This window comes from Lissotriton helveticus, chromosome 1_1, assembly GCF_964261635.1.
Source record: "Lissotriton helveticus chromosome 1_1, aLisHel1.1, whole genome shotgun sequence".
Taxonomy (NCBI): Eukaryota; Metazoa; Chordata; class Amphibia; order Caudata; family Salamandridae; genus Lissotriton; species Lissotriton helveticus.
This window is the reverse complement of record NC_136057.1, coordinates 1148122131-1148194219: the sequence shown is the minus strand read 5'-3', so window position 1 is coordinate 1148194219 and position 72089 is coordinate 1148122131.

The following is a 72089-nucleotide window of genomic DNA, read 5'->3' as shown; positions in this document are numbered from 1 at the left end:
AAATGAAGGAGGTCAGTATGGAAGCAGCATGTGCCCCTAGCATAGCATGCCTATATATGCAAAACTTTGAGTCTAAACATGTATACAAAGAGGTCGTCCTGTTTTTTGAAAATGTCTTCTATTGGTCGCGCTTTATAGATGACGTTTTCTTCATCTGGCGAGGGAATTAGGAAAACCTCATGGAATTTGTGCAATGGATTAACGTGTGTGACACCAACTGGAAATTTACTGCCCATGTAAGCCAGAAAAGAGTGGAATTCCTCGACGTATGGATGGAACATCAAAATCAACAACTTCAAGTGACTTTATACACAAAACCCATGGCCAGGAATACCCTCATTTCAGCAGCTTTCACCCCGATGCGAAAAACAAGGCATACCACTTAAACTCAAATTGGCTACCAGAGGATATCCTGAAATCTGCTAAAAGATTCCCTGAAAAGGGCACGATACTACAACAGAGAAAGTATGTTTACCCATAGGACCAACCATAAAGAAGATAAACTGGTCTGTGTTACAAAACACTCCAATTTGGACAGTAAAATTAGACAAATTGTCAACACCCAATGGCACCTCTTAAACATCCACAGCGATGAAAACAATCTAGTTTGACCGCATTTTGCCTTCCATAGAAACAGCAACCTACGGAACTCATTGGTCAGAGCCAAAAGACTAGGAAAAAACTATTTCTGTCAAACGTCCATCACAGGCGGTGATCCTATAAGAGGTAATCACAAATGTGGCACATATCAGGCTTGTGCCAACGCCATGGTGGGAGATACCATCAAAGTCAATAATAGAGTTGTTTATCTTAAGGATATTACCAACTGTCATTCGTCTAATATCATCTATCTCATTTTGGGCCCTTGTCAACTAGGGTATATAGGTGAAATGGGACATGAATGCAGGACCAGAATAGGGGAACATAAATCAAACATCCGCACAGGTAAATGTGCAGCTCCCTTGGTCCAACATTGGAAGGACCTGAAACATCAAGATAAAGACCTGAGATGGACGATCATTAAAAAAATCATACTCCAGACAGGAAAAGACACTGTTGCCATCTTCAAAAAATGTTAGGTATTTTTGATGTGTACCCTCAATACTCACAAAAATGGTTCAAATGAACAAGCTCCCTGGGAAAATGCCATATAAGGATACTATGATTGCTGGGTCCCTTTCCATGCAGGGCCAGCCTGCTATATTTTTCTATCTCAGGGATTGATGGTGGTTTCTTTCATCCCTGGCCCTATGTTCCTCAGGTCTTTCTTTGACCTTATGTTGTTTTCCTATTTTGGGGTTTCATTCCCCACATTTATTCTGTTTTATTTACCCAATCTGCATGGCCATGCGCTGGCTGCTCCTGACATGGTCTTCCCCTTCAAAGATGGCTGCTTGTTTTCTATACCTGGCCCTCCTTTTCAGGCACTGCATGACTGAATTTCTTCTGTGTCTTTGGGGGCCTTCATTTCTCTTTTTCTCGACTACTGTTGAGTGGCTTCTGTTTCCGCTATCAGACAACTTATGTAGATTTCTTAGTATTGAAGGCCATTCATGTGATGGGTTATTCTTCCCATTATCGTCTCCACTCCAAGATGGCTACCTCCTTCCTGAGTTCTTATTGTGTAACAGTGTTTACTCCTTTTAGCTCCACCCCTTCCAGGTTATGAGTTTCATTGTCCCTAGCTTCCACGTTAAAGCCATCCTACTGGGAACTCTACTCCACCGCAGTGACTTCATCGTGGCACAATGAATTTTGCTTGATTGAGAGAGGGGCCCTTTAAACACCAAAGAGGTAGGGCACCAAAATGACAAAAGGCAAAGACAATTTCCTCTTTTGTTAGCTGAATCAGTCAAAAAAAAAAGGTAGAAAAACAAATGTTTCTGGTATTAAAAAATGTCAATTTATTAAAACCAAGACACAGTGAGTGAATAATTTAGAATACCACATACAAGAAATAATTCCAATGCATACATTTGAAAGTTAAAAATTCATAAATGTAAAATCCTATTGGGCAGACGGAAAACATGTAACATCATAATTCAAGAAAACAATACGAAATCCTATATAAGGAAATTACAACAAGGACAACACAGTGGGAAAACACATTAGACAAATTATTGTGTCATTAAAACAGAGCTAGTCAGTGTTGTATCATTAGGTTCTTGTAGAAACTCCAATACTTCTTGCCTCCCAAATGTCGCAGAGATCTAGCCTCCTAATAAAAAGTCGAGCATCGACGCGTTTCAGTGGGTGTTAACGAATCACTGCCACCTTCTTCAGAAAAAAGATATCTCCCAGCCACAGTTTGTTCACTGAATAAAAATAAACTGTAACTTCAGCCAAAAGTAGATATAAATCAAAAGTCCTCCCAACTTAGGAAATGTTAATGTGGATATTTCTTGTAGGCCCACTCAACTCTCTTTATAATGTCTCCTTCACAGGGATAACAATGAAAAGATGGCAACAAATTAGAATGGAGAGCTCAATAAAGGAACTCCAGTACCTTACGTCAAGGCGTATTTAAATAACTACCAATCAATGTATATTCCATGGATTCATACAAGTGTAGGAATAAGGTCTTTCAATCCTCTTCCTTGGTGGGCTAAGCTTGCCTCACCCTCGAATAATTTGTAGTCTTCCGCATAGTCTGTAAACCGGGGCCCAACCTCCATGTTTCAATTGCGCGTCCCGGAAGAGCAACATCATGTGACCTCATGTCGGAGCCCCGATGTGAGCGTCTTATTAAAAATGGTATTCTTCCCTATTTTAGAAACTTTGAGTAGGCTCACAATCTCGAATAAAATTGGAAACTGATGTATGTGAGTCCTAAACTCAATTTTATCTAGTGAAACACTCGATTTCTATGCACATCACTGGGTCTTTTTTAGGCATACTCTTTTTTAGAACATACACTTATTATTGTCTACATCTCTTCTTTAACGGGATATCTGTTTTCTATTTCCTTTTTGTCACTGGTGAGAGAGTTACCAATGATGAGAACTGTGGGCACACTGGTGAGAACCTAGCTGTAGCTCCTCTGGTGTAGCACACATGAGGGACTCTCTCACCTTCACACCATTTATTTGGGTTTATCTATATACACCTTACACAGTAAGGGGTATGTTTGTAGAGAGTGGACTGATAAACATGTGTTTATAAAATAAAAAAGTAAGAATATTTTTGGGGGGCATTTAGAGACTGGATACAACTGGTAATTGGTTATAACCAGCAAGTGGGTTGAGGTTACAGCCCCCGCAACCAGTTTTACAAAGCAAATTGGACCTTACCCGTTTCAATCAGGTCTTTTGGCTCATTGCCCTATCATGGTGCAAGTTGAGCCTATTCACATGGGTCACAACGTGAGGGCTCCTGTGGGTACCCACACCAACCAAGTAGATTACTTCCCTCTTTTTCAATATGATGGAATATGGCACAGTCTACTTATCCTGAGGTGCCATGGGTGCTATTTGCAACAAGACCTTTATCAATTGTCTGGTTGATACTCAATTATGGAGCATGTCTGGTCATACCAGTGCTTCATAAAGTCTTATCTGCACTTCAGGTTCTAATTCACCTTCTTCATATACTGAGACATCCTAGAACGAAGGCCAAGCATATAGTCCACTATGTCCTGTTTTGGTCTCTCGCAACTGCCTTTATCCAAGGTTAGTGGACCTCTTACAGGGTGTCCAAAGAAGAAATCAAAGGGACTAAAGCCAACCCCATTTTGGGGACCTCTCTGTATGTAAATAGCAGGCATGGGAGTCCCCACCTCCTCCTGAGTTTCTCAGGTAACCCCAGGATCATGCCTTTCATAGTCTTGTTGAACCTTTCAACTATACCATTGCCTTGGGGATGGTAGGGGATTGAAATTGTAGGTCACTCCACAGTCATCCCACATTACCTATTTAGGGAAGCCAACCCTGGTGACGTTACCCAGGAGGGCTCTAGCCACTAAAGGGGCAGTGACTGTCCTAAGTGTAATGTACATTTTATTGTTTGATTAATTAAAATCATACAATGTAGGATCATAGACCATACTCTCATTATAAAAACCATACATTAAGCACAAGAGCCTACAAATCATACCATTATTTGAGCTGGAAAGTTCACACATAATAAAAACAGTATATTGGAGGCATTTAATTTGTCCTTTCAAGTAATTGATTTTAGGCACTTATAGTTTGTCCTTTTACACATCTACGGATCCTCCTTAAAATAACTTTAGGTTATCAGCTTACTATTTTATTTTAAAATTGGTTTACAAAACCTGATTTCCTTCTCTTCATTACCAAGGAGCATAAATGCGTATCTTTTTGAAGTGCTAATTGTGCACTGCAAATAACATGTTATGTACAATTAGTTTAATGGCTTTTTTAACAGTAATTCTGCAAATTTAGACCGCCAAATTGGCTATTTATAAATCACAAGAGTCTAGTTTTCCTTTTGCTTGAGTAAAAAAAATAGCAAAGTTTGAGTTCATGACTGCATCCGTTGGCTAAAAAAACACTACCAGAGTTTATCTGCAGGTTCGAAACTCATCGAGTACTGAAATGTTTAATGATTTGGTAATGATGTTATTTAAGGTTAAGGAGTCCTTTTCACAAAGTGCTTCACTACCGTAAGTGATGCTTTATATTACCTTTAGCAATGGGAGATAGCTATGCCCTCCAAAGGACCTCTGCAACGTACGAAATGCCATAAGTAAGGTGTAGTTTCTCCTTAACAAGTCTGTTTTATGTTGCCGAAATGAGCCCTTGTCGTCAAACAGTACTCTCAGGTATTTGTAGGTCTTTACTTGCTCTGGCTGACGGTTTTGCATATACCATTTATGTTTATAGTTTTTCTGTGCCTTGTTATTGACTTCCATTACTTTTGTTTTAGCTTGGTTTATTTCTATATCATTTACAATGCAGTATTTTGATATTCTATTTATAAGACATTTTAGGCTATCTTTATTTGACTTATTAGAATGACGTCATCAATACATAAAAAATTTGATATATATCTTTCTGCCAGTTTCGGTGGTTGAGCGCTGTCTTTGTCCAAAGCTTCTGTTAGGTCCGATAAAAACTAATTAAATAAGTATGGCACGAGAACACATCCTTGTTTTAATCCCAGAGATGTTTACATTTTTCTTGATAAATGTGAACTCCCACCTAATCAACCGTAGTCCAAGTGTTAGAATACAGTAATTGAATTGCTTTGAAGAGACTACCTGGAATACATTGTGTCTCCAATTTTTCCAGTGAATTTGCTGACGCACACAATCAAAGGCGGATTTAAAATCCACGAAGCATAAGTATAACAGTTGTTTCCTCGATTTATATTTGTCAATTAAGATTAAAAGAGCCATAAAGTTAATTAGCGTGCCTTGCCTTTGCATAAAACCTAATTGTTTTGGTGGGATTATCTGTTTCTCTGTTGCCCATTCTAATAGTTCTGTCAGGAGCATTCCTGCAAACAATTTAGCCTCTGTATCTTGCACGTGATTAAACACCAATTTGTTGGTTGTGCCTAGTCTAAACTTTTATAAATTGGTGATATTACAGAGCCTTACAATGACTCCGGTAAAGTCCTTGATTGAAGGGCTCTGTTAAAAACTTTTGTCAGGTATCCAGCGCAGACAGGAGGATTCTCTTTATGAAGGGCAACTGGGATCCCATTTGGGCCAGACACTCCATCAAATCTCTGGGGCATATTAACAAGAGCCATATAGACGATTTAGCGGCACTTTTTGCTGCTAAAGCGGCGATATTTTTATCTCCCTATCAGCAAGCTGTTGCTAACAGCTGTTAGCGACAGCTTTTATGCGATAGCGACTGGTTGGGGGCCCGCTTTGCATGTCAGTGATATTTATCGCCAATGACATGCAAAGTGGGCATACCAAAACTGTTAGCGACGGAAAGCAAGGCAGGCATAGTGATAAAAACAATTGTGCTAAGCGCGATTATCGCTATAATCTAATGCCTGCTAAAAACATGACTTACCTGTTTATTCAATGGGAGGTGGATTGTCAGGTTAAGTCCCCATTGGCGTTAATGGATTTCCAGTGATATTCAAGCATATCGCCGCTATCGCTGTATATTTTAGCACAATGAAGAAAAACGTTGCTAATAGCATGTTTTCTCCACTAACATATCCAGCGATAGGCAGCGATAAAAAAATGCGCTAAGTGCATTTTGCGATAAATATCGCTATTCCTTGCTAATATGCCTCTCTGTTTTTGTATGATCTTACATACTTGGGGCTAGATGTACGACCAGTTTTTGGGCATGTGCAAACAGGTTTGCGACCCGTTTGTTGATGCAAAAACCTACATGGCCAATGTACTAACACTATTTTGCGACTCTCAATAAATTGCGACTCGCAAAATAGTGTTTTGCGACTCACTATTAAAAGGGGCGTTCCCTTCCTAATAGCAACTCACATGCCATGTATGAATGTTTTGCAAACGTAATTGCAGTTGCAAAACACTTGCAGTTTACAGCCCTCTTTAAGAGGGTGGTAATGGAGTTGCAAATGGGAAGGACTCCTCAGGGGACCCCTTCCCCTTTGTGGCTGGCTGTAGAAATATTTTTTAAGGGCAGGCAGTGGTCCCAGGGACCACTAACTGCCCTTAAAAAATTTAACAAAAACGTTTCATTTTTTTAAAAAATGCATCCTGTTTTCCTTTAAGGAAAATGTGCTGCATTTAAAAAAAAACTGATTGGTTGTAAAGCAGTCCGAGACATGGAGGTCTGCTGAGGCCAGCAGGCCACCATCCCTGGGAGGGCCAGCAATTCCCAATGGGGTTGTAAATTGCGAGTGGCTCATTGATATTCACTAGTCTTGCATTTTGCAACCCCATTGGGAATCCCTAACAATGTCTCTGACACTGTTGTACATTGGCATTGTGACTCGCAAACTGCGACTCTCAATTTCTCACAATTTTTGAGTCGCAAAAGCAAATGGTCGTACATCTGGTCCCACATCCCTTCTTCAGTGGATTCCTGTGGAAGTGGTCCTATGCAAGGGATGAAGGATGATGAAGATGCTCAAGGATGCTGTGGATGTGATGTGGTTGGTGGAGGTCTTTTCGCAGCCATTCCTTGGTCCATGAAGGGGGTAAGTCGGTCTGGTCACAGGGTCAATGTCTCTAACAGTACTCTTGGTACTTGTAGTAGTCCTGTCGTCACTGGGCTACCAGTGGCCCGGTATTGCGGTCCTTCCCTGGGTGATAACTCAGCTTCTGGGTGACCAATCTGCACTCTGAAAACTCCTCCAGGTTAAGCAATCTCAGATGCAACTTTGAGTGCCAGGTACTGGTCTCTAGTGCAGCATGGGGGCGGGTGGCAGCGGACACAAACTTCTCAGCTGTTGTGTCCCTGTGCTGTGAACAGGAGGTCAGCTAACTGATGCTTGGAGTCTCTTGGCTGGGCTCTGGATACGACTTCTCTTTGAGAAAGATACCACAGGCACAGTCCTTCTCCTTTGCTATCCACCATTTTCTGCAGGTGCAGCCTCTCTTTGCTGGTTCTACAGAGCAACAGGCCCGTTCTTCTTTGATACTTTTTCCAGTCCAGGTGAAATCTGAGATCTGGGTGCCAGGGGTGCCCTATTTATGTTTGAAAATTGCCCTCAGGATAGGATGCAGTTGGTAGACAATAGACTACCACGTTCTCTCCCTCTTGATGGCCACTTCCTGGGAAGTGTGGTATTTGGCTACCCCAGGACAAACCATTGTGCCCACTCCCAAGATGGCAGAACCCCTATCTCAGCGTCCAGAGCTCCATAGCTCAGCCGCGAGGTATGGCTACACAGAGGGCTGCACGCCCCTGAAAAAACAGTTTGACAACGGATTCCCTCTCTCCTAACTGGGTGCCAGCTAGTCTTCCTAAACAATGGGACTGCCCCTCTCCCAAGTGTTCCCCATTTGCTCTTTAAAGGCAGCTTCAACTTTGACGCTCGACTTTTGCTCAATAACAATGTGTCTTCCTGCAGGAGGAAGGTAACATCTCTCTCTAGGACATGCCACTATTGTCTCCTTTCTTGGACGATGTTAAATGTCTCCTCCAGGAGGGCAGAAATCTGTCTCATATTCAAGCTCCATGTGCAACCATTGAGGGCACAAAAGATTGAAGGCAACAAAGTGTCAGCTTGCTAAAGGTTGCACACTGTAACTTGCTACATTAAATTCGACAAATTTTGACTTAAAAACCAAGTCAGACCTAATGTAATGAGTTGTTTGATATCTTGGAGTATCAACTTTGGTCACATCGTTCAGGAGTTAGCACAGCTGAGGGGTCAGCACGCAACTCTGTTCTGTACTTGCCAACAGGGCAATCAAGTCTTTCCAAAGTAAAAATGACAGATTAGTATTTTTATTGCCAGAACACGTAAAACACATGTTCTGCCCAGTTTGTGACTTAGCTTTTTGAAAACATGAAGGTTTGCTGGGAGGCTGCCAGAATCATGACAGCCACTCAGCAAACGTTCATTGCCTTAAAAGGATCTACCATGACTCCTATTAAATAACAGAGCTCTCCTCCGGGCCGGTGGAGATCTCAAAATATGCTGGGTTATAGTTGACAAGAGTAGTGAAGGGAATGATCCCCACAACCATCACAGACAGTGGAGCCCCACCATTCTCTCAAAGAGGCCCTTAGGCATGTTGTGGTGATCATAAGCATATATTCATACTACTATGTGCACCATATTTCACCAGCAGATGGCTTATTGTAAAGGTGTGGATTTATCCTGTGGTATCAAAAATCCATATAGCATTCCTGGTAACAAGTCACCTCCCTGTGGCCTCAGAAGTTGTGGGAGCTGCAGATGACAAAGGCATCTGAACCTATGCCAGAATTCTCTCTCCATCTCTTGCATGGATACGTCAGCGTGATCAAGAATTAGTGAATGAGAGTAGGAGTGACTCCAAGGGAGTAAGTGTGAGTGATTGAGAATGAATGGGTAAGGGTGAGTGTGAGGCAGTGTTAGAGAGTGTAAGTAGTGATAGTGAGTAAATGTAGCTGTGAAAATGAATGAATCAATCAGCGTGAGAGGAATGATTCAGTGTGAGTGAGAATAAGTGAGACTTAGTGTGAATGAGTGACTGAGAGCAAGATTGAGTGCAAGGGAGTGAGTCAGAATGAAGGTAAAAGTGAATGAGAAAGAATTAGTGAGTGTGAGGAATTGAATATAAGTGACTGTGATAGAAAATGTGGTATTATGCTTTTGAGTCTACCATTGGTCTTGCTTTTTAAGATAATTCTTGGTTTATGTAGGCATCCATGGCAAAATGCTGACACTGATATAGAGGCGAATTGTAGCATGAAAGGTACTTATGACAAAATACTTTCCCTGCCAGACTAGGGACAATGCATGACACTGGTGAACTAGAGGTAATTCTTGGTAGGGCAAACTAGAGGTAATAATCCTGGCACTGAAGTATTGTAGGTACTTCCTGGCACAGGGGCATCCATGGAAAATTGCTAGTACAGGCATACTGTAAGTGGCACCAGTGGCACAATGTCTGCAGTGGCATGGTGTAGGTAATTCTTTGCAAAAGGGAGAACAACCGTGATACATTGGCTCAGAGCTACTATGATCAAAATCTGAAACTGACAGACTGGAGGTAATTTTTTACATAAATGTCACTTATGGTATATGGACAGCACTAATGGGGAAATTCTGGCACTGGCATATATGTAATTTTTAGTATAAGGAGGCATTTTCTTGTCTTGAGCATTTTGTGCCTTCTGCCTCTGGCATGGAATAAATGACTGTAAATAGTTGGTAGTTGCCCGTTGTCTATTCCCCCAAGACAGTGAGACAAAAGGGAACTAGATGTTGGCAGGATGGGCCATCCTGCCAGGATGGGAGAGAGAATATGTTCCCTGCTCCACTTACAGTTCACAAAGAACTTGACACCAGACCTTTGTCACCCTAGACCTCTTAGAGGCCTGGGCAGTGGAGGAAGAATTACAGAACCAGATGTTTAGACTTCTTAAGTCAAGATGTTTTCCCCACTTCAAAGGCTGGCACTAAATATAAATATTGGACCCTCAGATCAACTCTTCAGATCACTTCTGGACTTGTGGAAGACAAATGTTAAGGACTGCCCTGATGCCTTAGGAAGGAAGCCTGCACCTACTCCTTGAACCCAGGACCAGCCGATTGACTCCATAAGGTAGTTGACTGGCCTTCTGTTCTAAGCTATAGAGAACCAACAAGCCAAGCTGACCAGCTGCAACTAGACCTGCCTGACCACTGCTGGCCTATGTTAGAGTGAGTCCCTGATCCCCAAGAGGTGCCTCCCCAGGTCCTGGCTGGCATCATAGTGCACACCTCTGCCATAAAAGGTGAAATACTAACGTTTTGGTCTCTTCACGACCATGTAGGGGCCTTTTCATGCCTAGACTCTGCAGTTTGTGATGACTGTCAAAAAAACAGCAGCTGCCAGTGCTAATTACCAATAAAATGTTTGCATTTTGTGCTACAGCAATGACAATCCGCGATAACCACCAATAAGAAACTCCTGCAACAAAAATCTGTGATGCCTGATTGGATCTTCGCGCTACAGCAATGACTGTTCATGATGCCCATCCTGCTCTTCGCACTACAACAACAACTATCCACCACATCCCACTGCTTTTCTCTGCTTCCTTGACCTCAAACTGGATGTTTCGTCCCAGACTTTGAGAATGTTGAGGATGGCCTGAACTTGTGAGTTTCCATGTCTAGCATGACGAGATAATGGCAAGGAGCGCTTTCTGGTTTAGGTGCTATACTTACCTAAAACTTTGAAATTGCATGTCTCCTGGTCTACTTGTTGGATTTTAATCGTTCTGAAATCATTTTATTTATCAAAATGTACTTTATGTTCCTGAATTGGTGTGGGATTTTTATTGTGTTGTGTTTTCACCTTATTACTCTTTGTGTGCTACATATATACTTTGGCCATTGCCTTTAAGATTAGCTTTTGTGCCAAGCTACCAGAGCGCTAACCACACTTTAAGCTAGTGGCTTTTTTGGTACACCCTGTGGTCATTGCTTGAGAAGGAACTTCACCACCCTCAACCAAAAAACAATTCCCTACAAATATGAACTATGTTCCTGCCTTACATTATTCAATATTGCAAGGCACTATCACTCATGTAGTCACTATGATGAAACATGGCAAACAACTTGTTTAAAAATGTGTTTATGTTTTAGTTCTTTTTTTTCTTAATTAGAAGAGTGTGCTCTGCAGTGCTGAATATAATGCTGTTATAAAATCTAACATGTATTGTCTAAGCCCCATAGACTGCAGATAGTTTACCAACCTACCAAGCTACTGGCAAAGTACCTCCCTCCATCTGTAGTCTGATGATTTCTACAAACTCAGAAGCAGGTATCTGTACTCTCCTAATCATAAGTAAGGTGTGACAGAAGATCTTGCAAGCTCATTGCTTTTGAAGGCTGTTACATCCTACTTGGGCCTCAGAGTCTCCCATGTGTGATCCAATAGGCTGGAGTTCAGGTAGTTCTTGAGGCAAGTAGAAGGGAACTGAATCGCCCCATGAGTAATGAGAGAGATGTTCCCGCTGTGTATGCATGCAATCCATGATCATCAGGATTCCTTGTATTGTACTGTATTGTAGTGAAAGTATAAGCAATGATCCAAATCTCTATAGCCATAGGGGTGGTGGGAAAACAAGTGCCCCATATATATTCCTCCCAAAAACTGCTCTCAGGGCTGATTTAGGCTCCTCCCTCTCCCTAACCAAGTAGGGCATCGCAACAGCATACATTCTGGAAACTTCTACAACCCTTCCTTCAAAAATAACTTCATCTTCTTGTCCGTGTAGTGAAGTATCTCCAGTCAAGGGAAGTGGCAGCACATGATGACAACATTGCAGACAATGTTTTCACAAGATTGTGATCTTGATATTCTATGCGATTATTTTCCCTAAATAAATTATTGTGAATTACATCTGGTTTGAATCAAATATTTCAAATACAGTGACACTGGGCATAGTTTGAATCATTTGGTTTGAGTAAACACGTGCTTTCATTTTTCCTGAAAGAAAGTAACATAGAGGTGCGTACAGGGACATCTTAAGGATTTTGAGTGCCCTGGGCCAAACAAATTTTGGGGGCCCCTGTTCAGGACACCTTTGAATTTATGTTGCAATTTGAGTCCCTGGTTGCCACGCAGTTTCTGCTTCCTCAGCTATGTTAGCGATCCAGTTTGCATCATAGGCATTAGCCTATATATTCCCGATGTAAATGGACGCGTGCAGCTGACAGCGGTATGATTTAGTGTTTCCTGCTCTGCTACTAGGTTTTTAATATTTTTTAAATTGTATATGTGTGGCTAAATTACTCTGTGCTTTTTAACAATTTCTCCTACCTATGCGCACTTGCGCTTTTCTTGATTCTGCTTGCCCACACCTCCTTAGCTGCTCCGTTTTGCATCTCGCTTTTCATCGAGTCCTGGTCCGCAGCAGGTAATACATGATTGTGCGGAGGCCTGGGGCTACTATTGGGCTCCTTGCCCTGCTACTAGGTTTGTAATTCTTTTTAAATTGTATATATGTGGCTGAATTACTCTGTGCTTTTTTAAAAATATTTTTATTTAAAAGCAAATACAATCTGCATATACATTTTTTTACAATCGAGATGACAGTTGTACACAGTGTATCGGTAAACATTCCACACAAAGATAACATTGCGCCAATTACCTCAGTAGCATTATATCTCATAATCTGAATCATGATCCAATATCAGAGGTGTATATGTGTTCCCCCTGTAGGCATTCCATTTGCCCCATACTCTTTCCCATTTCTTTGGACATCCTCTGTGAATGTATGTAGCCTTCTCGGCCGGCCATGACCAAATCGATATCCCTACACCACTCGTGTAGAGTTGGAGCATGTGCCATCCCCCATTTCTGCGCTAGATTTCGTTTGGCAATCATCATTCCCGTCATTGCCCACTGACGTTCAGCATGGTTAAGGTCTGTAGGCTCCCATACATTCAGAAGGCAGCACTTAGGATCGAGCACGACTTGTTTGTCTCTGACCTCTGTAATAGTGCCCATCACTGATGCCCAGTAAGGTGTAAGCAGTGGGCATTCCCACAGGGTATGATAGAATGTACCTATTTCACCACATAGGCGTAGACAGTACGGGACAGGGGTTCTTCCTACGTTATGCAGTGTCACCCGTGTGTAATAGGTCCTGTGTAGCAATTTCATCCTACCAGTCAGTGTCGTCCATATCTATGATCTCTGTCTGCCAAATCGTCTACTCTGTGCTTTTTAACAATTTCTCCTATCTACGCGCACTTGCACTTTACTTGATTTTGCTTGCCTACACCACCTTAGCTGCTTCGATTCGCATTTCGCTTTTCCTCCTGTCCTGGTCCGCTGCGGCTGATAATCCGATTGTACAGAGGGCTGGGGCTACTATCAGGCTCCTCACTTCCGCCTCCACAGTTTCCGCTTCCTCAGCTGCGTTAGCAACCCAGTTTGCATCATAGGCATTAGCCTATATATTCCCGATGCAAACGGACGCTCGCAGCGGACGTGCGCAGTGGATGCGCCGCAGGCGAGCACGCCTGTGCCCGGAGGTGTACGGCGCCGGCCATGCTGCCAAGTTTCTCTCCAGTGAGTTTCTTCCACTATATTATATTAGGGAAAACAGCTTAGCCTTGGCTACTATTATGTCAGTGTACAGCGGCTGATCAGAGGTTGGAGGTAGACTTTCGAAGCAATAAGTGCAACTGGTCTCTCCTCCAGCCCAGAAAACTCACACCCAAGATCTCCCCATGCAACAATAAGTGTAAAAACAATAAGAAAACAGAGGACTTAAAGGCTACTCTTTTAAATTGTCGCTCTATGCAAAAGAATGAGCACACATTTATGGCCTACTTTTAGACAAACAGCCTTATCTTTTACTTCTCGCTGAGACCTGGCTGTCTGAAGCCTCCAAACCTACTATCACCTCGGCCATCCATATGGGTTTTAAAATCCTTAGGAGGGACGACCGAGTGGGAAGGGGGATGGTGTCGCCATAATTTACAACCAAAAACTAGACTGCTTAGGCTTCCGCTGTACCTTATCCCCCTAATATAGCATAGCTGGATTTCTGATCTACAGACCTCCCAGTGCAATTGGAAATGTTATTACTACGCTTAATACAGCCATCACCTCCCTAGCCTTAAAATACAACAACTGCCTTATTCTGGGAGATTTCAATATATATGGACAATGGAAAAGACCCTCAAACAATTTCCTTGTTGGAGACGCTGCAAGCCTGCAACATGTTTGCATCTATTTCTTCAGCCACCCATGAGAAGGGCCATACCCTGGACCAAATCTTTCACAACTTTGACATATCAGTAAGCCTACCTCTTCCCATTACCTAGTCTGACCACCTCCTATTAAAATTTGTAATTCCCAACTCTACCACAGCCCCTCGGGCTAACGCAGGACAGAGGGTCTCTAATTACAGGACTCTCCATAGAATATCCATCCCGATGTTAGCAGATGCCCACAGTCAATCATCGCTGGAGCTGTCTCGCTGCCCAGACTCGGACGCCCTCTCAATAGATTCATGGCTCCGAACCAACATTTATGCAGCGGTACTGGTTGTTTTCCACTCCTCAAAGAGGTCGCCCCCACCAGCTCCATGGTTTAACGATTCCCTCAGATCTAGCAAAAGAAATTGTAGAAAAATGGAACAGAAATGGCGTAAATCCTATCTACCTGAGGACAGGAAGGTGTATACAGACACCTTAAAAGCTCATTACATGCTCGTGAAGGCAGCCAAGAAAACCTTCTTTCAAACCAAGCTAGAAAAAGCCCAAAATAAGAGTAAAGAAATCTTTAGCATAGTTAAATCCTTTACCGCCCTAAAGCGGGCACAAAGGAGGGGCCATGCAGGGAAGAATGGTCTAAGCAAATAGCTCAATTCTTCCACAAAAAGATCTCCGTGATCCAACAAGCCTTCACTACCAGCTCCAAGGAAGAACTGACCATCTGCTTTAGTTCTAATAGCAAATGTCACCTCTTGGATCCTCCATCTTTACTAGCTTTTCCTGACTTTCAGCTTGTAGAGTCACTGACATTTCTCTAAAGCATTAAGTATGGCTATCCTACCAACCCATGTCCAGCGAATATCCTGATCCAATTATCTCCCACCATAAACTCCACTGTAAACCAGCTCTTTAATGCTTCTCTCTCCTCAGGCTACATGCCGAAATTATGGAAAAATGCTAAGATTCTTCCACTGATAAAAAAGGCTAATGCCAAACCGACGGACCCTGCCAACTCTAGGCCAATCTCCCTTCTTCTGGCCTCTCCAGAGTATTAGGAAAACATGTAAACAAGGCCCTCTAAAACCACATTGAAGATGGGAAGCTCCTTCATGAGTCCCAATCCGGTTTTAGGGCTAACTACAGTATGGAGTCCGCTCTGCTGGAAGTGACCGAATTTCTCAAGGGTAAGCTGGACCAGGGAGGCAATGCTATTCTGATACTGCTTGATCTGTCGGCAGCCTCCGATACCGTCCCACGAGAGACTCCTGGAAAGACTTGCTAACATCGGCCTGGGGGGACAGCCTTAACATGGATGTCATCCTTCTTAGCAAATAGGTCTCAGGACATCTAGCTCCCCCTTTCTCATCCCCAGTTCCGGCCATGAATGTAGGTGTCCCTCAGGGCTCCCTTCTCAGTCCTACCCTTTTTAATATATATCTATTCCCCCTTTCATTGCTGGTAGTGGAAGAGGGTACCAAAAATGTTTCTTATGCTGATGACACTCAGCTGATTTTTACGTGTAAAAAAGGAATTGACTTTGACAGGGCAATGATTAGGTCTTGCCTCACAAAGGTTTTTAACTGGCTTAAGATCAATCAGCTGAAGTGCAAGCCTGACAAAACTGAAGTTGCTTTCTTTGGTATTCCAAAACACCTTACTGGAGCTCTTGGTGGCCAAAATTTTCCCCAACCGCGGAAATGGAAAAAGTAAAAAACTTAGGAATTGTCATAGACAAGACACTCTCCATGTGCTTGCAAACCCAAAATCTAACTGGCGCTTGCCCTGGCATACTCTGGATGCTAAAGAAATTCCTGCCACTGTTATTGCTTGAGAGCAGAATGATCGTGGTGCAGGCTCTGGTGACATCAAAGCTTGACTATATCAACAGCTTGTACCTCGGTCTTCCCAAATCCCTTATCCAGTGCCTACAAGTGGTACAAAACATGGCGGCCAGAGCCATCCTGAGACCTAAACCCAGATCTAGTATGACCCCTATTCTTAAGTCTCTACACTGACTCCGCATAAAAGAACGGATCGACTTCAAAGCGATGACCATTTTCTTTAAAGCTTTCCATGGCTTAGGAGCCTGCTACCTAAATAAGCGTGTTAATCGCTACACAACATCTAGACCCCTAAGATCTTCCAATGTCAACGTGGCCACCATGCCTAAAATATGCAGTGCTCGCACTGGAGGCAGATCCCTCGACTTTCTAGGGCAAAATTGTGTAATAGCCTCCCTGTCTCTGAGACTAACCACAGACCTACTCTCTTTCAGGAAGAACTTAAAAACCTGGAATTTTAATAACTGATGGGTCTTTTATGCATGTTTTCCTTCTGCTGCCATGCACCAGGACACTCTATTCTGAGTAGCTGCGTGCTTTATAAATACACTATTTTATTTCATTAGGTCCCTGACAGTGCAAAATAATACTCGTCCAAATTCTAAGGGTCTTATTTTTGAGGCCTTGCTTCATTTTTATGCCACCGGTGCGTAATTTTTTGTTACGCACCGGCAGCATAAACAATGTGCCATGTTACGCCCTATTTACAAAGTGACACATCTAAGCAGATGCATCATGTTGTAAACCCCTTAAAAACATTATACACCTCGCCAGGTTGCAGCATAATGCATGCAAGTTGGGTGTTGCCCTGCAAAAAGCCTCGTCGAAGTGGTGCATTGAAATCTATGAGAACTCAGTCTGCCACTTCTAGGATGTCATTGCGCCAATATCTTACATATGCCTCACAGCAGGGTTAAAACTGACACAGGCCTTTTCACATGGGGCTTGCCCCATGTGAAAGGACACATTGCTGGAGTTGAGTCTATTTTCAGACACACCCCAGCAATGCGTCAGTTTTGGGCCTACAAATAATTCAGAAATACTGACGTATCTGTACTTCCTTGCGACATGATGCTTCATTCAGTAAATATGACACATCCATGATGTCGCAAGGAGGGCACACTGAGAAGTGACATCCCTGTTTTCACACAGCGATGCATCACTTCTCACAAATAAGGCTCTAAATGTGTTTACATCTAATATTCAGGGATAGTTGTATGTTTTCACTATTGTAACACTGCAGCAGCTCACCAATATTACTGCAAATAATCTCTGTGATGCCCTCCCATTTCTTATATGTGGGGCCTTGTGTTGATCTAAAATTAACTTTTTGTTATGTATATTGCATGAAAAAACACAACTTTTCGCTGCAAAATGGCTGTACTAGACTTTCACACATCAGGTACTTAAAAAATAAATTAAAGGAAAACAGTATTTAAAACAAACTGTTTAAGAAATATTTAAGATCATTAGGGCAAAACTCTGGAGAATGGAGCTGACTCTGTCAGGGGACCCCCTGAAAGGCTGGGGCCCTGGGCCAGAACCCACTTTGCCCATGCATTAAAACGTCTCTTGGTGCGTATGTTTCCTGTTTCACATCCTCATATTCTGCGCCAGGCTTCTTCTTTTATTACTGATAATGTCCTTGCATCTTCTTTTCTCTTTTACTGGGGCATTTCCCCCATTCTTTTGCTGTTTCTTCTCATCCTCTTCCTGTTACCGCCTCCTTCTTTCACAATAATCACCTTGGCTACTGTTCCCGCTGTTTGGTTCACGCTAAGGAGTGAAGGTGAGTGATTCTGAGATACTTTTTATTTCTTACTTTGGTGCTTGCCCTTTCGAGTGACACTCCTAAGTATTAGTTGTTTGTCAAAAATAAACTAGCAAGTATTCTTCACTCCCTACTATGAAGATCCCCTGGTCCAAGATCAAGCAAACTGTGTCTGACTGCCACCTCCCATGGCGTGCAGTCATATCAGCTACAGGCTACTATTTTTCAACCATCTTTTTTGCATGATTTTGATTGAAAGCAATAACATTTGTTATTCAAATAAAAGATGCTTTATTTTTAACTTCTATTTAAAGACTTATGTGTAGTTTAACTCTTTTGGTTGCATGATTTCCATTTTGGATAGATGAAGGATTAAGGAAAGTGGTTGGTAACTAATAGATGTACGGCCAGATGTACGACCCGTTTTTACATGCGCAAATGGGTTTGCGACACGTTTGCTCATGCAAACACCTCATGTGCCATGTACAAAACCTATTTAGTCAGTCGCAAGTTATTTGCGACTCGCTAAATAGGTTATGAGACTCGCTATTAGGAAGGGGCGTTGGCCCAAACTTGAATCAGAATGAGGATCTGTGATCTGAGGTCTAATGTTCATTGATGTGGCATTCAACATTGTGTCTATGTGAAGCCTTGTCAGATGCTTTACTATATACAACTTAAGCAATTCGTGTGCAATAGTCTTCAAATCGTGCTTATTCCATAGACGGTCAAACCTTCTGTATTATTCTAGAAACTGCTGGTTGACTGGTGATGTGATCATAAGTATGAAATGTTCTCCATTTTGTGTCCATGGACACTGTTCACTCCCAGGTGCAAACAAGGTTGAATGACTCTAGTTTCCTCTAGTATATTGAGATCATGCTTCACAGTGGTATAGTGTTCACCTAGTCCTTTTCTTGCTGGATGAGTTCCAATATTGTTTTTTTTAATGTGTGCTCAGAGGTGTTTTATAGGTTTTTCTTGCCAACTAACTCTGTGATGTTCTAACAAAGATGGAATACAATTGTGAGATTGTCTTTAAAGATATGAACAAAGCCAGAATCTACTTGTTGAATTGCCTAGGATGTTTTTTGTGATCTGAATATTTTGGGTGGATTGTATGGAAAGAAAGTTCATATTGTTCAGTTGTTACAATTGTATTATTTCATCTGGTTCAGAAATCTCTGCTGCATTAGATAATATTCTTTTGTATCTCATAAGTTGGGACATGGACAGCTTTGCATGTACAGAAAACTGATGAAAACCTCTGCAATGAAAATTGTTTTAACCTCTACATTTGGTATATGCAGAAACGCAGATCTTTATGTTTTTAATAGTAATGCATATCCTCAGGAATGAAAAAGTTTTTCTTTGAATGCTGAACATAAAGTTTGCTCTCTTGACCCTAGAGTTACTGAACAAGTCCAGCCTGCCTGATTTAATGCACAACCTGCTACCTCCTACAATTTACGTTGAAATCAATGTGTGCCCTTATTACTGTAACTGCTGAGTGATGCAGTTTCTAAAGTGTACAGTTACTACTCTTAACTTTCCCTTGTAGGCAGAGATCTCCGCCATCTTGGTAAGGATCTTCTTCAAACACGGTGGAGATCTCCTAATGGAAAATCTAGTGAACCATAAACTACTGAAATTCACCAGTTATATTTTACTGACCTAACAACAACTTGTGCACCCCACCACGCTCGGCTTATGACCTCACAGTTTGTACCACTCATTACATGGTCAATGACAACATTGATGACATCACTGATAACATCTCAAATTAAATCATTGCAGACAACAATGATGATGATGATGGGGCACAAGTTCTAGTTCGTTCAGTAAACAATAACTGGCGAATTTTAGTGGTTTTTTGTTTTTAAAATGTAACATTTTAACTGACATTTTAACCAAACTATAACTCCACTCTAAACTTTGCCTCTGTTTTGAATTTTTGAATGTAAATTAATATATTATTACAACACCTAACTATAACCTTACTTTACACACACATATATATATATATACATAATTTAAACGGCAAAATAATTAAATTATTATGTCATTATTTTCTATTGGGTGTTATATTAAGTCCATGTGTTCCATATTTTCTATGAAGGTGTGTTGCAATACTGTCAGTGGCCTTGTGTGGTGCTAATCGTACTCCAAAGCTGGGCTGGAGTACATTTAGTACTGTTTTGTCTCGTTTATGGCAATAGCATGCCCCTCGCTACTCCTCCCTAAACCTCTTCATTTCCCATGGTAAACCTTCCTGTTTAGTGTAGAGATTCATCTTTTCCCCCCACTCCCCCTAGTTCCTCCAAAATGTACTATGTAGTAGTAAACTTACTTGTGCAGAGATCTCCTGATAGAAAATATAGGAGAGGCAGGGGCAGCTCTACCGTTATGGTGGAGGAGCGTCGCACCCGCGCCAGCCTTAAATTAAAAAAAATGAAACTATAATAAAACTTGTTTACTATTGTTTTATTTTTCTTGCATTGAATGTGGCTTGGGGGCAGGGCCATCGTGGGGCAACACAGGACGGAGAGTAGCGAGCTCTGTTATTCAGTGTGCATGACATTTTGGCCAGCCGCTCAGGTTGGCCAAAGCGTCATGTGATGGGAAGCTCTCTCCAACCACAGCTGCATTGCTGGGTGGGAGACAGCAACGACAGACTCCCAGTCTCCCTTGCAGTGCAAATCAAGGGTTCTCAAGCCAATATTGACCGTGCTCTCATACATGAGAGCAGCGTCAGGATTGACCATAGGGGATACTGGGAGCCTGTGCTGCAGCGAGGAAGAAACAGAAGAGCGGCGTTTCGGCAGGCATGATGTGGCAGGTAAGTTCTTTTTTTTAAACTTTTTATTTTACTGTACTGTACGTCCGTCGTCTCCCCTGCCCCAACTCCAACTACACTCCAGCCGCTACGGAGGAGAGGTGGAGATGGATAGTTCCACCATTAGGTTTGTGAATTGCATTTTGTAGTAAGTAGGTAATGTTTGTGTAGTACTACTTTATTTTACAAAAAAATTAAGGGGCCGATTATGATCGCGGACGGACTTTCGTCCGTCCACGATCACTGAGGAGGAGGGAACGTCCGCATGGGCTGCGGCGTTCCCTCCTGTGCGATTAGGATGTGACCGCCACCCTGGCGGTCACATCCTCTATTACTAACATTGCGGCGGGTGCGGCTTCAAGCTGCACCCGCAGCAATGTCAAAAATGCAGGTGTTGCATTTGTATGCAGAATGAGGCAGGCACCGCGCGGTGCCTGCCGCTTTCCGCATACAAATGCAGGGGGGTACCATAGGTACCCCCCATGTGCACCCCCACCCCCCCTTCACCTAGGGGGCCCGCAACGGGCCCCCGCAGTGAAGTTACACAAGCTTTTCCACGGCGGAAAAGCCGCCGCGGAAAAGCATGTTTCACATCCCATCCTAATCTGGCTGACGGTGTCTGAGAGACACCGTCACCATATTAGAGCTTTTCCGCCGCGGTTGTAAGCCAACAGCGGCGGAAAAGCAGCGGACGGAAACCAGGACCCACCAGCCATCCTAATGTGGCGGTTGGTCTTTGGTGGGTCCGCAGCGGATTTTCCCCATCCACCGGGCCGGCGGTGGCTTCCACCGGCCCAGAGGATGCGGAAAATCCGCTAACCTAATAAGCCCCTAAGTTTGGAAATCGGACCCTCTATTTGAATCTTTTTCATGTTGGTGGTTTAGAAAGAGTTCCTGCAATAGTATTCATAATTCAGTTCTAAAGTTTAACTTTGTTGCATTTTTCATGAATTTAGATGCTTAAGGTGTCCCTGGGTGAGGTGATGTCTTAGGCGGAATAAAACAGTACTCCTATTTGAAAGACTCCAATGACAGCTTGCTTGTTTTTCTTGTAATAATGGATATAGTTTCAGTTTCAGTGCTAAGAACAAACTGTAATATTAAGAGAAGCAATTTCCCCTTTACACAATGGGGTGTCGGTGGACTTTATTATTACAACCTTGCTTACACTCCATTGGGTCATGCTGTGCTACTATATCACATCAACACCACATACAGTATTTCTGTGTATTTCTGTGTTTTTTCCACAGTGTAACTCAATTTTCTTGCTTTGACTGTAGCCCTGAAGTAAGCAAAGCAAAGCAACAACATAATTAATTGCCATGGGATACTGCAAGCTCCAGGCAAAGTAGTCAAGTATAGGACCTTGAATTGCAGTTCAGTGGCCGTAAACAGAATCATACTTGTACCCTTGGAATCATTTGTGTATTTGTAGCTCATATTTACAATTCATTTAAGGCAGTTCCAACAAATACCTACCATCATTGTCAGATGACCAATAAAATTAACATTGAATTGCTTGGGCACAAACTTAATAGATATTAATACTAATACTGCTCACCATTACCCATTGAACTAAGTCTAAATCGAACAATTAGTAATACGGTGGGATTTGGGATTTTGACCTACATTTCAAATTCAGCTACTCCCAGATTTACACTGGCTTTATTACATGAACTTACTGTCCTAGTGTACACCTGTGTTCCTGCACCAGTAAAACAGTGTGTATGGGGTGACATTGCTACCTCTATAGAAAATACTGTAATACATAAATGAGACTAAACATCTGATCAATGTGACATTTTTTAAAGATATATAAAATAAAAAATTGATACATTAACACTACATAAAACATTATCAATTTATTCCTTGAGCAAAAAGTGTGTACGTTCTGTAATACGAGCTATAAACATTCCCCGTATCTGCCCCTGCACCTTGAAATGACACCATCTACCTCATTAAAAAAGGGATTTTGGGGGATTTTCCATGACTCTGATCTCTGAAAGTCAGTGCAGTGTCAAAAGGAGTCAGCAAACAATCAATATTTCAGAACAATACAATTACTCCAAAACAGCCACCGGCTGCAGTTTCCTGAAACATATTTGGGGTGCACCTTGACCACTGAAACACTATTTAGACAGTTTCCTGCCAATAAAATGGCGATAATTTTAACACCGGTCCTTGATAATATGCCCCTTAGTTTTACCCAGGGTGCTATCTGAGCAAAGAAAGTTCAGCTCTGGCTCCAGGCATCACTTTTTAAAAAAAATCTCTGCTTGTCTGCACATCAGCAACAAGATTCTGTGGGGCACCGGCGCTTGGACCCCAGCAATATTTCAACTGTGAAGGGCCCCACGTTTGCAGGGCAGAGTGCAAGCTGAAGTGGCAGGAATCAGAGAGGTGTAGGCCCTGTGTCCGCCGATTGACCCGGTGTGACGGGGGCAACGTGGAGCAAATAGTTAGTGAGCATATAAGGCTGTGAGTGTGCGTAGGTTGCAGGCAGCAGGGAGGCGGGTGTGCAGAGAGCAGAATGGACAAGGGGTACAGAGGGCAGTGCATATGCACAGGGGGCACTGAGCAGAGAGTGCAGTGTGTGAACATCAATGGAAGAGTGCAAAAGTGAGAGAGTGCATGCATTGGGGCAGGAGCAGAGGCAAGTGTGAGAGCTGAAGCAGCAGGGTGCAAAGGAGGTAGTTGATGTGTAGAGAAGCCAGTTAAGACTATGCGGTGTGTGAGGAGAAAAGGCAGGGGGCAGCCAGGGCACAGTATGAGCAGATGAGCAGGGAGGTCAGTGTATTCGCAGACACTCCAAGGTGCAGATGTGTGTGAGGAGGAGGGGCAGAGAGCAGAAATGGCATTGGGTGAGAAGTGGCAGGGGACAGGGAGGACAGTGTCAAAGCAGAAGGGGCAGGTAGTAGAGAAGGCTGCTTGGTGTCACAAGGCACTAATGAGTTCGGGTGAGGTCCCCTTTCAGCTCTATTCTTGAGATTCTTGCCTTGTAGTGCAATGTTGGTCATGAGAAAGAGTAAGAATAGAGGAAAAATCACTCTGTAATTCCAGTGCCCAGGCCTCTTTATAGACCTCCCCAAAAACTCCATAGCAGATTTACCGAAAATAGCTGAGACAGCCCTGCGAAATCTGGGATGTCCTGGCAAATCTGAGGTACCTCACCCCCTACTAATAGAGAAAGGTCTATGACTATGAAGTGATTAAGATTACTCTTACACAAATAAAGCAGTCAATGATAAGCAGAAACAGACATTTATTTATTTGTTTGTATAGCGCTAGAATCGACCCCCGAAGGGGTATCACTGCGCTTTGAGCGGATTGTGAGGGGGTGAAGTAACTAGAAAAACGGTCCTAACCACGCACGACCATTACCATGCATCCTTTACAACGCACATGCCTTTACCACACTTGTCCGTTACCACAAATCATTTACCACAAATATGCCATTACTGTGCATGCCTTTACTACGAAATCTGGCATGCATGGTAAAGGCATTTTTGTTGTGAAGGATGTGTGGTTATGACTCTTTTAGGGTTCAGGGCCGGGTAGAGGGCTGCGGCAGGGGGCAGTTTTAGGACTCAGGGCCAGGAAGAGGGGCGGCTTTAGGGTTCAGGACTGGACAGGTGGGCTGTGTCAGGGGGTGGTTTTAGGGCTCAGGGCCGGGAAAAGGGGCAGTTTTAGGTGTCAGGGGCAAGCAGAGGATTGCAGCAGGGGGCAGTTTTAGAGCTCAGGGCCAGGTAAAGGCATATGTGTGGCAACACACAGCGTTCTGCACAACTCTGCCCTTCGGTACCTTTCTGGCGCTCTCTTGGAACCTCTCTCTGTTTAAGTTCTGAGACGGATTTTGTTCTCTCTGTCTAGGTTCTCGTTCTCTCTCTCTTGCTCTCTTCATTCAGTTCTGGCATCTCCGTCCGGTTATTTCATCAGTAGATGCAAGCCAGTGCATAATGTCTATTTTCCTCTGTGAGCGGATCACGTGGGGATAAATACTTTAAAACTAGAACGCTCATTCTGCACCACCACGCTTGACAAAGTTTGACCACCTATATGCCCTTACCAATCATGCCTTTAAAAGTAAATGTTCGTAATATAGGCATGAGTTGAAAAGGCATATACATTGTACACATTTTCATAATAAATGCATGCGTGGTAATGACGCATGTGTTTTACTGATTGCGTGGTAAATGCATGTGTGCTAATTGCATGCATGGTTCCGTCATAAAACCATGATAAGCATACACTAGCCGATAGAGGAATTGTTTGCCAGGGCTCTAGACTAGACTAATTTGAAAAACATGTTCTAGATCATGCCACAGAAAGGGTTTGGAGGAATATGATGTAGAGGTCCACATTTTTTATGAGAATTAAGTGAGTGAATCACAAAACACTAGGGGACTGGGTCAGAGTTTAGCAGACAAGGCACTCCATTGTAGCAACGGCGGAGTTCACAGTCTCACACCCGCGAACACGCAAAGCGCCTCGCGAACACCCGCGAACTCGCAAAAATAAAAAAATTCGCACAAATTCGTGAATTTTGCAGATTGCCAATTCGCAAATCCGCAAATTCGCGAATTACCAATTCGCAAAATTCGCCCATGCTTAATGGTGAATTTTGCCAATTGTGTTACAGTGAGTGTGCATAAAATGCTTAGATAGCTTTATGTTAGAACATTTTAGGCAGAAATATTATCTGCCATAAATACATTCATAGCCTTTACAAAAATAGCATCCAAATACTGGGTTTTTCTCTATTATTAACTTCTAATAGCGGATATGTTTGTAAACCATAATTAGGGCACCGTATTGATGCCAGAGGATTTTGCAACTATCACATTCTGGAACCATGACACTTTGGCTGCGTTTAGTTTTTAAGGCCATAAATTAGGTCCTTAATTAGATTCAATAACTAATTCACGAATAGTGTTCAGTTATTTGAACACACGTCAGCAGTTGACATCTTGACTCTAGCAAAACTTTTTCCATGAATACTACATTTCCAAAAATGTTTAAGCAAAGATTTTTCATCGTGTCAGTTCCTGTATTATCTCTACATCTGTGGTTGTCAAGATGACAAAGCCAAGATGGCTTTCTCTGCTAAACGAGTCTTCTTAGAGACAGGAAAAGTGAACGATAAGAGTGCATGTTAATACACATATATAACCACATTAAATAACCGGACTATGCCCAAGCACCAGATTCTATATCAACAGTTCAAAAGGGGAGTAAAGTCACCCAAACAATTATATCTGGACACTATGCTGAACGTCTTCTTTGTCTTCTCCCTAATACTAGCTGCATTGATCTTACAACCCATGCATCCAGCTTCTGAAGATCTTTAGAAAAATCCAACCAATATAATGCCAGTTCAAGTCTGTTTCTACACATGCTTTCGCCCTCGTGCATTTACCAGTTACTGTACATCCATCCCATGCTGGCTCATGGAATTGCATGTTATTGGGTGTTATTCACTGTACTTGCCTAACGAGAAAACTCTTTGAGTGGGCAGTGGTCTTTGGAACCAAAAACTGGCCTTTTAATGGCTCCACACAGCAATATCGTAAGCTGTAAATGTGCTCACAACTCACAAATGGGTACATATGAATGGCACTCTAATCTTGGGTGGATGTTGCCTTCAAATACTCCACGGTGGGCCCGTTTTAAATAAAGTATCTGTGCTTCCATAAGATTGCTATGTTCAAATTATATAATTTGTAAAGTAGAAAGAGGTAGTCCCTCTCAAAGGAAGACAGTGTTCCTTGAGAATGGCACTGACATGCTGCGGTGGCAGTCTCCCTCCGGGACTCAGCTTTATGGGCTGCAGCAAGATATAGCATCAAAGTGCACTGGCAGTATGTGACATCCTCCCTGACAGAATCTTGTGGGGTACTCTCCTGCCAAGTGGTGAAGTGGCAGTCCTTATGCTAAATCTTATCACAAGTAAGTTTAGGAATGTCTGATATAGAATATGTGCATCGAGGTGTGCGTCCAAGGCATTTCATTATGGACATATACAGTAAAACGATGTCCATTCAGACTACACTATTACAGCTATATGTCTTCATTTGTTCTTATTTATCCATGACATGGTGAAAAGTAGACACTTTTCTCAGAAAAATGTCGCATCTGGTGTTATATCTCCATCATTAGTTGAATGACTTGACAGTTTCACAGTTCTTAGAAAGATAAGGTCAGATGACATCTGCATTAAATGGCACACATGACAATGATTCTGAATAAATTAGGAAAGATGGCGACTTCCATTGTCTAAAATTATGATGATGGCGACCTCCGTTATATAAGATGGAGTCAGGGCTTACATAAAATGGAGTCACACCTTGGGGCTTAACATGATCCCTGGCTTGTTCGTCTCAATGTGACATCATAGGGGTGTATCTAATCAATAGGGATTTAGCTAACATGTAAGGACATATTTGCTCTATATTTATTATGAGCTAAGATACTTAAAATAAGGTATGCAGTTAAACATCTGTTTTGAAGGAGTGACCATAGTTGGGTCCCTTCCCTGAGACACTAGTCTCAACACCCTCACTACCAGGGTTGCTTTCAAACCCCAAGTTAGCATCCACCTGCCATGGGTTTTTATCCCTGGAAGGGCAATCCCCTCACTAAAGTATAGTGCAGGATCTCCCTTACCAGTTTTAATCCTTCCGTTCACACCCCACCACTTCACGTCACGACCACCTCACCCGCACTCATCATACAGCAGCCTCTTAAAAGATCTCCGCCAAAGTGACCCTTCGGGGGACCCATAGGGCATTGCAGCGCCGGCCCAAAGAGGAGCACCGCCCTATGATGAAGCATGACATCCCCTAGGGGATGTGTGAGTGCACCATAAACAGTCCCACTGACTGTCCCTATTCATTACTTTGACCCATGCACTCTCCACCTTTTGAGAGACTGTACCTCTTTCTCTATCCCTTTCAGAAACATTAACCCCTTCAGGCTCTCTGTGTCCCGTACCCCTTCCTTGTTAGCAAGGGGTCCTTTTTGATACAACAATATGAAATATGCCAGATAAAAAATATGTGGTATACAAAGCAAAAATAAAGCAAAAATTAAAAAGAATCTATAGAAAAAGAAATTTTTTTCTTCAGTTCATGGTCCATACAGGCTATTGTGGTATCTGTGATAAAAATGTGTAGTTGGTCGACTTACATTTTTTGCGCTCATTCCTCATCAGAGGACATGTCAGCATTCTCATGTCCACAAGCAGAATAAGTGTGATTTTTACGAAAACTATACAGAGCGTGCTCATAGATAACAATCTGTGTATTAAAGAGAGATACCAGCACCTCAAGTCACTCATCAAGAGCTACATTGAAAAGTGCTACAAGACATTGCTCTTTGATATGTAGCATCTAGTAGAAGGGACAGATGCATTGTTCTGCATTGTCTGTGGTGCTTCTGTAGAGGTTGAAGGACTGTTTCCATATTGAGATAAGAGACTGGAGGCTGCTCCAGCTGTAAGTCCAATATGATTTCAGTCAGACAGTTTATGCATCAGAACACAGGTTTTAATTCTGTAGCATTAATTTTGCAAAATGTGAGCATCCAGTGCTTGCTGAGTTCAGATAGCAAAACATGTCCCATGTAGCATGTTAGAGTCTCTCTGCAGATTTATTCAGCGGGATACCAGTCCCCATGTTGTTAATTTCCTTGTCAGAACAGGAGAAAGATAAAGATACCACAGCCAATAAGCAGTACAATGATTGGAAATCCTCCAAAAGGACTGGAGTACAGAGAGTGAAAAAATGTTGGAATCAGTCCAAATAGTGCTTTAAACCCAGTCACTAGACCAGATCCAATGTCCCCAAAAAGATGCTCAACATCAGTCATCAAAGACGAGTTGAATATTGTTTGTACTATATCGGCAAAGTGTGTTGGGTATTATGTGTGTAACAGTCTTTAAATCTATGGAGCAGTTATGGCTATCTGCAGATTATAAATTTCAATCACTGAAGTCAATGGGACCTATTTTTGCAATAGAACAGTGTAAGAAATTAGGTTGTGATCCCTGGTCATGCAGTAACCACAATCCTTGTCAGGCTAAGGCACAAGCAATCCACAAATTAACCTGTGCTAACTCCCTGGTAGCTTGGCACAGGGTAGTCAGACTTAACTCAGAGGCAATATGTTAAGCATTTCTGCAACATGTCAAACAGTAAATCAGTGAAAACCCAACACAAAAAGAGAATAAAGTACAACGTTAAGTAAATGAACCAAGACTAGAACAACAAAAATCCAATCAGTAGAGAGTGATGCATTTTGAAAGAATACATTGTGTAAAATAGTACTTAAAAGAGCAAAGCAAGAACTGTGATTATCTGGTTGCACTGGACTGGGGAAAGTCAAAAGTCTCAGGACGACCGCAATGGATTGTGGGTCGAATACAGTCCCAGGTTAATCCCACTGAAGGTTTAATTTCTCAAAGTGTGTGCTAACAGTCCTGTTTGCATCCGAAAGAGCAGTGAGGAGCAAGGAAGGCATTGTAGGAGGTCATCAGCATTGCACAAAGAGCAGTTTAGGTAGAATGGAGCTTCACATTGACGGTCCCCCACGAGGATTCGATGTTGCAGTGTGAAGAGATAGGCTGGTGGTGCTTCGCTCTGATATTCTGTGCAAGAGTTGCAGTCTTTGGTGTGAAAGGGCCCGTTCCTGGTTGGAAAGAGCGCAAAAGCTTGTTTTAAGCTTGCTGAGCCACAGCAAGGGTCCAGGACATGAGGGGCACTACTTAGGGGCAGGAACCTACTTCAGATGAGTCCAGGGCCTGTTTGGGAGTCTTTTATACCCCTGACGCTCTTCAAAGATAGCTCTCCTTTGATGGATCCAGAGGTCTGGGCTCAATCCATTATTCAGTGGACTTTGGTAGTCCCAACCCTGGTGTGACAGCTGATTGATTGATCTCGATAGATAGGTATATATATATATATATATATATATATATATATATATATATATAAAAATTCGATTGCAGAATCCAACTTTTCGGTAGGAACCACACGAACGCTGTACTTAGGCTCTCTTATTTATTAACAGCATCTTGCCAGCAAAATACCTAACACAGGAGCATTAATTAACATCTTCCTCATCGTGCCAGACGCGTTTCAGGACGGAATGTACCTTCTTCAGTGGCTTTTCGGAGACATGGGGAAACCGTTTGCAAAGCGTGTCTTCATTTATACAATTAATTCACTCCCGCCCCGATGGGCGTTGCTACAAGCATCTTGGGAGTTGAAGTCCGCCTTATTTTCTACCCTTGTGGGTGATTTCACAATGTCTTATTGTCCGTAAAATAATGATGCTTGCACTTGTGTAAGCTGTTGCCCTGCTTTGTGGTTGCTGTTAGAGCTCCGGTAATCTCCTCTCTGCTTAGGAGTCCACAGTTCGTCCCGTAGTAATGCCGCACCTTCTTGTGATACCGCATAAAGACCCACTGGAGTAGTGAGTTCCTTCCACGACCTTGGGCTCGGCCGTTTACAAATAAATTTGATTGCAGAATCCAACTTTTCGGTAGGAACCACACGAACGCTGTACTTAGGCTCTCTTATTTATTAACAGCATCTTGCCAGCAAAAGTCCTAACACAGGAGCATTAATTAACATCTTCCTCATCGTGCCAGACGCGTTTCAGGATGGAATGTCCTTTCTTCAGTGGCTTTTCGGAGACATGGGGAAACCGTTTGCAAAGCGTGTCTTCATTTATACAATTAATTCACTCCCGCCCCGATGGGCGTTGCTACAAGCATCTTGGGAGTTGAAGTCCGCCTTATTTTCTACCCTTGTGGGTGATTTCACAATGTCTTATTGTCCGTAAAATAATGATGCTTGCACTTGTGTAAGCTGTTGCCCTGCTTTGTGGTTGCTGTTAGAGCTCCGGTAAACTCCTCTCTGCTTAGGAGTCCACAGTTCGTCCCGTATTAATGCCGCACCTTCTTGTGATACCGCATACGGACCCACTGGAGTAGTGAGTTCCTTCCACGACCTTGGACTCGGCCGTTTACAAATAAATTCGATTGCAGAATCCAACTTTTCGGTAGGAACCACACGAATGCTGTACTTAGGCTCTCTTATTTATTAACAGCATCTTGCCAGCAAAAGACCTAACACAGGAGCATTAATTAACGTCTTCCTCATCGTGCCAGACGCGTTTCAGGACGGAATGTCCTTTCTTCAGTGGCTTTTCGGAGACATGGGGAAACCGTTTGCAAAGCGGGTCTTCATTTATACAATTAATTCACTCCCGCCCCGATGGGCGTTGCTACAAGCATCTAGGGAGTTGAAATCCGCCTTATTTTCTACCTTTGTGGGTGATTTCACAATGTCTTATTGTCCGTAAAATAATGATGCTTGCACTCGTGTAAGCTGTTGCCCTGCTTTGTGGTTGCTGTTAGAGCTCCGGTAAACTCCTCTCTGCTTAGGAGTCCACAGTTCGTCCCGTAGTAATGCCGCACCTTATGTGATACCGCATACGGACCCACTGGAGTAGTGAGTTCCTTCCACGACCTTGGACTCGGCCGTTTACAAATAAATTTGATTGCAGAATCCAACTTTTCGGTAGGAACCACACGAACGCTGTACTTAGGCTCTCTTATTTATTAACAGCATCTTGCCAGCAAAAGACCTAACACAGGAGCATTAATTAACATCTTCCTCATCGTGCGAGACGCGTTTCAGGACGGAATGTCCTTTCTTCAGTGGCTTTTCGGAGACATGGGGAAACCGTTTGCAAAGCGTGTCTTCATTTATACAATTAATTCACTCCCGCCCCGATGGGCGTTGCTACAAGCATCTTGGGAGTTGAGGTCCGCCTTATTTTCTACCCTTGTGGGTGATTTCACAATGTCTTATTGTCCGTAAAATAATGATGCTTGCACTTGTGTAAGCTGTTGCCCTGCTTTGTGGTTGCTGTTAGAGCTCCGGTAAACTCCTCTCTGCTTAGGAGTCCACAGTTCGTCGCGTAGTAATGCTGCACCTTATGTGATACCGCATACGGACCCACTGGAGTAGTGAGTTCCTTCCACGACCTTGGACTCGGCCGTTTACAAATAAATTCGATTGCAGAATCCAACTTTTCGGTAGGAACCACACGAACGCTGTACTTAGGCTCTCTTATTTATTAACAGCATCTTGCCAGCAAAAGACCTAACACAGGAGCATTAATTAACATCTTCCTCATCGTGCGAGACGCGTTTCAGGACGGAATGTCCTTTCTTCAGTGGCTTTTCGGAGACATGGGGAAACCGTTTGCAAAGCGTGTCTTCATTTATACAATTAATTCACTCCCGCCCCGATGGGCGTTGCTACAAGCATCTTGGGAGTTGAAGTCCGCCTTATTTTCTACCCTTGTGGGTGATTTCACAATGTCTTATTGTCCGTTAAATAATGATGCTTGCACTCGTGTAAGCTGTTGCCCTGCTTTGTGGTTGCTGTTAGAGCTCTGGTAAACTCCTCTCTGCTTAGGAGTCCACAGTTCGTCCTGTAGTAATGCTGCACCTTCTTGTGATACCGCATACGGACCCACTGGAGTAGTGAGTTCCTTCCACGACCTTGGACTCGGCCGTTTACAAATAAGGAACTAATGATCATCGGAGCTGCGTTGAAGGGAGGAGGTCGAAATACGTCCAGATAACCATCAATCCATTGTGCTTGATGGAACCCCCCCGAAACGCAAAAGGCTCATGAGGTAGTCTACCCTTATACACTGAGACTTCTCCACTTGCCAATTGGGCAAAAAAGACTATGTGAATAACGCAGTGACTAGGTACATTACACCTTTAGTTCAATTTTTTCAATTTTTGTATAATACACTTTTACATATATATACATGTGAGTAAGGTGGGTATATGTGCAAATCCCGTCCTGAAGAAGGAGGCCCTGACCTCCGAAACATGTCCATGTAGACGACGCACAAACGAGGTTGGTGTACTTAATCATAGACTCACAAACCTCTCTCTGCACCCTTTTAACAATACCATCCGGGGGCTGAATAAAGTTTTTTCTCTTACCCCATGAGCCAGGTATTTTTTAACCCTCACCCACTTTAAACTCACCACTCACATACGTCCTTTAACCCACACACACCCACACATAGTCCAATAAAAAGTGCTCCCACGTAGTCGTCGGTCGCAGCACGCCGCATCCCGTAGAGGGGTGCGAAGACCCCGATGATGAAGCATGACACTAAGGGGCCTGTTGGTGTGTGAGGGGTATTTAAACAACACTGAGTGTTCCCCATCATTATAGGGACCATCTCAAACTGCCCTAGTGGATTCCACTTTGTTTTTGTACTTTACTTGGGGAGACTGAATCCACTCGTTTTCTCTCCCTCCCTCCTTTTGTTAGAAATATTGTGTGTGTGTATGCTCACTGAAGAAAACAAAGGTTAAAGTGGCTTTATAGTTAGGTGAAAACTTCAGTTTAAACATAACGTTTTAAACTTTTAAATAAAGTGAAATTCATGAATTATAGATATTTCAAGTAACAATAACCTGCGCCCCCACCATGCACAGTGGTGTTGTCAACGATGTCAGTTCATTTGCCATCAGTTATCAATAATGTTTCAAACGTCATGAGTATCGTAATATGTGAAGTCATAAATAGAACATGGCAAGGGTGAAAATTATAGTTAAAAACTACCAGTTTTAATTGTTATGTTTGTAACTGGCATTTTCACCTAACTATAACCTCATTTTAACCTTTGTTTTCTTCAGTGAGTATGTACATATATATCTATATATGAATGCAATTCGCCAACCGACTCGAGCACTCGCCCCAGCCCAGTTCCAAATGATGAAGGAGCAGACCCATAAGTAAGTGCTTAGTCAAGGTGCTTTATTTCATCCAGCAAGCCAGCCGCCATTACGCGTTTCGCTTTCCACAAAGCTTGATCACATGGCCTTATTTTAACCTTTGTTTTCTTCAGTGAGTATGTACATATATATCTATATCTATATATATATATATATATATATATATATTCACTGAAAAAACCATAGGTTATAGACCATATATAGTTAGGAATTAGCATTTACAAAACCTTGAAAATTCACTGAAAAAACCATAGGTTATAGACCATATATAGTTAGGAATTAGCATTTATAAAACCTTATTTTACTCACACAAAACTATTGAAATTCCATATATAGTTAGTTGCACTAACTATATATCGCGCACCCGCAATCCACTGCTGATCATGTCACATATTACATCATTCATGACATGGTCAGTGACATCACTGATGACATCACTGATGACATCTCAAATAACATCACTGATGACATCACTGATGACTACATACAGTGACTGTATAATTCTGTAAAGTTAAAATATGTCTTACATATTGAAGAATGAGTGGATGTATAAGTGTCTTGATGAAGGATTTAGTAGGGGCATGGCTGACTGTATGAGTGACTGATTAAATGTGTCTCACTGAGTGCATGGGTTAGTGACTAAACTGTCTTAATTTGTGCATCATTATGTCTGTTGTTCTGTAAACTGCTGCATGTGTTGATCATTAGCTATATGATTAACTGTATGGGTTATTGATTGGTTGCCCAAGCATTTGTATGGGAGACTGAGTGTGTGTCTGGGTGGCTGGGAGGTGTATGACTCTCTGCATAGATGTGTGAGCAGTTGATTGACTAGATGTATGGGTTCAAAAGTGCATGTGGAAACAGCTGTATGGGCGGTTGACTGTGTGCATGAGTGTATTGGTGAGTGAATGGATATCTCAGTGCTACATGTCAAAGTAAGTACATATGTAAAACACAGTACATGTGAGAGTTGACATATATAAATAACTGTGCATAAGAGCCAGTGAATGTGTGAGTGGCTGTATGGATCATTGTGAACTTGTATCCAGGATTGTATAAGTGAGTAAATATGTTTTAGTATATGTTTGAATAAGTAAGGTGTGTATAACTGTATAGTTGAGGAAATGGAGGTGTGATTGATTCTTTGCATGACTGACTAAGTGTCTGAGTAACTCCATGGATGAGTGACAGTCTATGAGTGTCTGTTTACACTGAGTGTATCTAAGGTTATATTAGAGTCTGAAGAGGTTCATCGTATTATCACATGAATGATGTCATCAGTGATGTGATCAGTAATGTCAAATGAGATGTCATCAGTGATGTCATTTGAGATGTCATCAGTGATGTCATCAGTGATGTCATTTGAGATGTCATCAGTGATGTCATCAGTGATGTCATTTGAGATGTCATCAGTGATGTCATCAGTGATGTCACTGACCATGTCATGAATGATGTAATATGTGACATGATCAGCAGTGGATTGCGGGTGCGCGATATATAGTTAGTGCAACTAACTATATATGGAATTTCAATGGTTTTGTGTGAGTAAAATAAGGTTTTTTAAATGCTAATTCCTAACTATATATGGTCTATAACCTATGGTTTTTTCAGTGAATTTTCAAGGTTTTGTAAATGCTAATTCCTAACTATATATGGTCTATAACCTATGGTTTTTTCAGTGAATTTCAATGGTTTTTTAATAGCAAATATCATAAGCTGTCGAATGTCAAGTACGTGGTAAGTGAAAACATTTTCGTGTTTATGCACACTGATCTGCTTTGAATGGTGCCCCCCCCCCCTCATTTCTATTAGGAGTACTCTCTCTTTGCAGATAGTGAAAGGTAGTTAACGCAGGCCTTTGCCCCCGTTGTAATCCGTCGTGCCTGCTTCTCTCTCCATTTGATTGATTGTTATCCAAGTATTTACTGTTTTAGAATTAGTTCTCTTTGGTTCATTCTCTATTTACAAACAAACACAGAGTCGCAATACTCTGTTTAGTCTTTGCAGATAACGAAAAATTGTGTAAAAAAAAAGAAAAGGAATCGAGCAAAATCAGTAGGCCACTAATGGGATCTCTTTTTGACCTCGCTAAAATAGAAACATTAGGAACAACCCCTCATGACAAATACAAAACTAGTGAGATGAACTGAACTCCACACAGTGATGGCTGCAAAACAGCTCGGCTCCGCCACCCACCCCGCCCAAAATAACGATAAAGAGCGGCTGCCATGATTGGTTACGGAATGGCCACGACGGAGCTACGAAATGGTGCTGCTCTCATGCTAACCCCAGCTTCAGTCTGAAACATCCAGAAACACTGTAGACTACCAATTCGATCAGTTCCGGTAGCGCCCCAATGTAACCCGGTAGAGAAGAACTAGCCCTCCCCTCTTTGACTGATGGTTCTTGTTGCCTGTCCCTTCTGTTGTCATTTAACAGAACTATTTAGCCTGCTGAAAGGGGTTGTGTTCCGACCGCTGGTTGGTGGAGACATTTTGACTATATTCTGGACCTGCGTTGTCGCGTAATGCGTCATATGACGCGCCGCGTTAGCGCATCCGGAAGTCATCCGGGGCGCGCAGCGCGTAACGTAAGCATAACAAGTCATGTGACTTGTTAATAAAACTTTTCATTGGTTCATTTTACTTTTCTTATTGTAATGATGAAAGGCTTGGTCATATGACCTAAAAATTACGCTTTTCATTACTTCCGAACATTATTTTTTCTTAAATATATGTTATAATGTTCCAGGCTAATGTACTTTCCCGGAAATTTTACAACTGTCCTGCAAGTAAAATATATTCTTTTTTCGAGAAAAAGAGCGTTTCTTCGTCCCATGACGGAGCCGTTGAGCAAAAGAGGGTCGACCTGCTGTCTTAGTCGCCGATACGCCTGAATATGAGATTCTTATCGATCACTTTATGTTGCAGGAATAGAAAACACAACAGCCCTTGACCATTTATCTTTACTGCGTTCCTTCGTATTATACCTTTTACCCTTCATGTAATTGGTCTGCTTTATTTCACTTGCCTTTTAATGATTCTAAAACAGTCACTATTATTAAAAACTTTACCAATGTATATACTACTACCATGTTTTCTTTTAAAAACCTTTATTGTGAAAATTTCATTATACAAATACGAGCCTATAACCACGTGGGCCTGCCACGGAGCAAACTGTAATCGTATATGATGAATAGACATTTACACTGTAGAGGAACGTAACAGGCGGGCCATTAGGTTGCAAGAACTAAGGTGTCTAACAGTTACGGAATCGGTGGACGTACATTTTATAATTAAAATACGACAGGGCCAGTTACAATAAAATTATCTAGATATACATTTGCGGGCAAGTACCATGGGTGACGTTAATTCGAACTTTCAACAGTACAGTAATCAATTACACATCAGAACTTAATATCAATAGGGATGTCGAAATATTCAATCAATTCTCGTCCCCGCCCGCCATGTGCTTCAAAACTGCATACGTATCTCGTGATTTCAAGGTTCTGCAACCAGTACACAACAAGGAGTTACGAGTCCCATTTATTCCGGCGCCATTTTGGGCGAGGACGGGCAGGTCCAGGATATAGTCAAAATGTCTCTACCAACCATCGACTATGATCATGATTATATGCTGTATTTATTAGAGTAACACTCATCTGTCCACATGAAATTAATTTGCCACAATCTAAACATGTCATTTTAATCTTTCCAAAGTTCTTCTAAATATTTGGGACCGTTTCCCTTGCCTCTGAAGCTCTCAGTGCCACTTCTTTGATGAATGTACTAGCAGGTCAGGGGTTCTCCTCCAAATCTCTCTTTTATGCAGCACTATAATTAATTGGTGCCACCTCTCCATATGACGATGCATGGTATAGTTACCACAACTATATTTTTTTTCGGTTCCTCTGGAGAGTTCATCGTGGCAGATGAAGCGTGTAACGTACCGGGCATTTACCTTTTTTTGCATGTACAGGAAAGGAAAAAAAAATCGAGCGTCCGAGTTCTAAGGTGTCCCAGGGCCATTTTAGTGGACCAGGCCCAAATCCAAAGAACAGGCCGCCATTTTGAGAGTCCTCTTGCAGCCGCCTGTCGCTGTAGCATCAAGAGCAGCCGAAACTCAGCTGAATGGCAACTGAAATGGTAAAGGGGCGCCCCACTACAGCAGACGAGCCTCCACCTAGGAAGGCCCATTCACGCCGGCTCCCCCCCCCTTCGGGCACCCCACGCCGTTATTCGGAGCAGTATTGTAGGATGGCCACACCAGTGCGGCAACTTGCTAGACATCACCTCGGTGGTAACCGAATCTCAACGCCTTGTGGTGTCTTCTATTCAGAAAACATTGTTATGCTGCCTTCGACCTATTCGCCGCAAGTGCGCACACAACTCAACTGCATAGCTTGCTAGACACCACCTCGGTGCCATCCGGATCTTGGAATGTCAGGGCCTTTTTGTGTCTTCTCTTCAGAAAATATTGTTGCGCTGCCTTTGGCCCCATTCGCACATCAGTCCGCTACTGACGCCATCTCACAGGCTAATGGGGCGCCCCACGCCGACTTTCAGCATTGTAGAATGACCACACCAGTACAGCAACTTGCTAGACATCACCTCGGTGCCATCCGGATCTCGACGCCCCACTGCAGATGAAGTGCCTCTCAACTATGAAACCACCACGGTGACATCCGGATCTTGGCGCGTTGTGCTGCCTTCGGCCTATTCGCACATCGGTCCGCTACTGACGCCATCTCACAGGCTAATGGGGCGACCCACGCCGAGTTTCAGCATTGTAGGATGACCACACCAGTACAGCAACTTGCTAGACATCACCTCGGTGCCATCCGAATCTTGGCATCTCAACGCCTAGTGGTATCTTCCATACAAAAAATATTGTTACGCTGCCTTTGGCCCCATTCGCACATCAGTACGCAACTTAGACATCACCTCGGTGCCATCCGGATCTTGGCATCTCAGCGCCTTGTGGTGTCAGTCAGAAAATATTGTTGCGCTGCCTTTGGCCCCATTCGCACATCAGTCCGCTACTGACACCATCTCACAGGCCAACAGGGCGCCCCACGCCGACTTTTACCATTGTACGATGGCCACACCAGTGCCACAACTTGCTAGACACCACCTCGGTGCCATCCGGATCTTGGCATCTCAGCGCCTTGTGGTGTCTTCAAATCAGAAAATATTGTTGCGCTGCCTTTGGCCCCATTCGCACATCGGTCCGCTACTGACGCCATCTCACAGGCCAACGGGGCGCCCCACGCCGACTTTCAACATTGTAGGATGGCCACAGAAGTGCGACAACTTACTAGACACCACCTCGGTGCCATCCGGATCTTGGCGCGTTGTGCTGCCTTCGGCCTATTCGCACATCGGTCCGCTACTGACGCAAACTCACAGGCCAACGGGGCGCCCCACGCCGACTTTCAGCATTGTAGGATGGCCACACCAGTACACCTTACTAGACACCACCTCGGTGCCATCCGGATCTTGACGCGTAGTGAAGCTGCAGCAGCTGCAAATAAGCTTCAGACAGTGTTACAACCGCTGCTCAGAACTCTCAACTATGACACCACCTCGGTGCCATCCGGATCTTGGCATCTCAGCGCCTTGTGGTGTCAGTCAGAAACTATTGTTGCGCTGCCTTTGGCCCCATTCGCACATCGGTCCGCTACTGACGCAAACTCACAGGCCAACGGGGCGCCCCACGCCGACTTTCAGCATTGTAGGATGGCCACACCAGTGCGGCAACTTGCTACACACCACCTCGGTGCCATCCGGATCTTGGCATCTCAGCGCCTAGTGGTGTCTTCTATTCCGAAAATATTGTTGCACTGCCTTCGGCCCCATTCACACATCGGTCCGCTACTGACGCCATCTCACAGGCCAACGGGGCGCCCCACGCCGACTTTCAGCATTGTAGGATGGCCACACCAGTACGGCAACTTACTAGACACCACCTCGGTGCCATCCGGATCTTGGCGCGTTGTGCTGCCTTCGGCCTATTCGCACATCGGTCCGCTACTGACGCAAACTCACAGGCCAACGGGGCGCCCCACGCCGACTTTCAGCATTGTTGGATGGCCACACCAGTGCGGCAACTTAACAGACGTTGGGGCATATTACCAAAGTTAAGCGATATTTATCCCTAACGATGCATTGCAAAGATTTTTTTACCGTCAGAAATTATCGCAGATAAACCTTGCTATTATCAAGGTTTATCGCAAATACGATAAAAAACGACCGCAATGCATTAATATCGCTGAAAACTCAGCGATATTCATGCATTACCGAGCTAATGCTCTTAGCCATGTTATCCACCTCCCATTGGATAACATGGCTAAGAACTGCTCAGGGCAGCTGTTACTTTTTGGAGATATTCGCGCTTATCTCGAATATTTCCAAAAGTTGATAATAGGAGATAGCGATGTTAGCGACAGTTTCCAGTCGCTAACATCTTGGCATGCCCACTTTGCATGTCATTAGTGATAAATATCACTCACATGCAAAGTGGGGCCCAAGATGGTCGCTATCTCCTACTAGCCGTCGCTAACTGGTGTTAGCAACAGCTAGGTAATACAGATATAATTTTATCTCCGCGAAGCGGAGCGCTGTTACAGATATATATCTTGTTTTTGAACGTTAATTTCTCAAAATGCACTGAAGCACATATATTGAGACCTAGCAAAGGCACATCGGGCTACCAGTCCCTACAATTTTGCCAAGTTTCGTGCAAATCCATTCAGCCGTTCGAGCTAAAAGTGAGGCCAACCGCCCTATGGAAAATTGCATGGGAAAAACACGTTTTGGGACCCCCCTTTTTTCTCGGCCCCCCCTTGACGAAACCCCCCCAAAAAGGGGGTGGTGATGAACAGAGTGCCTGAATTAAGCAGACCACTCTTACCCAGTCCAAAGATCAGGGCTTGATCCATCACCGTTTTTTAGCTCACTGTACCATCCCAGCTCAGAACTTGGCTATATGCAAATTAGTCTGTTCCTGTCCCAGTGCATGATGGGAACAGGGCAAACCAAACTACCAAGCCAATTCTTGTACTGGGAAGGAAACAAGCTTCCGGGGACCGGTTTCTGCCATTTCAGGCGTCGTCGGCCCGGCTTGCTTGAATCCTGATGGTGCAATGAGCAAGGGACTCACATCTGAGTATACCCTTCCACGCTTATGGTGGACAAAATGATTCAGAAAAGGGGGTGGTGATGAACAGAGTGCCTGAATTAAGCAGACCACTCTTACCCAGTCCAAAGATCAGGGCTTGATCCATCACCGTTTTTTAGCTCACTGCACCATCCCAGCTCAGAACTTGGGTATATGCAAAATAGTCTGTTCCTGTCCCAGTGCATGATGGGAACGGGGCAAACCAAACTACCAAGCCAATTCTTGAACTGGGAAGGAAACAAGCTTCCGGGGACCGGTTTCTGCCATTTCAGGCGTCGTCGGCCCGGCTTGCTTGAAATAAAATGTGCCATTTTCCTGAAAATTTCAGCCAATTCCGTCCTCAAACGCCAAAGTTATTCTACATAGAATTTTCAAAAATCCCATAGAGAAAAAATCCTAACTATATATACCTACTGGCGACCGCCAGTAGGTAATATATATATATATATATATATATATATATATATATATATATATATATATTACCTACTGGCGGTCGCCAGTAGGTATATATAGTTAGGATTTTTTCTCTATGGGATTTTTGAAAATTCTATGTCTAATAACTTTGGCATTTGTGGACGGAATTGGCTGAAATTTTCAGGAAAATGGCACATTTCGTTTCTGAGCAGCCCCTGAAAATTGGGGGGGGGTTCGTCCAGGGGGGGTCGAGAAAAAAGGGGGGTCCCAAAACGTGTTTTTAACATTGAGTTTTCCATAGGGCGGTTGGCCTCACTTTTAGCCCGAACGGCTGAATGGATTTGCACGAAACTTGGCAAAATTGTAGGGACTGGTAGCCCGATGTGCCTTTTGTAGGTCTCAATATATGTGCTACAGTGGATTTTGAGAAATTAACGTTTAAAAAAAGATATATATCTGTAACAGCGGACCGGGCAGCGCTCCAGGACGCGTACTTTTCGCGCAACGGAGCTTTGTGAAGCGAAGCTGATTGGTTCTCCGGCGTCTGTCAACATTCCAAACAGTCCGTAGCGGCCGCCATCTTGTCTCTCGGTAGGATCGAGAGACAAGAGGAGGCCAAAGCGAAGGGGCAAATGACCATAAGGGGGAATAGTAGATCCTCGCTGACCCCCTAGGTTTGATGTGGAGGTTTTAAAAGGGCCCAGCGGGGCAAAAAAAATAATAATAATAATAATCCAACGGCTGAATGGATTTGCACGAAACTTGGCAAAATTGTAGGGACTGGTAGCCCGATGTGCCTTTGCTAGGTCTCAATATATGTGCTTCAGTGGATTTTGAGAAATTAACGTTCAAAAAAAGATATATATCTGTAACAGCGCACCGCTTCGCGTACTTTTCGCGTTACGGAGCTTTGCGAAGCGAAGCTGATTGGCTCTCCGGTGTCTGTAAACATTCCAAACAGTACGTAGCGGCCGCCATCGGTAGGATCGAGAGACAAGAGGAGGCCAAAGCGAAGGGGCAAATGACCATAAGGGGGCATAGTAGATCCTCGCTGACCCCCTAGGTTTGATGTGGAGGTTTTAAAAGGGCCCCGCGGGGCAAAAAAAAAAATAATAATAATAATCGAACGGCTGAATGGATTTGCACGAAACTTGGTAAAATATTAGGGACTGGTAGCCCGATGTGCCTTTGCTAGGTCTCAATATATGTGCTTCAGTGCATTTTGAGAAATTAACGTTCAAAAACAAGATATATATCTGTAACAGCGCTCCGCTTCGCGGAGATAAAATTATATCTGTATTACCTAGCTGTTGCTAACACCAGTTAGCGACGGCTAGTAGGAGATAGCGACCATCTTGGGCCCCACTTTGCATGTGAGTGATATTTATCACTAATGACATGCAAAGTGGGCATGCCAAGATGTTAGCGACTGGAAACTGTCGCTAACATCGCTATCTCCTATTATCAACTTTTGGAAATATTCGAGATAAGCGCGAATATCTCCAAAAAGTAACAGCTGCCCTGAGCAGTTCTTAGCCATGTTATCCAATGGGAGGTGGATAACATGGCTAAGAGCATTAGCTCGCTAATGCATGAATATCGCTGAGTTTTCAGCGATATTAATGCATTGCGGTCGTTTTTTATCGTATTTGCGATAAACCTTGATAATAGCAAGGTTTATCTGCGATAATTTCTGACGGTAAAAAAATCTTTGCAATGCATCGTTAGGGATAAATATCGCTTAACTTTGGTAATATGCCCCAACGTCTGTTAACGTTCGATTCGAAGGAAATCAGGAAGTGTTGAAAAACATTGTCTGCGCCATCTTGTCTTTTTTCAAATGCCACACTTTTGTCGTGCACGGCAGCCATTTTAGATGCCTTGACCAGACCCACTCTGTGCACGCTGTCGATCCTTAGCATGGCTCCCCACCCTCGCAAGCATCTCACCCAGGCAGTGGTCACCCCCGCTCTCTGTCTTATGCATGGGTAATAAACCTCCCCCCATCTGCGCTGCTCTTCCCTGAGAATCACACCCTGTGCCCGCCCGACACCTCCCTTTCGCCCTATTCACTACCGCACCCTCTGACACTCCTTTTCCTCTGTGTCCGATTGTCCAGGCCGGTCCTAGGCTATCAGCTAGCCCTGCAGATGTAGTTTATGGCCACAGCTGTAAAGAATCACCCCTCTTCAAAGGAGTTATAGTAGATCAAGGCCCACACTCGATGAGATCCGTCACAGCAGAAGCGTTGCTATTATCTGAAAACCATCCTGTATTGTGATTGGGGAGGGGACCGAGCGTGAAGCGGAAGATTCCAGGGATGACTCTTTCTACATCAAAGTTTTTACAATTATGTGTCACATTAAAAATATATAGCACTCCGACAAAGTAGTAAGATTATAAAACTTTAATAATTTATAAATATATACAAGAAAACAAAAATAGTAATAACATATAAACATTTTTAGGGAAAAACAACGAAGTAGCGGTCGGCTGTGCGAATAGTCCCAACGCAGCACAACGTCCAGATTTCCGGCGTGGGGCGTCGCGGGGGGTGGGTCATCAGTAGCAAACTGTTGTGCGAATAGTTCCAAGGCAGCAGAACGCGCCGAAATCTAGATGACACGAAAGTGATGTCTAGTAAGTTGCCACCCAGCAAATAACGGCGTGGGGCGTCGCGGGGGGTGGGTCATCAGTAGCAAACTGTTGTGCGAATAGTTCCAAGGCAGCAGAACGAAGGCACCAAGGTGATGTCCAGTAAGTTGCCGCACTGGTTTTGGTATCCTACAATGCTGCTCCGAATAACGGCGTGGGGCGCCCCGGGGGAGGCGGCGTGAACGGGCCTCTCCAGGTGGAGTGTCATCTGTTGTAGTGGGGCGCCCCTTTACCGTTTTAGTTGCCATTCCGTCCGTTTTTGGTCCACTGTGTCAAAAGCCGCAATTCAGCTGAGTTGCGCCCACTCTTGCAGTGCAGCGATAGGCGGCTGTCACAGGACTCTCAAAATGGCGGCAGGCTCTTTCCTTTTTGGGCCTGGTCCACTGAAATGGCCCTGGGACACCTTGGAAATCGGACGCTTGTCTGCTAGGTCTTGGACCCCATTCTCGAAAGCGTCCCCTCCGCCTTGAGAATTCATCAAAAGTTTTGGGGGCCCCGACTCCTGCAGGCTTCTGGTGGGGAGCGGCTGCCATGATTGCTCGCGGAATGACCACGACGGAGCTACGAGATGGTGGTGCTCTCATGCTGACGCCAGTTTAGTCTGAAACATCCAGAAACAAGGTGGGGCTTTCATCGTTTGGGAAAAAAAAAAAAGTTTTCATCCAATGAAAAGTGTTGTTTTTAGGTCATATGATCAAGCCTTCCATCATTAGGAAACCAAAAGTAAAATGAACCAATGAAAAGTTTTATAAACAAGTCACATGACCTGTTATGCGGCATAGGGTATAAAATGCGGAGAAAATACGTTGGCACGTGAGGCGGCGTCAGTAGCGGACCGATGTGCGAATAGGCCGAAGGCAATACAACGCGCCAAGATCCGGATGGCACCGAGGTGGTGTCCAGCAAGTTGCAGCACTGGTGTGGCCATCCTACAATGCTGAAAGTCGGCGTGGGGCGCCCCGTTGGCCTGTGAGTTTGCGTCAGTAGCGGACCGATGTGCGAATAGGCCGAAGGCAGCACAACGCGCCAAGATCCGGATGGCACCGAGGTGGTGTCTAGTAAGTTGCCGCACTGGTGTGGCCATCCAACAATGCTGAAAGTCGGCGTGGGGCGCCCCGTTGGCCTGTGAGATGGCGTCAGTAGCGGACCGATGTGCGAATAGGCCGAAGGCAGCACAACGCGCCAAGATCCGGATGGCACCGAGGTGGTGTCTAGTAAGTTGTCGCACTTCTGTGGCCATCCTACAATGTTGAAAGTCGGCGTGGGGCGCCCCGTTGGCCTGTGAGATGGCGTCAGTAGCGGACCGATGTGCGAATGGGGCCAAAGGCAGCGCAACAATATTTTCTGACTGACACCACAAGGCGCTGAGATGCCAAGATCCGGATGGCACCGAGGTGATGTCTAAGTTGCGGACTGATGTGCGAATGGGGCCAAAGGCAGCGTAACAATATTTTTTGTATGGAAGATACCACTAGGCGTTGAGATGCCAAGATTCGGATGGCACCGAGGTGATGTCTAGCAAGTTGCTGTACTGGTGTGGTCATCCTACAATGCTGAAACTCGGCGTGGGTCACCCCATTAGCCTGTGAGATGGCGTCAGTAGCGGACCGATGTGCGAATAGGCCGAAGGCAGCACAACGCGCCAAGATCCGGATGTCACCGTGGTGGTTTCATAGTTGAGAGGCACTTCATCTGCAGTGGGGCGCCGAGATCCGGATGGCACCGAGGTGATGTCTAGCAAGTTGCTGTACTGGTGTGGTCATTCTACAATGCTGAAAGTCGGCGTGGGTCGCCCCATTAGCCTGTGAGATGGCTGTTCTTTGGATTTGGGCCTGGTCCACTAAAATGGCCCTGGGACACCTTAGAACTCGGACGCTCGATTTTTTTTTCCTTTCCTGTACATGCAAAAAAAGGTAAATGCCCGGTACGTTACACGCTTCATCTGCCACGATGAACTCTCCAGAGGAACCAAAAAAAAAGATAGTTGTGGTAACTATACCATGCATCGTCATATGGAGAGGTGGCACCAATTAATTATAGTGCTGCATAAAAGAGAGATTTGGAGGAGAACCCCTGACCTGCTAGTACATTCATCAAAGAAGTGGCACTGAGAGCTTCAGAGGCAAGGGAAACGGTCCCAAATATATAGAAGAACTTTGGAAAGATTAAAATGACATGTTTAGATTGTGGCAAATTAATTTCATGTGGACAGATGAGTGTTACTCTAATAAATACAGCATATGAACATCATCATAGTCGATGGTTGGTAGAGACATTTTGACTATATCCTGGACCTGCCCGTCCTCGCCCAAAATGGCGCCGGAATAAATGGGACTCGTAACTCCTTGTTGTGTACTGGTTGCAGAACCTTGAAATCACGAGATACGTATGCAGTTTTGAAGCACATGGCGGGCGGGGACGAGAATTGATTGACTATTTCGACATCCCTATTGATATTAAGTTCTGATGTGTTATTGATTACTGTACTGTTGAAAGTTCGAATTAACGTCACCCATGGTACTTGCCCGCAAATGTATATCTAGATAATTTTATTGTAACTGGCCCTGTCGTATTTTAATTATAAAATGTACGTCCACCGATTCCGTAACTGTTAGACACCTTAGTTCTTGCAACCTAATGGCCCGCCCGTTACGTTCCTCTACAGTGTAAATGTCTATTCATCATATACGATTACAGTTTGCTCTGTGGCAGGCCCACGTGGTTATAGGCAAGTATTTGTATAATGAAATTTTCACAATAAAGGTTTTTAAAAGAAAACATGGTAGTAGTATATACATTGGTAAAGTTTTTAATAATAGTGACTGTTTTAGAATCATTAAAAGGCAAGTGAAATAAAGCAGACCAATTACATGAAGGGTAAAAGGTATAATATGAAGGAACGCAGTAAAGATAAATGGTCAAGGGCTGTTGTGTTTTCTATTCCTGCAACATAAAGTGATCGATAAGAATCTCATATTCAGGCGTATCGGCGACTAAGACAGCAGGTCGACCCTCTTTTGCTCAACGGCTCCGTCATGGGACGAAGAAACGCTCTTTTTCTCGAAAAAAGAATATATTTTACTTGCAGGACAATTGTAAAATTTCCGGGAAAGTACATTAGCCTGGAACATTATAACATATATTTAAGAAAAAATAATGTTCGGAAGTAATGAAAAGCGTAATTTTTAGGTCATATGACCAAGCCTTTCATCATTACAATAAGAAAAGTAAAATGAACCAATGAAAAGTTTTATTAACAAGTCACATGACTTGTTATGCTTACGTTACGCGCTGCGCGCCCCGGATGACTTCCGGATGCGCTAACGCGGCGCGTCATATGACGCATTACGCGACAACGCAGGTACAGAATATAGTCAAAATGTCTCCACCAACCAGCGGTCGGAACACAACCCCTTTCAGCAGGCTAAATAGTTCTGTTAAATGACAACAGAAGGGACAGGCAACAAGAACCATCAGTCAAAGAGGGGAGGGCTAGTTCTTCTCTACCGGGTTACATTGGGGCGCTACCGGAACTGATCGAATTGGTAGTCTACAGTGTTTCTGGATGTTTCAGACTGAAGCTGGGGTTAGCATGAGAGCAGCACCATTTTGTAGCTCCGTCGTGGTCATTCCGCAACCAATCATGGCAGCCGTTCTTTATCGTTATTTTGGGCGGGGTGGGTGGCGGAGCCGAGCTGTTTTGCAGCCATCATTGTGTGGAGTTCAGTTCATCTCACTAGTTTTGTATTTGTCATGAGGGGTTGTTCCTAATGTTTCTATTTTAGCGAGGTCAAAAAGAGATCCCATTAGTGGCCTACTGATTTTGCTCGATTCCTTTTCTTTTTTTTTACACGATTTTTCGTTATCTGCAAAGACTAAACAGAGTATTGCGACTCTGTGTTTGTTTGTAAATAGAGAATGAACCAAAGAGAACTAATTCTAAAACAGTAAATACTTGGATAACAATCAATCAAATGGAGAGAGAAGCAGGCACGACGGATTACAACGGGGGCAAAGGCCTGCGTTAACTACCTTTCACTATCTGCAAAGAGAGAGTACTCCTAATAGAAATGAGGGGGGGGGGCACCATTCAAAGCAGATCAGTGTGCATAAACGCGAAAATGTTTTCACTTACCACGTACTTGACATTCGACAGCTTATGATATTTGCTATTAAAAAACCATTGAAATTCACTGCAAAAACCATAGGTTATAGACCATATATAGTTAGGAATTAGCATTTACAAAACCTTGAAAATTCACTGAAAAAACCATAGGTTATAGACCATATATAGTTAGGAATTAGCATTTAAAAAACCTTATTTTACTCACACAAAACCATTGAAATTCCATATATAGTTAGTTGCACTAACTATATATCGCGCACCCGCAATCCACTGCTGATCATGTCACATATTACATCATTCATGACATGGTCAGTGACATCACTGATGACATCTCAAATGACATCATTCTTGTGCTAATACGATAAACCTCTTCAGACTCTAATATAACCTTAGATACACTCAGTGTATACAGACACTCACACACTGCCACTCATCCATGGAGTTACTCACACACCCAGTCAGTCATGCAAAGAAACAATCTCACCTCCATTTCTTCAACTATACATTAAAAACACACCTTACTTATTGAAACATATACTAACACATATTTACTCTCTTATACAATCCCTGATACAAGTTCACAATGATCGATACAACCACTCACTCATTCAGTGGCTCTCATGCACAGTTATTTATATATGCCAACTCTCACATGTACTGTGTTTTACATATGTACTTACTATGACATGTAGCATTGAGATATCCATTCACTCATGCACACAGTCAACTGCCTATGTAGCTGTTTCCACATGCACTCTTGAACTCATACACCTAGTGAATAAACTGCTCACACATCTATGCATAGAGTCACACACCTTCCAGCCACCCCCACACAAACTCAATCTCCCATAGAAATACTTGGGCAACCAATTAATAACACATATAGCCTCTCGTATAGCTAATGATCAACACATGCAGCAGTTTACAGAACAACAGACATAATGATGCACAAATTAAGACAGTTTAGTCACTAACCCATGCATTCAGTGAGACACATTTAATCACTCACTCATACAGTCAGTCACGCACCTACTAAATCCTTCATCCAGACACTTATACATCCACTCATTCTTCAATATGTAAGACATATTTTAACTTTACAGAAACATACAGTCACTGGATGTTGTCATCAGTGATGTCGTCAGTGATGTCATTTGAGATGTCATCAGTGATGTCATCAGTGATGTCACTGACCATGTCATGAATGATGTAATATGTGACATGATCAGCAGTGGATTGCGGGTGCGCGATATATAGTTAGTGCAACTAACTATATATGGAATTTCAATGGTTTTGTGTGAGTAAAATAAGGTTTTTTAAATGCTAATTCCTAACTATATATGGTCTATAACCTATGGTTTTTTCAGTGAATTTTCAAGGTTTTGTAAATGCTAATTCCTAACTATATATGGTCTATAACCTATGTTTTTTTCAGTGAATATATATATATATATATATATATATATATATATATATATATATATATATATATATATATATATATATATATATATATATATATATATATATATTCACAGAAAAAACCATAGGTTATAGACCATATATAGTTAGGAATTAGCATTTACAAAACCTTGAAAATTCACTGAAAAAACCATAGGTTATAGACCATATATAGTTAGGAAATAGCATTTAGAAAACCTTATTTTACTCACACAAAACCATTGAAATTCCATATATAGTTAGTTGCACTAACTATATATCGCGCACCTGCAATCCACTGCTGATGATGTCACATATTACATCATTCATGACATGGTCAGTGACATCACTGATGACATCACTGATGACATCTCAAATGACATCACTGATGACATCACTGATGACATCTCATTTGACATTACTGATCACATAACTGATGACATCATTCATGTGATGATACAATGAACCTCTTCAGACTCTAATATAACCTTAGATACACTCAGTGTAAACAGACACTCACAGACTGTCACTCATCCATGGAGTTACTCACACACCTAGTCAGTCTTGCAAAGAATCAATCACACCTCGATTTCCTCAACTATATAGTTATACACACCTTACTTATTGGAACATATAATAACACATATTTACTCTGTTATACAATCCCTGATACAAGTTCACAATAATCCATACAGCCACTCACACATTCACTGGCTCTTATGCACAGTTATTTATATATGTCAACTATCACATGTACTGTGTTTTACATATGTACTTACTTTGACATGTAGCACTGAGATATCCATTCACTCACCAATACACTCATGCACACAGTCAACCGCCCATACAGATGTTTCCACATGCACTTTTGAACCCATACATCTAGTGAATCAACTGCTCACACATCTATGCACAGAGTCATACACCTCCCAGACACCCACACACACACTCAGTCTCCCATACAAATACTTGGGCAACTAATCAATAACCCATATAGTTAGTCATATAGCTAATGATCAACACATGCATCAGATTACAAAACAACAGACACAATGATGCACAATTTAAAACAGTTTAGTCACTAACCCATGCACTCAGTGAGACACATTTAATCACTCACTTATTCAGTCAGTCATGCACCTACTAAATCCTTCATCCAGACACTTATACATCCACTCATTCTTCAATATGTAAGACATATTTTAACTTTACAGAAGCATACAGTCACTGGATGTTGTCATCAGTGATGTCATCAGTGATGTCATTTGAGATGTCATCAGTGATGTCATCAGTGATGTCACTGACCATGTCATGAATGATGTAATATGTGACATCATCAGCAGTGGATTGCAGGTGCGCGATATATAGTTAGTGCAACTAACTATATATGGAATTTCAATGGTTTTGTGTGAGTAAAATAAGGTTTTCTAAATGCTATTTCCTAACTATATATGGTCTATAACCTATGGTTTTTTCAGTGAATATTCAAGGTTTTGTAAATGCTAATTCCTAACTATATATGGTCTATAACCTATGGTTTTTTCTGTGAATTTCATTGGTTTTTTAACAGCTAATATCTGTAGCTGTAAAATGTATTCTTCTTTAAATCCAAAAATATATTTTATATGTTTATGAATAATTTTTTTTTAAAATATTTTTTTTTCTTCGTTCCCGCTTCGCGAATCGGGAAGCTTCCCGTTAGCTGACCTTGATGCCGCGAAATAGACCGCGAGCCGGTAAACGTTTCTTTACCGCAAGTGCCGCGTTAGAAAACAACATCGTGACGCCTCCCGTCCGCATGACGTTCCACGTTGTCGCTTGATACGTCATATGACGTGCTACGTTAGCGAACTGGTACGCGAAGCGAGTGCCAAAGCGCAGGTTTCTGGAAGCAAACAGGGAGGCCCTGCAAAGCGCTTAACGTAAACACAGCAAGTCATGTGACTTGGTAATAACACTTTTCATTGGTTCATTTCACTTTTGGTTTCCTAATGATGTAAGACTAGGTCATATAATCTAAAATGAACACTTTTGATTGCTTGAGAACTCTTGTTTTTCCCAAATGATGAAAATCCCTCCTTCTTTCCTCACTCTGACTTTCATCATTGTGAGAGAAAGACCCTTTGTGATCACTGAGCAATGGCTTCTTTAGTAGCTTCAGCTGGTGCTTCCCCACCACCTCCACCACATCCAAGGAAGAGTGGACCACCTGCTCAAGTTGTAATTCAACAAGAAGAAGAAGAAGAGGAACAGGAGGACGAGCACGAAGAGAGGCAGTTTTTGCCTGAGCAGCCCAAGACGTCTCACCGGAAAGAAAACTTCATTTGGCAATTTTTTAAAATTCCCAAAGGTCAGAAAAAAGTAAATGCAAGATACGTAACTTGCCTTATATGTCAAGATAGACTGTCCAGAGGGACCGACAAAAAATACAGTTTCGGAAACTACACAATGCATCGCCATATGACTAGGTGGCATCCTAACAACTACAGTGCTGCACAGTTTCGGAACGACCTAGATAATCTCCCTATTATGGCCAGAAGATCTGTTGTACCGGAAGTAACGGGACCAGAGGGCAGGGAGATGGTGCCAAATATACAAATGAGATTTGGTGAAGTAAAACACACCTGCGTATTTTGCGATGGATTCATTTCCTACGGAGAAAGAAGCATCACTCTGATCAACAGAGCTATTGACTATCATATGCAAGTTTGTCCGAAACGCCCAAAATAATAAATACTTCTTTTTTTTGTTTTGTTGCTCCTGTTGAGCCCTTTACAATGAATCGTTTTCATTGCCCCCTCCAAGAAAACCCCAAAAAAATATAAAACTGTTCCGAAAAATTCAAAAACAGTAAAAAAATGTTCAGAAAAATAAAAAAAAAAGTTCTTTTCAGAACTACCTCCCCGTTATTAAAAAATTGGTACAATATTTGGAACTGTGCCAACCTCTATTTCTCTTAGTTCGCTTCCTAGTTCGCTCGCTGGTACGCGAACTGGAAGCGAACCAAAAACAGTAAGTATAAGGGAAGGAAACACACACTTATGTTAAAAGAAAGACAGCTATAGGGGAGTAAACTAGAGATACTATTACCCATAATCCACTACTGATGATGTCACATATTACATCATTCATGACATGCTCAGTGACATCATCAGCAGAGGATTGCGGGTTTTTTGGCAACATGCCTTATCCACGGTTTAATAACGCTGCCTTTTGCTTTATATAAGTTTTCAAATTGTATGAAATATATACCAATAGGTCTTTATGAACCTTTAGGTAGTGCTTTTGTTCATGAGGTCTGGTCGCTTCCATACACATACAGATGTTTCAAAGATGATCAAGAAGTTTATCTGAATGGAGAGGAATGCACTGAGACGCCAGATCATTCACTAATGTGTAGGCACATACAGTTACACGATTCATGCAACAAACACCGACCAAATATGGCTTGCGTGTTGCAAGGCACGCCAGTTCCTGCTATCATCCCCACGTTCAAGTTGTTGGAAAATGGTAGTTATTTGATGCTCAATAATGAAGATTGTTCTGAGTTAATTAAAAGTATTCCTTTTATCGTAACAGTAAGTGAACGGGTTATTTGCTGCAGAAATGTTCTATTTCCTCCCACACATGAACATAGGGAGTTTTCAATCTGGCCACAAATACCAACCTTGGGACACGTTTCAACGGCATGACAAGAATAAGAGCTCTTTTGTCTCAGAGAGAGGTGGCCTTGAGTTCGGCCCGTGAAACTTTCGTACTTCACATAGCGAACACCCGTACACAGGTTTGCCTTTCAATTTCAGCAACATGTTTCCGACTATCTTTAACGCATCCTCCACAAAATCCCTGGCACACTTTTTTAAAGTTGTTACCAGTGGTCTCGTGACTTCATTTGAGAAAATCTTTGGAGTCATCCCTGCTCCCTTTCATTCCATTTTCTCCACTCTGGTTCGTGGATTGCATTTTTACTTGCATTACCAGCGGACGCTCTTGTGCTTTTTTACATTTTTAAATATGGATGTCCCTCCTATGCAACCTCCGACCCTGCAGCTGCTGACACTGTTCCGCAATCGCATGCTAGAATATTATGGCACAATGCCGTTGGCGATATTAAGCACGGCATATGGATTATCTTTTCGGTTCTCCTACTTCACCTGTGTCCAGCCTGTATTTCACTGCCTGACCTGTGATTTCGATTGGGCCATTGATTTGTGTCTCTGCGGACCGGTTTCTCCTGACGTCGACTTTAATCAGCTGATGACTCCTATCATTACTCACGAGTTGATTTGTCCTGGCGAAAGGATTATGGCTGTGGCATTGATGCATGGACTACTTGGTCCCTGGAATTTACTGGCGGCAGCACAGTCTTTCTTGGAACACAGCTTTCTTGAAAACCCACCGAGCTGTCCTCTGATGGTGATAGAGGATCCGGTGCTGGGAGAGCACGTATGTTCTTTTCCGCTTTTAAATTGGATGGCTGAACTGTTTTCGGATGAAGACGGTGACTTCCTATTGGAGGCTGTTGCAGCTTATTTTGCATACACAGTTATGTCATAGACCTTTTTCATGTTTGATATGCTGAGTACTAGCATTTCATTGACAATTCATTGACTTATTTGTCAAGTTTTTATTATTTACCTTGCCTATTGGCTTAAGACTCGATAAAGTACTTGGCTGTTTTATTTTTCTTTAGCATTGAATTTTCCTAGTTTTTAATGCTTTACCTTGCGGACCGTCCACATATAAACTTGCAATCTGCTCTCATGAGATGGCACTTCTATTATCTTATTCAGTTCGTTTCCGGATCATGAGGAGGTGTCATCTAGGTCCTGGATATCTTTACACCGTGTTAAGTTAGCATGGGCTCATTACCGGTTTAAACGCCATTTTTCCTTTTTTGCAACTTCTGCACACGACACTTAGTTGTTGCTTTAGCTTTCCACCTAGTAGTTCATCGTGGTTTACATGAGAATAATATGTTATTGGTCTACTATCTGCTTTACTTGTTAAACTATATCTGTACAGCGAGTGCTAAAGTTTCAAGAACAACACGATACAGAATTGTTATGAGGTCTGATCTCCACGACTTCATACTCATAACATAAGTGCAACTTCTGCCAATTCTGGGCATGAGGCGGGTTTTATATTGCTTTGCCGAACACACATACACAACAGTTGATGCGGTTCACATGAAGAGAGAGCTGGTGTATGCTGATGTGATTCCTTCAAATCTAAGACACTAAAGTATGGACACGCCCTAAACCAACACAAAGAGACCTTCTTAGCAAATAATATAATATGTGTATTAGGGAGGGTGAGATATAAGCAGCCGCGGGCCGTGGAGGGAGTTACGATGGGGCAGGGAGGCGGGGAGGGGGAGAAGCAGGGTGGAGCCCTCTCTACCTTGCCCCTCCCCCTCCCCGCCTCCCTGCCCCACCGTAACTCCCTCCACGGCCCGCGGCTGCTTATAAGTGTTGCTAACTCTTATTCATTTACAGCATGTTAACATACTGTCACCATTCGCTTTTTATGTACTAGTAACTATGCTGGTAATTTTGCTACTGATAATATGTGTACTTGTATTCTCCACCCTGCTTCTCCCCCTCCCCGCCTCCCTGCCTCACCGTAACTCCCTCCACGGCCCGCGGCTGCTTATAAGTGTTGCGAACTCTTATTCATTTACAGCATGTTAACATACTATCACCATTCACTTTTTATGTACTAGTAACTATGCTGGTAATTTTGCTACTGATAATATGTGTACTTTTATTATCTAAGGTACTACGCCTGAGAAGACGGCATTAGTAAATAAACATTTCAAATACACATGTGTTCTTCTTAACTCCATGTTCTGGTTTCTAAGAAATATATAACGACCGACTGTTCATGAGTTCCACGTATCCTGAGGTACTATAAGTTCATATTCTGGATTGTCTAAACATTGAGAGTTTGTTATATCCAATGTGACACTGTACCTAGCTTGCTAAATAGTTTTTGATTACTAACGTGAGTTTTGGGACACCCTAATTCGCCGAGGTTCCAATCCTCTGTCCACAGTTCTGTGTGAGAACAGAAACCCTGCGACAGGGGCACCCCCGACCCTTGCTGGAGCTTCATCACACTTGCGATACAACTCCAGCAATGCGCCACCTTTACGGCACAGATACATCACGCATCTGTGCTGTTTTTGCCCCATGATGCGCCGCATTGTAAATGCAGCACACCATAGGTGACGGAACAGCGGCACAGAATGACTAACACATCCCTGGTGATGCGCCAGTCATCATAAATCTATCCCTATGCTTCTTATCTTGTTAGAGATGAACCGCCATATGTATCATCAAAGTTATTTGCATTTCCTAAATAGCGAACTTTAAGGAATAAATAGCGATTCTTTACCATTCCTAGTTTGCGATGAGCTATTTGCTAATTAGCCGAATGTAGCCCAATGAAGCCCAATGTAGCCCAATGTAGCCCAAAGATGGCCGCCAGACACACAAAAAAACAAATGTAGCCCAAATATCAGCCAGATGTAGCCCAACTATAGCCCAGTGACAGAATGACCAATCAGCTTCGCAAACCTCCGTTACGCGAAGCGGAGCGCTGTTACAGATATATATCTTTTTTTGAACGTTAATTTCTCAAAATCCACTGGAGCACATATATTGAGACCTAGCAAAGGCACATCGGGCTACCAGTCCCTAAATTTTTGCCAAGTTTCGTGCAAATCCATTCAGCCGTTCAATTATTATTTTTATTTTTATTTTTTGCCCCGCGGGGCCCTTTTAAAACCTCCACATCAAACCTAGGGGGTCAGCGAGGATCTACTATGCCCCCTTATAGTTATTTCCCCCTTTGTTTTGACCTCCTCTTGTCTCTCGATCCTACCGAGAGACAAGATGGCGGCCGCTACGGACTGTTTGGAATGTTGACAGACGCCGGAGAACCAATCAGCTTCGCTTCACAAAGCTCCGTTGCGCGAAAAGTCCGCGAACCAGAGCGCTAACCGGTCCGCTGTTACAGATATATATCTTTTTTTAAACGTTAATTTCTCAAAATCCACTGGAGCACATATATTGAGACCTACAAAAGGCACATCGGGCTACCAGTCCCTACAATTTTGCCAAGTTTCGTGCAAATCCATTCAGCCGTTCGGGCTAAAAGTGAGGCCAACCGCCCTATGGAAAACTCAATGTTAAAAACACGTTTTGGGACCCCCCTTTTTTCTCGGCCCCCACTGGACGAACCCCCCCCAAATTTTCAAGGGCTGCTCAGAAACAAAATGTGCCATTTTCCTGAAAATTTCAGCCGATTCCGTCCACAAACGCCAAAGTTATTAGACATAGAATTTTCAAAAAACCCATAGAGAAAAAATCCTAACTATATATACCTACTGGCGACCGCCAGTAGGTAATATATATATTTGCTGGATAAAATATGTGCACGCAGGGGCATATGTGAGAGCCGTGTCAGTGTGTGCCATCGTTTGTGGAAGTTTTATTTGATGTTAAATCGAGTCTTTGGAGTTGTGAGCTCGCTGTCAAGTGACCTGAAGGCAATTGGCACTAGAGAACAAGAGTTGTTAAAGACAGTAGGCCTGTGCTTTTAGTGTAGAGCGTCTGACACATGTAGAAGACGTTTGTGTAGTTTTTACGTGATTGTGGGAGTGTTGGGCGGCAGTGTGCTGTTTGTTCAGTGAACCTAAGTTCCCCTATATCAGGAGTGTGTTATTTATTTTTTGTTGAAGGTGAGTACTAGGTTTGAGTGTGATATTTGTTTGGTGCACAGAGCTGGTCGACTTTCCACAAGTTTGTTGATTGTTTGGGGATTAGGGGCTTTACGCATGGTGTGAGTTTGGTGATTGACTTCTGTAGTGGGTTTGTACATCTGATCTGGAATGAGTTCGATTATTTTTGGTGATGTGGGGTTGCACACTTGCCATCACTTTGATGTTTGCTTGTTAACTAATAGGGTGGTATACTTGCGATCATTTTGATGTTTTTTGATAGAGCTTGGACAGATGCCATACACTTATTTTTGCTGAAAAACAGTTGACCTTTTGCAGTAACTCTGATGGCAATTTGGTGAAGAGGAGTAGTGCTCTCTTTCCACGCGTTTGAGGATTTAATGGGTGGAAGAGGTTGTGCACTCGTGTGAGTGTGTGTGTGTGTGTGTGTGTGTGTGTGTGTGTGTGTGTATGTTTGTTTTTCTCACACATACTATAAAATTCAGGCCACTCTCATTTATTTCAATTGGCATTGTAGCCGTCAGGAAGGCTTTTCTGTTAAGACTCCCAAGGGCGTCTTCTGGTTTAGGTTCAAGTGGCCCTTGCACATTAGCACAGCTTAACTGGAAAATAAACAGTCTCCAGGAATTGTCCAATTCGGCACTCGATACGACCAAAGCGTTCAGCCTCCCCATAAAGATGATGAAGAGCCTGGCATAAACACGTATTTTATGTTTCTTCACCACTCAGAAGACAGGCATTCACTTAGATGGAATTGTTTCAGTGCCATGCCTTTCATTTCCAGACTGTTTAAGACAATACAATGCTGTTATCATTGGTTAAGTGAGAGGAAACACCGACAGCTGTGGGAGTTCAAAGAGCGCGAGTGTGTGAGAGTTCACCTTTTTAAAAGAAACAAATGGCGACACCAGCTTTGAAATTGCAGAAATCAATGGCCACATCTAGGGTGGTTTCGGTGACGCAAAGGTTTTTCCTCTTTTTTATACCTTTTGATTTAGTAAGGGCAAACTTATAGACTTAACATTCTTCAAAAACCTCAGCCAAACTAGTCTTTCCATAGACAAACATAATGTAATGGGAAGAGTTAAGAATCGTTTGCGGTACCCAGAAGTTCATTTTAATTCAAACGTGGAAACTGACACTTCTCGATCATAGCAACGTGTAAGATCTGTGTGTCAGTGAGTTTTACCTGTGATAGAAGTGGACACTGTTTGCGTAACTGATCCACACTCACAATTTCTAAGTGGGATAGGAATTGTGGGTGTAAAAAGAGGAGGGTCAGAGAAGCAGTCAAAGAAAAGAAATGCATGTAAAGCATAAAATAGTATTGCTTCTGATATCATAGATATTACCTACTGGCGGTCGCCAGTAGGTATATATAGTTAGGACCTAGTTTCCATAGGAAATCCACAACATTCTATTGGGAATAACTTTGGCGTCGGTAATTGAATCTACGTGAATTTCTCAAAGAAGATGGCCCGTTACGCTCTGCTCCTTCCCTGAAAGTTTGAGGGGGGTTCGTCAAGTGGGGGCTGAGATAAAAGGGGGGTCCCAAAACGTGTTTTCCCCATGCAAATTTCCATAGGACCTTTAGACACGGCTACAGCCCGAACGGCTGAACGGAATTATTTGAAATTTGGTAAAATGGAAGAGACTGGTTCGCAGATTACGCTTTTCTTTAAATGGTCTAAATCCGTCCAGTGTTTGCTGAGAAAATTGCATTTAAAATCAGTTATATATCTATCGGCGCGCACCCGTGCGCGCACTGTCCCTGCCTGCCTGCCTGAAATCGGGCCGCCGTGCTGCCCGCGGCGACCCGGTAGTGCTGGGGCCGGCTGGCCAATCCCAGCGCGGCTGGCTGGAAATGCCCGCCCCCGCCGCGAGGGGGAAGAAGGAAGATGGCAGCTGACTCTGCAGGGCTCCCGTGATGGGAGGGAGCCCTGCCACCTGCAAGAGAAGCGTCGTCTGCGGCTGAGTGCCCACCTCGTTTTTGTCCCCGCCTGCCTGCCTGAAATCTGGCCGCCGCGCTGCCCGCGGCGACCCGGAAGTGCTGGGGCCGGCCGGACCTCACTGCCAGCAATGGATAAGAAAAACAGAGCACTCTCTCATCCCGCAGAGGCTGGGAGAGGCTGCTCACCAGTGACCAGCCGTCATTGAGAAACGTGCAGCCTGCAGCTCAGGGTCCGACATACCCACTCACATCAAACAAGCACCTTTAATGTAACCAGTCCTGAGACTAGAATGTTTATAAACTGCATTAGGGAGCTGTAAGGGCAGTGTCTGGGGTGCTTGGCTCGGCTCTACTTTGGCTTGCACGTCTCCTTGGGATGAGGGCCGGGCCTGAGACAGACGTTTGGCTCGAGTCGGCAAGTCTTGCTTGGCCTGGCCACCTCTATTCCAGGGCCAGTGTAGGAGAGATGTTATTGAGGGGGTACAGAAGGGAAATATGGAGGCAGAACACGGAAATGAGGAGGAAGAGACCGTATTTGTAGAGGAAGGGAATTGCCAGGAAAATCAAACATGAGGCAGGAGGCAAGGGATTAGAAAAGCTTAAAGGTAGCAATGAGAGAATACAACAAATGACGCATAAAAATTGAATCAGAAATCACACTGAAAATGATAGTGTACAGGAATAGGGAAGGGTGTTCATGTACAGAGAAATGATGCACCATCCCTTGCATCCGAATGGACCCACCGATGCGAAAATGCACTTTTGGCACCGTTGGATCACAGCAAATGTCTTTATCCCTGGGCACTGCATTGTACAAAGTGTGTGTAACCTAGGCCTTGCCTCGCGCTCATCTGGTGAACTGCTCTGAAACGTTGCACTTGTGTTCACCGAAGAGGCAGAGCCCAGTGCCCTGCTGCCACTGTATACCCCAAATAAATGCAGGTTCTTTCAGGCAGCCCCTGTGCCTGCATCGGTGGTCCCGAGGGACGCACTCAGCAGCCCGGCTCTGCCCTGATAGCTATGAAAGACCCGTGACCTCCACAGGGGGAGAGGGCAAGGGGCGGGAATGTAGCGCCTCGGTGAGACCGGCAGCAGCCCCGGCATGTGGCACACAGGGCGCTTTTCAAACCAAGCCCTGCTCTCTAGGAGTGGCCGACGGCGAACCCTGCGCACACCACGTGCAGTTCTGTAATCTACTGCAATGCAGCCTTAGCACATCATACACAGGCCTGTAATAAACACCAACAGCAGGGCCTCTAACACAGACCTAGCTGTGGCACACCCAGGCACCGAGCATCAACGGCAGGTCGGCAGTCCATACTCGGCTCCACAGCCTTCATTCGCACACATGCCTCTATTTGTAATACACAAATTACCACATCTGTCAGGTCTGAAATACTCAACAAGGGGGAGGTTGTGATGCAACGGGCTGAGCTGCCGACCTTTGCGCTGGGAACCAGGTTCGAGTCTCGGCGTCCGCTCAACATCCTGTGATTCTGGGCAAATCACTTAACTCCCCGTGCCTACCAAAAATGAATGCGTAATTGCGTCATGTACCTTGTGCTCATGAAAAGCGCTCCGATACCTTCGGGTCGAGTTCGCGCTATTTAAAACTGCAGGAAATAAATCATTTCTCAACTGCACTGCCTCCATACAGAGGCGTCAACAAATGTTACATAACATAACAGGTCTGCAATAGTTTCCAATAGAGTCTTCAGTGGTTGAAGTGGGCGGGGTCTACTGTGAGTGACGTTCACACTCTTTCAGTTTTACATTTACAGTTTGAACAAGACCGTTCCAGAACTGATAATGCTGTTAATCCTCCAGCAGTGCACCCCGGAGCCCAGCCCCCATACTTGTTGTCTATGCACTGCATCCTCTGCTTCAGTACATCACACATACGTCTGTAATAATCCCCTCACTGGTCTAATACGAACTACAGGCATCTTCTGCACAAACGTAAGAGGCGGACATGTAAATATACCGGTAAAATAATGGGAGATTATCATCACAGGGTGGAAACTGATTTTGGGAGCAGTGGCTGAGCCACATGAAATTTTGGATCCTCTCACTAAGCAATATATAGAAGGAAGCACAATGGACACGTATTTGAGTGACCTAGGTAACAGACTATAATTTCAGGTATGAAGTACACCAGTCTGTCAAAGTAAACACCGGAGCCAAAACATACCTGTCCTAATACCATTCACAGTAAGGCTAACTGACCCTCCACACACACACACACAGTGAGCAAGGACACGGATGTGCCCGAAACGCGTCTGATGAGATTTCTTTCACCCATGAGGCGTCTCACGTGGCTACGTGATACGTCACGTAATAAAGAATATATTTTACAGCTATAGATATTAGCTTTTAAAAAACCAATGAAATTCACTGAAAAAACCATAGGTTATAGACCATATATAGTTAGGAATTAGCATTTAGAAAACCTTTGAAATTCACTGAAAAACCATAGGTTTTAGGCCTTATATAGTTAGGAATTAGCATTTAAAAAACCTTTGAAATTCACTGAAAAAACCATAGGTTTTAGGCCTTATATAGTTAGGAATTAGCATTTAAAAAACCATTGAAATTCACTGAAAAAGCATAGGTTTCAGGCCTTATATAGTTAGGAATTAACATATAAAAAACCATTGAAATTCCTCCTATATAGTTAGTTGGACTAACTATATATGGCGCACCCGCAATCCACTGCTGATGATGTCACATATTACATCATTCATGACATGGTCAGTGACATCACTGATGACATCACTGATGACATCTCAAATGACATCACTGATGACATCACTGATGACATCATCCAGTGACTGTGTGTTTCTGTAAAGTTTAAATATGTTTTACATATTGAAGAATGAGTGGATGTATAAGTGTCTGGATGAAGGATTTAGTAGGTGCGTGACTGACTGTATCAGTGAGTGATTAAATGTGTCTTACTGAATGCATAGGTTAGTGACTAAACTGAATGTGTGCATCAGTATGTCTGTTGTTGTGTAAGCTGCTGCATGCGTTGATCAGTAGCTATATGAGTGGCTATATGGGTTATTGATTGGTTGTCCAAATATTTGTATGGGAGACTGAGTGTGTGTGTGGCTGGCTGGGAGGTGTGTGACTGTGTGCAGATCAATGTGTACTTGTATCAGTGATTGTATAAGAGAGTAAGTATGTGTTAGTATATGTTTGAATAAGTAAGGTGTTGTGTGTATAACTATATAGATGAGGAAATGGAAGTGTGATTGATTCTTTCATGACTGGCTAGGTGTGTGAGTAACTCCATGGATGAGTGGCAGTGTGTGAGTGTCTGCATAGGTGTATGAGTGCATATGATAGTATTGCATTGATGAGTGACTGTATGTATGAGTGATTGTATGGGTGAATGAGTGGATGTGTGAGTAGACCTAGGAATCGGTGAGTGCCTATGTAGTAACTGGTATTGGTGTGTCAATAGTTGCAAGAATGGTAGTCTTTATTTAACACTGGGTGCATCAAAGGTTATATTAGAGTGTGAGGAGGTGCATCGTATTATCACATGAATGATGTACTCAGTGATGTCATCAGTGATGTCAAATGAGATTTCATTAGTGATGTCATCAGTAATGTCATTTGAGATGTCATCAGTGATGTCATCAGTGATGTCACTGACCATGTCATGAATGATGTAATATGTGACATCATCAGCAGTGGATTGCGGGTGCGCCATATATAGTTAGTCCAACTAACCATATAGGAGGAATTTCAATGGTTTTTTATATGTTAATTCCTAACTATATAAGGCCTGAAACCTATGCTTTTTCAGTGAATTTCAATGGTTTTTTAAATGCTAATTCCTAACTATATAAGGCCTAAAACCTATGGTTTTTTCAGTGAATATATATATAGATAGATATATATATATATATATAGATATATATCACTCAAAAAACTATAAGTTTTAGGGGTGTTATAGTTAGCTGGACATTTCACTCATACAAAACCATTGAAATTTCTCCTATATGGTTAGTTGTACTAACTATATTTCACGCACCTGCAATCCACTGCTGATGATGTCACATATTACATCATTCATGACATGGTCAGTGACATCACTAATGACATCTCAAATGACATCACTGATGACATCATCCACATGACAATCACATACACCTTTTCATACACTAGTAAAATCTTTCATCACTCTTTGTAAAATACAGAGTATCATATTTGAATCCATTGTCACAGCAATACAAGTATCTAAAAACCCACTCAGTGATTCATAGATGTATACACACATCTAATCACTTACCTGTAGATTCACTCATACATGCTGTCAATGAACAAAAGAACACTATCAAAAATACTTATACACCTATATCGACATTACACACCAGTACACATCCTATTCACATATGAAGTCATCCTACTCACTTATGCAAACAATGGATCATACTTACATATTTACTTAGCTACACACTTATACAAACACAACTTCATCTATTCAATTAGATCGTAAGTCATACTTAGTGAATTATAAAATCATTATTACAAGTATACAGTTATCCATACAGTCACTCACACAATCATTGAGTCTTATGTATACTTATTTATATACAACAACTTACACATACACTGCCTTTTATTTTTCTAGTTTGTTGGACATGTACCATTGAGAAATATATTTGCTCATCACTACACCCATAAAGATATTCACTCACCCAAACAACTGTAAGAACATGTAGTTTTAACTTCATATATCTAGTGAATAAACTATTCACTATTCACACATCTTTGGGCAGTCACACCCCCCCCACTGAACCACTCACACATTCACTCTCCCATACAAATACTCAGTTAACTAATCAATACCTAATATAGACTTTCACATAGCTAGTAACCAACTGGAGAACCATTTTACACAACAACTGACAAAGTGATACAGATATTCACACAGTTTAGTCAGTCAGTCAAATGTCTTTATTCGGTTTATGAGCAAACCATAAAAGCAAGAAAAAACAGTATATATGAACAGTTGTAAAAACATAATCCATTAAACACAATCAAGACTCATAAATATGTATAAAATCAATCATTAAAAACCATTAAAAACTATTTCATTTTAAACATGATATTAAAAATGAAATATACATGATATAGTGTTTAAGTTGATTTTCTCAAGATTCTTACAGCTGCAGATAAAAAATTAGCGACGTTAAAAGTTTCCCAGACATCAGTCAACATTTGCAAATGGAGAAGGGCTGGTCTCACTTGCACGAAGCCCTTGTTACTTAGAATTGGGAGAATAAAACGTTTCCTAATGACAATAAGGTGTTCACAGAAAAAGAGGAAATGTATAATGTCTTGTTGCGAAAAATTATCGCAAGTACAAGGGCCAAGGTCGTCTGCCCTCTTCCAACCTTTCTGATTACCAAAAAGAAAATTAAATTGGTTAAATCTAAATCTAGTCAATAAGAAATGATGATTTTTGTTTGTGACATAGCCAAGATACGGTTCCATGGATAGTGTTGTTTTACATAGCTGGTGGACCCTTACTGTCACCTTTACCAGCTCTCTCTGTTCCCTATCCATTGTGGCTATGCTCAAGTACATTTCCTTAGACCATTTTATATCTCCCTTCACTAAGGTTTCTGGGGAGTGATATAGTTCTGGTCGACCAGTATACCTGCAAGCTTCTGAATATATTTGAGCCAGGGTATACTCAGCCCACGGTCGAGTGACATACAGTCTTTCAAGATAATGTGGTTAAGCACTAAGTCCGGGTTTAACCAGATGGCTATCCATTTCAATAGAGGTGCCACAGCAATGGCATCTTCAACAAAGCCAATTCCAAGCTCCTGGTGGACAATGTAATTAGCTGTTGTCTTGGGGACAGATAAAAGGTTCTTTAAAAACCTTTCTTCAACCGTCTGTATGTTCTTTGTGTTTTTAATGCCCCACAACTCGGCCCCATACATGGCTAGTGAAATACACTTGGCTCTGTATATTTGGATGAGGGCCTCCATCGGTCTGGCTCCTAACTTTCTGGCGAAACCCAGTACAGCCAGGGTAGCCCTTATCAATACGATTTTTTTCGCTGTGATTTGGGTTACCCAGGATCCTTGGTCATCAAATAGTACACCCAGATAAGGGAATGACGTCACCCTGGTTAATATGTGTCCCTCGCAATAAAACATTTTAGCCTTTGAGGATTTCTGCCCAATAACCATTATATGTGATTTTGAGAAGTTAACACTCAAATCTAATGATTTCAGAAAAACAGAGAAAGAGTCTAACATTAACTGAAGTCCCACTGCCTTCTTTGCTAGGAGGGCGGCATCATCCGCATATAAGAGTGCGGGAATCAAGCGTTTCCCTGCTCGAGGAACATCTTTACAGGAGGCAATTAGGGCCGTATCTAGGTTATTAATGTATAATGTAAAAAGCATGGGCGCCAAAATGCACCCCTGCCTAACTCCATTAGATATGGGTATGTCTTCCGTACAGTTACCCTGTTGGTCATACCTCAACGTTGCAGATAGATCCCTGTGCAGGTCAGCTAGGAAGTAGACGATGTTTTTGTCTACTCCACAGGTTAGGAGCATGGACCACAGCTTCGACCTATTTACTCGGTCGAAGGCCGAGGAGAGGTCCATAAAGGCTGCTAATAGTGGGCCTTTCTTTGCCACCCTATATTTACCTATTAGTAGTTGCAAATTTAAACATTAATCTGTGGTGCCCATCCCTTTTCTGAAGCCATACTGGGCCACAGACAGTGTTCCCGATTCCTCCAGCCAACCAGTCAGTTGGCCAAGGACCACCCTTCCAAGCACTTTCACCGAGGAATCACTTAGGGATATCGGGCGATAACAACTCGGGTCACTTCTATTTCCCTTCTTATATATGGGTATGATGACAGATCTTGCCCATGTAGAGGGCAAGCCCAATTGACAGGCATTCACAAAGACATTATATAAAATCTTCGACCAGGTTTTTATATCAGATTTAAAAAGATCTGCCGGAACTCCATCCGGCCCTGGGGCCTTGTTACTCGTCATTTGCATAATGGCCTGTGTTACGTCTAACTCTGTAAAGGATAATGAATATTTCTCCATGTTTAAAACTGGGCCTTCCAGCATCCCATTTCCATCATAAACTTGTTTAAAATGACTGTGCCATTCTTTTTCCTGGATACCGCAATCAAGCTCACTATTGCTTTTATCCTGAAAAAAGGGCTTGTTCACCACTGACCAGAATTTGGCACTGTTTTTGATTACGTCTATTGATAAGAGCTCATTCCAGGCTTCCTCCCTAATTTCATTTCTTTGCTTTTTTTGTACTTTTTTATAAGTATTCCTAAGGGCAGCAATTTCCGCTTTGTCAGGCGGAACAGCTTTCAGTGCTGCCATCAACTTCCGGTGGTCTATTGAACAGTTATGATCAAACCATTTTTCCCCGATCCTGGGTTGCCCCTTTGCTGTTTTTTTGAGGTCACCATCAATCTGCGTGCATATTCTACCGTAGGCTAATAGGACCTCATCCCCTATGACATCATCTTTCAAACAGGTGGTCATATCTTCCCCAACCTTTCCCATTAAATTTTCCCTGAAATCTAACGGCACCACTGTCATGTATTCCTATAGGTTCTGAATCGATCCCCCTATTCCTGACCCTATTCTGGTTAAACTAACTATCAAGTTAACTAACAGTCAGCCCATGAGGCAGAAAACCCCCATGATGCAGATACCGTTATCTGACGCAGTCACACTACGGCACAGGAACGTGTTATCTGATTAGGTCATAACGCTTGAGATCTAATTAGACAAGCGACATTCCTCCAGCCCCTGATAAGGCATACGACGTTCTCATAACAAATCAAACCTATGACAACCTGGAAAATCCGTGCGGCCATTGTTTTGATTTCACAGAGAACTTCAGTAAAAGAATGTGCTAACGAGCAAGTCGTATGACATCTTTATTGACGTATCTATGTCCATCCTTACGTCAATCTCGGCACCTTTAAGGTATAAATATTGCCGATCTTGCCCTATGCAAACACACGCGTGGTGACGAGACGGAGCAGCCATACTTGCCGAAGCCCAGAAGCAGAGCAGACCCCGCTGGCAGCAGCCCCGCCTTCCTGACGCGCTGAGAGACGCGCTGCTATCTCCTACCGAGAGACCCAGCACCGGCGCTTTCGGGCAGCCCTCGCAGGCAGCCTGGAATATCGAGAGCAGAGAAAGAGATACCATTCTTCATTCATCCTAACTTCCAGGTACAGAACTGAATAACCCCTCACAGAGAATTCTTTAGTTATTCACTTGGCAAAAACAAACTTAACTTAAACTGTAACTTTCTATTCCCGCCCACGCATTAGACTTAGGTCAGGTACACGGGGTAGGCGTATTTAGAAACACCAGTTGAGTACGTTTAGTCAAATGTATATGTGTATGTAAATATATTTTAATCATTTTAAACATCATATGGCTCAGAAACCATATCAATGTTTTTACAGTATTATTTTATACTATTGCTTTTAATGTATGCACTTTACTTAACTATAAGTATTGCAATAATATCGATCCATTTCTCTTGTACGAGAAAAAGACTGATCGATAAATAACACCTTTTTATTGAACACGCCCGTCTCTTCCTTTTCTCTACAATCTGATGAGACTAAGAATGCACGTACTGACTGAGTAAAATAATTGCCTTGTGCTCACACGACTCTGGAGATACACTCTTGATTAGGGGAGAGCAAAGTTGTCATGTTCTATGGTTGTCAGAAACTAAATCCCTTCTTGTCTAATCAGGGGAGTTAATTCTTTCCTGAACATTCGAGAAAGTTTCTAGCGAACTCTGAGCTACGCTGGCAAACCCAAAACTTAAGTCTAGTATCGACAGTAGTAGACCTAGTTAACGTCTGGCCTAGGCCTTTACTGCTGTAGGTATTATTCCAATGCGCAGAGCCTATTGGGAAGATAGGAACTACACTACATGGCGCCCAACGCGTTTGGAAAGAGCGATAAAACTAACGTAAGACATTTAGAGTAACTCAGTCGTGCTTTCTCACTCAGACCCCTTTTCCCAAATACTCCAAAGACGTCTGGAGTGGGTGAAAGGTAATATCCTCCAAAACCTCGCAGGAGGGAACTCCTATGTAAGGTTCTTGGTTTAGTCAATGTTGAAGGATACACTGTTCCAAAATATTGTGCATCTAATCTCTGTTTCCATAAGAAACCTGATCTGCAAACAAAAAGAATAACCTTTCTAACAGTAAAATGTCAGAAAGTGATGACGAAAGAGAGGCAGTTAGATTAGCAGCTGAAATAGTAGCAGCTGATACTGCAGCACTAGATGCGGACGGGGATATAATACTCATCCCGGTCGCCAAAAGGAAATCTATAACCTTAAAACTTATAGAAAATGGACTGACACCTAGAGGTGGCACAGTCATATTCATAATTGAGGCACACGAATATCGGCAGACAGAGGTATACTATACATGGATACATTTTCCAGCAGCAAATGCTGTAACAAAGTACTTCCACTATTACAAAATAGAGGTTCCACCCGACATTTACACTCCTTTCGAGGAAGTGGAAGCCCCACTCAAATTCCAAGAGCATTTGCTCTTATTTGATGGCGCCCTAATACATAACAATCACATTACAAGGCTCGGTCCTTTAGGTAGACCAGGAGCAACGTGGCCGGTCTTAGCCGGATACACACCACACCCAGACATCGAAGGAATGTCTACAGGAGAGCTGTTAATACAGCTAAAACAATTACTAAAAATTCATAGACAATTAGTCCAGTATGTAATGCGGACTTCAACAATTCAGCCAGCGATTAAACTTCCACAGCTGACCCCTCACCAGGGGAACACAAATAAAATCACACCACAGAACATCCAATCCTGCCTAGGTAAAGTTCCGGCTAAACGGGAACAGATACCATTCTGGTTGGCACAGAAAATCACCCAAATAGAGGCGGTGTTTCCTGACACCACCCCGCTAGAAAAACACAGGATTCTGACTATATGTCTCCCAATGGGAATCGCACCACACATAGAGGACTGTGACACTTGGGGTACAGTCTTTGCTTCAATCTACACAAAAACGCACGGTGTTCCATCCATTTCGGTAATACCAGATGTGCTAAAACAAATTCAAGATGAATACGGTCCAGAACCAGCTTTAACTCTTGGTATGAAATTACTGAAAGACTTCAAGCAGGTCTCGGCTATATTATTAGCCAATATAAAAGGTGAAGCAGCAAACGTGGCGATCCGCCAGAGGTTAAAAGAGACAGATATAGCAGACCAACCAGCTGAAATTGCCAGAATCATAGAAAAATCTTATGAAGAACTAGGTAGAGATAGTTTAGGTGGAATACCAGTAAAACCGCAACTGACTGAAAGTCCAGAAAAAATATTTTTTAATAATAATTCACCAAAAAAGAAATGGGATGGAAACAAACAATCCAATCCAAAAGAAAAGAAATTCCAGTCCCGAGGAAGGTCTCCTAGGCGAAGGGAGAAATCTCCGAACCAGAGACACAGGTCACCCCAGAGTGACCCCTCTGGGAAAAGATATAACCTTAGAAATAGGGATAATATTAAAAAACCTGATAGATATCAAGACATTGATACACGTCCCTCTCAATCTTTTCAGACTTCCTCGCAGAAATCGGAAAGAAGAGGACGATCAGAACAAAGAGAAGAGCACGCCAAGTCCAAAGACAAGGAACCTGCTCAACAAAAAAAGAAATTACAATTTCCAAAAAAGAAGGTAGCCAGTATCAAGGTAGTTAACAATGCCGAGAATACTGAGGACACAACTGAAAAACGGAGAGTGGGCTCAGACAATGCTAGACAGCGCAGCAGAAGTGAGCATAGCTCGCAAAGTCCTTATGAATCATCTGGAGACAGTGGACACGAATGAATATCTTCAAGTGGAAACTGCAGACACCAGAGTTAGCAAACCCCACAAGATATACGAGATAACATTACGTATAGAGGGAGATAAGACTAGGAAAATAAGGGGACTATTTTGGGATAACCTCTCCAAGGGTTATGACATCCTTCTAGCTGAAAAAGACTGGCCACCAGAGTTTGTCAGGGAGTGCCCTCATGGCGAAGAAGTAATTATGCCTGCCTTCTCGAATCAAATCCCGATTCATAAAAAATACACACTTGCTAGAAAGTGGGCAGTGGCCTTAGCCCCTGCTTTATATAAAAATCATGTAGGATGGGATGAGGATTCTCCTCCTCACAAAATCCAGTTAAAATCACAACCTACTGCACAAAGGCAGTACCCAATTAAGCAAGAAGCTAAAAAACAGGTAAATGAAATACTAGATCAGCTAGAATACCAGGGGGTGATTGAAACTTGCACCTCACAAATGAACAATCCTTTGTTTCCGGTCTCCAAACCAGACAACTCATATCGTCTAGTTTTGGATTACCGACACCTTAACACATGTTGCAAAACCTTTGCAGTGCAAAACTCACACAGTGCTGCACTAATGAATAACATAGTGCGCAAAAAATACAAAACAACCTTGGACATCTCCAATGGATTCTTTTGTCAAAACATAGCACCAGAGAGCAGATATTTAACTGCATTCTCAGTAAATGGCACTCAAAAGCAATTCTGTCGGTTAGCCCAGGGGTACAAGAACAGCCCGGGGGTATTCTCAGCGAGAGTAACAGAATTACTACAACTATATGATGATGAAGCATTATCTTATGTCAATGACATTTACTTAACAGACAATGACTTGGATACTCACTTGAAAAGAGTGAACACCATAATACTTGGGTTCGCAGCAGAGGGTTACAAATTCAACTTTAAAAAGTCCAGAATTGCCCATCTGACAGTCCTATTCTTAGGATATGAGTTATCAAGTGAAGGCAAAAGCCTGGCTGACAATTTCCTAGAGAAATGTGCCGTAATCCAAGCTCCTAAAACACTAAAAAACCTACAGTCAATTCTAGGCTTCCTAAATTTCGGAAGAACATACATTGCAAATTACGCAGAAAGGGTCAAACCCCTTTATGATCTAATTAAACCAGACTTTAAAAGATCCAATTGGACTCAAACACACACAGAAATTTTGAGATCCTTACAAACAGACATGCTAATTAAAACAAAATTAGAAACACGTGATAACACACGCAATCTTGTGATTCGAGTCATCCCAGGGAGATGCGGATTCACATACCTGACCTCTAATGAGGGAGAAACGGTACCAATTGCATTCAAATCACACTTGTACACAGAAGCTGAACAGAAATTCAGCAACAAAGAAAAAATTGTTCATGCAGTTCAAACCGCAATAGCTAGAGAAAAAGACATAGCAGACGGTAGACATATCACAGTCAGAACAGCAGAATCAGCCTTTGAGGCACTAACAACACCGTGTAATTTACCAACAACAACATTGAATCCGGAATGGATACAATGGGTGAATTCAATCACAACGGACAAAGTATACTACTACTTTGATCCAGAACTAGAAGAATTAAAAAATCTAGAATATGAAGAAACATACCCTCTGCCAATCGACATTCTGCCTCTACGACATTACGCCTGTGTAATCTATACAGACGGACATGCTCAACCCTCCGTTTGGGGAGAACATGCATACAACCCCACATGTGAGATTACAAAAGAAGTGTGGCGCGGAGGTAAACTAAGACCTCTATTAACAAAATCACACTCAGTAGAAACTAATTCAGAACTACAAACTGAAATAATAGCATTAAAAATGGTGCTAGATAATGCGGATCGCGAATTCCCGACACTTATAGTGTCAGATTCATATTACTGCGTCAAAGCATATAACAAGGATTTGCAGACATGGATTCAGAACGGTTACAAAGATGACACAGATGCACCAATAAAGCAGAAATTGCTCTGGGAACAAATAGCTCTTTTACAAAAAGAACTACCAAAGACTCACGTGACACACTCACTGAGTCATCAGCGTGATGGCGTT